The sequence below is a fragment of the Larus michahellis genome, chromosome 4 (genome assembly GCF_964199755.1).
Source record: "Larus michahellis chromosome 4, bLarMic1.1, whole genome shotgun sequence".
Taxonomy (NCBI): Eukaryota; Metazoa; Chordata; class Aves; order Charadriiformes; family Laridae; genus Larus; species Larus michahellis.
Genome location: NC_133899.1, coordinates 9735306 through 9807394, shown reverse-complemented (window position 1 = coordinate 9807394; position 72089 = coordinate 9735306). Strand labels below are relative to the sequence as shown.

Genomic DNA, 72089 nt, shown 5'->3' with positions numbered 1-72089 from the left:
AGACGAGTAATATCTAACACCAGTGAAGGATATAGAAGATTTTGTCATTGCATGGACGGTATGGAACAAGTTGGCTAAATCCATTTCTTGGGGACAGGTTTCCTTGGCTTCTCAACTCTGGAAGACATAAGGGATGAACAAACCCAGGACCTGAACAGCAAACTTTTTGCCATAGTAATAATAATAATAATAATAAAGCAGCTGGTGAGAAGTTGGTAGGATAACTCCCAAAGAACATAAAACCTGTCTGTATAGTAGACTTGCCCTTTTGTGACAGTTGTTTGTGATGTGGAACCCTGGGGATGGGAATTAGAGTAGGTCACATCAGTTAGTGCCATTGCAGTACAGGCTGAGTGGTTTTATTGCGATTTTTTAGGAGATTCAGCCAGTTATAGTGTGTCAGCATCTCTCACAAGGGTGGTAGATGCATTGCTGACACTGGAGGTGTTACAGTCACTGTTGTATGTCACGACACTCAAATGCAACTCTGGGACCGGCCCTTTGCCAAGCTGCTGTAGCTCTGCTGCGTTACCCAGCTCATCCTACCATGGGAACAGCACGTGAAGCTGTTCTGAAGGCTTCTAAAATATACGGTGTTATGGTTTGAAGAACCCACAACAATTTATAGCCATTTAGACAATTATTCTATCACCCAATGACCCCCACACACCCAGGAAGGGGAATTGGGGAAAAAAAAACCCAAGGAAACCCAAGGGTTGAAGTATAAACAGGGTTAATAGAATAAGACTAAATAATTAACATTAATAATACTAAAGAACCAGTATTGATCCTGATACCAATATAAAATGTACAAGGACTACACTCAGTCCATTCTATCATAGGAAGCCGTACACTCTCAGCAGGGACAGCCAATGTGGGACACTGTGAGCGCTGTGGCTTCGGGAGGAAGGGAAGGGCTCAGGGATCCGGCACCGGGGCGAGGAGTGCTCAGCATGGCAGCCATCAACTCCTGGGCAAACTTTCTAATTTATATTGAATATGACTTACATGGTATAAAATAACCCTGTTGGCAGCTTGGGTCAAGTGCCTGCGTCTCGCTCCTCCTCATCCCCACACCTGGCTAACTTGAGATATCTGAGACCTTGGAACCTGCACCCCAGAGCTGGCTGTAAAGTAAATATTTTCACCAATTCAGACGCTAGAGTCTTCTAGAAATGTGGTTTTCTCAACCACTAGAAGAGACCTTACTGCAAAGTAAACATACTGAAGGAGAAATGAAGCCTGCATGGCTCAGAGCAGGACAGATGGCTTTGTGTCTTTTCTGCCCCATCTCTGGGTGCCAGGCCGGCCCGGTGGCCAGCCCTGCCACCTCTCGGCCAGGGGACGGGGGCTTGGGCCCTGCAGAGTGCCCTTCCCTCCACGGCCCAGCCACCAGCACCAGCCCCCCGGGGCTTGTACAGCCCTTGCCTGCGTCTGTGGCGCTTAAAGTTGCCTGGGGCTCATCTGCTGTCAGACTTGGGACGGTCACATCTCTGGAGGAGCTGGTTCAGAGGTGGATCTTCTCTTCTGTTTCCCTTCACTTTAGTGAGAAACTGTCTTCTCTTTATTTTGTAGTGTGACCTCTGCTTTCCCTGCACATTTTTATTTGGGAGCTCTCAATTCACCATGCTGGTGACAGTTGAAGTGCTTTGCAACATATGGAAATTAAGAACAATCCTGAATTGCAACATTTTCTACCTTTCAGTCCCCTGAGGCTGCTGGAAGCCACATAGCCCATTGCTTTGCCTGAATACAGGTAGCGTCTTGCAAGCGCTAGAATTCAAATTGCTAATCAAAAGCAATCGTTATGGACAATGATGGATTAAAACTGGTTTAATAAATAACATTATGTTGTCCTCTTTAGCAGAGCAACCAAGTCATTGCATTCATCTTTGGAGACTGTCGGGGGGCAGCACCATCCATCAGAAGTGCAGTTGTGATGGGGGGCTTTAGGGGAGGAATTATTTTGTTTTTTTAAAACCTAAACAGAAAATGAAATGCTTCTAAAACAAGTTGATACTAAGACAGATTCCACACAGCAGCTGCTCTGGTTTGCAGCAAGTGATAGATTTCAGAGCTTGTGAGATGCACCATCTCCTGAAAAATCCTCGTGCTGCTTTCCAGATCATCAGCAAGGTCTATGTCGTGTCTGCTGCCGTTCAGCGTGTGCCTGGAGAAAGTGCTTTGCCATTTTATCGCACATTTACATTTCTGAAGCTATATGGAATTTACTCTTTCTTGATTTGTGTTTTATTAGTGCATCACGGGGTACCATCCGAAGCACGTCTTTGGGTTTTGGGTTGCGTTTGTTGTGCTTTGTGCCGGGTAGGTTCTCCTGAGCGTGCCACTTCATAACGAAGCGGGAGGCTAATCACACCCTCATTAGCTTCAAAGAGAACTACAGATATTCTTTTTCTTTCTGCTCTGGCTGAAGATTTAGTTTAGCTTAAAGGAAATGGAGCCGATGTTAATGAGAATACATTGTCTTAATTTGCATATTAGATGAGATAAATATTGAGTTAATTTACACCTAAGATGTTTTTTATTGCGGTCTACATGTTCCACGGTTATATTCAATATATTTTACACACCAACTGTGTATAGTTTGGAGGAATAATGTGAAAATATATTATTTTGATGAGGAAAACAAAAGGGGGACTTTCTGTTATCTAGATTGGTTTGCATTTGGTTTTGAAAAATCTTAATAATAATTTAAAATAATCTGTACTCATCCCCTCCTAGTCTGGCTGCTGGTAGGTACATATGAGAACCTCAAAACCCTTCATCTCAATAACACCCTTTAAAGCTGTGGAGATACCTGCTCCCCTTAGCTACTGAAAAGTATACGAAAGTTCAGAGAGTGTGTGGTGGACTGTGCTTTCCTTTTGTATGAGCAAAATCTGGGCATGAAAATATAAACCACAAAAATTTAACATGTATCCTCAAAAGATAATTCGGAGGAATGTTCAACATCTGAACCGCCAAAACTGTGCTTTGTTGATTGCATGTCATGGTAGGACATGTTGCACTAAACACTTCACTTTTAGAAGACAAAATAATTATATAGATATACTTCAATTATTTCAATTAATGTAGATGTAGATGGTTTGAAATAACCCAAAGGGTTTACAAAAAGGAACAAAAGGTGCTCTGGATGTTTAGAATTTCTGCTTCCTCTTTCTTCTCTCTCCAGCTGTATTTCCTCGTTGTGGATGTGAGAAGTGTCTTTGCAAATCTTACTGACACAACAGTTTCATTCTCCGATCGTCTTCTGATTATAATCCTTTTTTTTGGAGAAGGGGAATGTGTTTTTGTGTAGCACACAGGATTTCAATCAAGCTTTGTATTGCAATGCACTACCTGTGTGTCTACATACATTAATCATATTGTGAAACAACGTTTTATGAAATGACTAAAATTTTCAGGTATTTTGCAAAATGCTGGGCGTATTGTTATGCTGTTTGACTTTTCTACTTGTCCACTACATTAAATATTTGAAATGCCAAGCATGTTGTCAAAAGCCTATCCTTTTAAAGAAAACGTATTCTGAAGCGTAGCAGTACCAGGCATTCTTTTCTGCATTTTGTAGCAACAGTTCAGTCTGCTGTGGGAAACAGTCTTTAACAACAATTTCTGATTAGAATAGTAAAGAAGACATATATCTTCTTCTTTCTTGTAGATCATCCTCATCCTGTTTCCTCTGTTTGGTTAGTGACACCCAAATCCGCTCATGGTATTCCAGCTGAGATCTTGCAACTGCGATGGGCAGGAGCAGCGCTGGGATTACGTCTGCTCCGGCTACTTGTGCTTCAAGAGCAGCATCACATTTTTGTTCATGTGCGTCTGGTGATCCGCTGTAGCCCTGTATTCTCTCTTGAAGCACTGCTATGCAACTACTTGTTCCTCATTCTGTTTTTGTGCAGTTAATTGTTGGTGCCAGAGCGTAGTGTTTTGAACTTCTTGCTACCGAATTGCGTTATACTCTTTTAGACTGTATCTTCCATTTTTTAGGATATTAAACTTGTGTGGCTGAGTCAGCCTGCCTACGCAGGGAACTTCAACCCTCTTCTCATGATCGGGTGTGCAAACGTAAACTTAATTGTTCCTGATCCCAGCCATCCCGAGGGCTACTTCTTCATTTGGGAACAGCAGCTCTACAAAAACTCAAGCTTGAAGAGACCTGTGTACTCTGAGGGTCGTGTTCGGTAAAAAGGAGACAGATTTATGGGACAGTTAGATGTATTTCATCACCAAGTTCGTGGTGGTGGCACATGTGTATCACTGAGGGGTATTTCTTGAGTATTTTGGGTCTGATAGCAGATGCACCAGAAAAATAATGAAATATTTTATATATTCTTCTCCAGCTAGTATAGCAAGCTACGCTTTAACTAGGTATTATAATGTTTTACTCTAAAATGGAGAAATTGTTCCATGAGAAAACAATCGTTTCTTGAACAAGTAACTCTAAAGAAGACAACTGTCTCCTTTGAAATGTGAAACTAATGCAAAAGTGCTTCCTAATCTTAAAGCTGATGAGGTAATGCTGGGGAAAGAATATTTTGAATATATGCTGCTATTTAATGTTTTTATACTCTCTCTACATAAACAACCTCAGAGAAATATAACAAAACCCTCATCGAAGATTAGTTTAACTTCAAAAGTAATGAAATGTTATGCTTGGTGCCTTTTTTCCCCCCCCCCTCTCCCATTGAAAAATAGCTCTCATCCTTTTAGAATTGCCCCTGGGGGGGGGGGGGAAAGTTATCCATAAACACCTACTTAACTACTTAACTAAGCTTTAGGAGAGATGATTGGGAAAGTGTAGTACTAAGAGATCTTGCAAAAATACGTAACCTTCTTCCAATTCAGATGTAAGAGTATGTCAGCTATCACATCATCCATAGAGACCCCTCTCTCCTTGCTCTTCTCTCCGGGTATCGTTTTCTCGCCTTGCTCCACTGGCCTGCTCTGGTAGTTTCTATGGCCACCCAGTCTTCCTCTGTAAGAGAAAGAGGAGAAAATGCTTTGTACTTTCTCCCTTTACTACCATGTGGGCAGATAAAAATTAACCTGTCTGAACCCCGTAATAGCAGAAGCTGTCATTGTATACTTGTGCGAAGAATAATTTAAGATGATACTTATGTAGCCTTTGCAGAAAGGGAAAAATATTTCCAACTCTCAGCAAAATCTTCTACAAATACATCTGCATTTGGGATGATTCAGAGGATGGTATGTGAAATAAATCAGGTGTAAAGGCTATAACAAGCATCATAAAAGATTCAGTAAGGTATTGAATTGGTCTGGATGAAAAGTAAACAAACATAAATCACTAGGCTTCAATTAATGTTGTGTCAGGTTTGTTTCTGGATACTTTTTTTTCCTACTTAATAATGTTCACTGAAAAAAGCATCAAGTTAAAAAGGGACATGGGGAATTTTTCCCGGCTACATCACAGATGTCGCAGATGTCACAGACTATCAGGGACAGCTGAGAGTGATGATAGAAAGCGTGATAATAGCTTTATGTTGCTTTTATGTAGCTCCCTGTTCCCTAATGCACTTACTTTCTGTTCTAGAGCAAAACTGGCCAACACTTTAAAGTCATACTTGCATCCCTCCAGTTATCATGTATCTGTCTTCAGCAAGTAGAAATCTAAAGGCTGAAAAATGTATATGTTACTATAATATATGTACGTATTATTACTAGACTTTCAGGAGCAGTTCAGATGTACATTTAATTTCTAAGGGAAATGAAGTCTAAGTCTTACTGGTCAGATTGTGTGCTGCTGTTGATTCCTTTGGCTCCATCACAGCAAATGAAAGAACAGTAATTTTAGTTTTATGGTTTTGAACTTTGCAATTATCAGTGCAATCACTTTGCTGTAATTGGTCAGAATAGTCTTCTGAAATCTACTTGAATTGAAACAATTGGTAAAATAGATTTTTTTAAAAAAAGAAAAAAGTTATTTTTGGACTGGATTTTCACAGAGAAAGTTACGTCTTTATAGCTGTGACTGATGTATTGCTTGAAGAGAATGATGTATGCCTGTGCAGTCTTTAAAAATAAAAAAGGAAGAGCCTTTGAATTTGATAAAATCTGATTGTAAAAATAAAAGCTATTGAATATGAAAAGGATACTGAGAGAATCAGAGTGGTGGCAGGTTATAAAGTGAAATGGTCATTGAGTGAGGCTCATTTTAAACACTTGTATTAAAATTTAAAGGAATTAAATGATCTTATATTAATTATCCACATAAATTGAAAATATGAGCTAAAAATGTGGAAAATGGCAGTAGCCTAGAGATTGCTTTGCTCTCTGTCTCAAACAAAGTAAAGCTTTAAAAAAAACTTCTGTAGCTTTTCATTTCAAAATTAATTCCTAAAAGATTAAAGAAAGTCTCAGTGATGCAGCCCAAAACGTTTCCCCATAATTTTCTGTAAGCAGCCCAACTTGGCCTTGTGAAGAAAAATGTATCTAGCCATTTAGCATGCAGATATGTAATGGCTTACTTTGTTTATTGCCTGTTTCTTGTGAAGGTTAATAATTGCAATGTTTACACAGAACTTTTAATTAAGGTGTCTTTGATTCTCTAGATTTCCGTTTAACTAAGAGTCGATGTCTTTATGCCTCGTGAACCATGCCTGTTATAGAAATAGTTCTTACACTTTGTCACTGCTCTCTTGAAACTTAATATTTTCAGTTATGTTTCTTACTTTATAAATATCTCAGTGCCTGAAGCAGCAGATGGGGAAAAATGGCACAGTAATTTGTCTCAAAGTTCTTGCATTGCCATGTCTCTCTTGCATTTAAAAAATTCAGAGATAAAATGACCCCCCTCAGCTACCAGAAACAGAAGAAAAACTCGTCCTCCTTTATTAACCTCTCAACTTTAAATAAAAGATAACATTCTAGGAAACACAAGGAAACAAATATGTGCATCACTCTTTCAGACCCACGTTTTAAAATATAATATAATATCAGGCAGAGCCCTGTGATTCTAGACAGGTGTTCACAAGAGATCTCTTTATCAGGGTAAGAAACCAAGTCCTGAAATGTATTTTCTTCTAGCCCTGATCAGGTCTGGTTTGCTTTGGTGGGAGACAGGCAAAGAAAAAAGGCAAAAGAAAACAAACTGAGTGGTTTTGTGGGTTTTAAGGAAGGAGGATAATAGCTAATACAGAACTTGGACAGGAAAGTGAAAGGTTTAGTAGCAATGTGTATAAAGATACAGATATTGCCATATATGATGTAAAAGTAGAAGGTAGAGAATTTAATATTTTCTATCTGAGGACTGGCTGGCTATGTGTTGTTAAAGAACAAACACTGAAGAGGCTGGAGGTAAAGGAGAATGGTACAAAAATCAATGAAAAACAGTTTAAGCCAGATAGACCTGATCTCTTAGAAAAGATAGTGGCTTTCTAGATGTAAACTTCTGGTCTGCCGATGTCTGAGGGGCTGATTTTTCCACGCACTATGGAAAAATGTTATTTCAGGTGAGGAATTCTGAAATAGTGAGCTGGTAAGGAGATTGCTGAGAGCGTGAGTCAGGGAGGGCTCTCTGGATAGAAGGAGAGGAGTCACAGAGTTCTTGAAATAAAGCTTTTGGGATCATACAAATATCTTCTTCGGTGGTGTCGGTACCAAGGTGGGAAGATGACAAAGAAATTTGCTGATGATAAAGTTGAAGTCATCAACAGAAAGGAGAACAGGAGCATTGTGTAGGAGGAACGGGTTGTCTGGAGAGTAAAAGAATTACTGGGATTAAATTAATGATATAAAGTGCAGGGTTGAGCTTTTGTGGTGTAACAGAAGAATTTCTGCGTTGTGTGGGAGCGCTTCAGGGGAAGTGATGGAGATGAAACAGTTGGGTGTGTTTTTCGGCCACAGGATGGCTGCGACCACAGAGCCGTGGCCAGGAAGAAAGGAACATGAATCCGCTGTTGTGGTGCCAGGAGAGGGATTTGATACCGTTGTAAAAGGCATTAATGAAGTGTTATTTGGAATGATATATAAAATATTAAGTTTCATATTCAGGAAGTATTCTAATCTAGGAAAAGGAACGCCTCTTTCAAAGAGGAAAATTGACCTAAGCAACTTTTTTAACTTAGACAAAGAATTGCTTTTTGGCCTTTGTCTCACACATCAGACCCAGCTGCGATTTCAGTTGAAGGGATCTTGGAGGAGAGGTAGGACCTAGGAGGTTCCCAGGTGAGGCTGGTTTCTTGCTGGCGTCCTGCACAGAGGGGTTTGGGCTGGTTGAACTGGCTCCTCTGCGTGAGTGAAGCTGGCTGGGCTGCCCTTTGTGGGATATTCCTGTCACACCAGAGCCTGGGGGGCATGGTTTTCACATGCTGAAACCAAAATAAAAAGGTGGAGTAAATAAAACAATGCAGAACTAAATATTAGAATTATGCCATGCACTCCGAAGCACAGGGAGGGATATTTCCACCTTCCAGGCAAATATAGGGTCTGGTTACCGCCATCTCTGCAAATCTCCTGGGGAGGTAAGTTCACAAACTCCACTCTGCACATACGTGGCTCAGACAGGGACCAGGGCTGAAAGGTTTCCCATGCTGTTGCCATTCTCCAGAACTTTTATCCCTCAAAAAGGCTCAAAGTTAATCGAACTGCCTGACAACTAACTGCAGCTGTGGATTTAAATGGGTTCTCTGGTGGTGTTTTTTTCCCCTTTTCTTATAATGGAGGAACTGGTATTTTTTTAAAGATTGTCTTCCTTAATTGGATGTGAATTTGTCACGCTGGCAGTCACAACCTCAGAAAAAATGTTTGGATGAAGGAAATACAGTGAAAAGAGTCAGTGTGCATATTGAAAGCAATTAAAGAGAAGTTTTTATCCAAAAAGAAAATATTCCTTTTGTCTGCCAGGCTTACCAAGCTTTATGAGCTTTTACCTAGATTTTCAATTTTTAATATTATTATTATACACAATTCAAGGGTCCTGTACTGAAAGTCAAAGTTTCTTGCCATGGGCCAGTTCTGGTTATAAAACAGACTTGTTTTTATGTGCTCCCAAAGGCCTTGCGCCATGGCTTTTCTAGTGCAGTACAGTGGGAGAGTAGCCTAGGGATTTACTCGTCATGTTTAATGTCAAGAGAAGTATTTCCTTTAGGTTTCCTGTCACTCTCGGCAACAAAGCAGCGAGTACGAAGCTCTGTAGCTCCTCTCCTCTCTGCGACATCTGCAGCAGACAAAATTCGAAACCCCTCAATTCCCAGTCAGGAATGAACTATAAAAACAATGTGTCAGAAATGAAAATTGTTCCATCATAATTTTTCACAGTTCTTTTTGACAAAAGGCAAACAAGTCTCATGAATACACATTTCCTATAACCTTATACATAATGTATCAGGCTATAGTAGGAGTGTTGGGAATTACTTGTCCCTAGTAAGGGCCTTTGAAAACGCATAGTTGGTAAACAAACAGAGCCCTAGGAGTAGGATGGACTTTTTACATATTATATTATCAGCTGCTTTGTGAGTAAGGGCAGACACATCACTTCAGCGCTATACCTTCTGACAAATCTCCCAATATTAACAATATGTGGTAGAGCACTTTGTATCTTCTTCCTATAAGCTATAACTTCCTGCTACCCACAGCCATTCTGAGAAGTCTGCACAAATTCCCACCAGAGACTGTGCCGCCAAATGTAGCTAGAAATGCAACAAGAACTAGTGTTAAGCTGTGTTAAATATGGTTAGTTGTTCATCATATCACATGGTGCTTTTCAAATGGCAGGCATCTGAACCTGGATTAATCGTGTTTTACCGTCTTACTGTAACATGTTGGAACGTAGCTTTTCAGTCTCTGAGCATAAGCTTTTTAAATCTGTGTATTGATCAGCGCTATAAAGGTGTTAGGCGTTTCTTGGAAATAATTACTATTAATCTTTTGTGCATGGACTGGGTTCTACCTGTAGGTAGCTACTAACAGAGACACCCCAAGGATGATTGATTTCCCGGGAGCAGGAGACAGGACTGTGGTTCCTCAGCACTGCAGCGCTGGGCTTCCTCTCAAGCGGGTACGAAAGTCCAGGGTAAGGATCAATTAGAGGAAGTTGCAGGAAATTCCTCATCATTGTTAGTCAATGAAGATTTATGGTGTTTGCCTCTGTAATAATTTTCTGATTGGTACCGCTTGACTAATGCAGACATAAACCAGCTGAGTTCTCCCTTTAATTGAAATGATAAGGCAGTTTGCAACTGCTTTTAGGTGTCACTGATAATTTACTCATGTGATTATGATTTAACTTTTCCCCGGCTGCTCCTACCCCAGTGGGAACTAAAACCATTACAGAAGTGAAAGTATAAATTAGCTGCAGACAAACAACATATGTTTATATCTGCTCTATAGCGAGACGAGTATTTTCAGTGAAACCCCATCCAACTTGTTGATCTCTGTTTGGCTAAGGAAAATACTTAAGCTGTTTAAATCAGGAGCTACTTTTGCCTCTGCAGCTGTTTGATATGAACTGTAATGGGGCTGCAAAGTGTCTTGGAGTCCCAAGACACTTCCATAGCTACGAATAATGTTTCATGAAACGCAAGTACAATACTTGGAATCAAAAAAAAAAAAAAAGCATTACTGAGATTAGCATAGGTAGGGCTTCTCGGTCTAAGGGGTACTGCCCAAAGTAGGGGATCGATACACAGTTTGACCCCAAGTACCTGCAACAGTTATTCCTAATAGTGAAGTCGGCTCTCACAGCAAATGCTGCCAGCTTTAAATAGGATGAGAGAGCTGTATTTTTTCCTCCAAATTCTTGTGGCTTTAAAGCAGAAACATAACCTGTGCACCAAAGAAAACAGAACTCAGGTGAATGTCTGCCTTTGTTACTTCTAAGACAGTACTGCAGCTTCCCAAAGGCTTGCTGTGCTGATTCTTCAACACCAAAGCTATTGAAAGCATCAGGAAAAACTCAAAAGAACGACTCTAACTTGTTGTAGCAGCAGATATTTCAGAGGTGAGGAAGGGTGGTAGGGGAGGCTACAGAAATTTGACTCAAAGGTGTGAAAAAGGTTGAAGTGATGTCTTTTTCAGGAACTCTCACCTGTGGCAGAAGCATAACCAACTCTTTTATTTATCCTTGGCAAAGGTATTTGGCCGGGCACTACAGATTTTCTATTCTGGCAGAGCATGCATGTGTCAGATATAGAAAGTTCATTCTTTTATACACTAAGGACAAGGAAAGAAGAAGTGCAGCAAGTTCATGTTCTCTAGGCAAACTCCAATAAGCAATAAATAGGGCATCTGAGTACAGTCATCTTCATTCACTCGCCCACAGGTACAGGTAGTACTAATAAAAATGATTGTGGAAGACAAGATGATCTGAGGTTCTGTCAAGCAAAGCCTTTGGTTGATTTATGTGGAGTGAGTAGCAATGTCACAGCAGGGCATAATTTTGTACTGAAACAATGCAAAAATTGGACAGTTTTCAAGGCCTCGCAGTGACCCAAGTCATGAAAGCAGGTAGAGGAGCTTGCAAATATATGGGAGATCGTGGATCTGTGCACATGCCAACCTCAGATTAAGTGGGGGATTTTTTTTTTTTTGATAGATTCTGTTAGTGCCCAGTGCTATCACTTAACGTTTTCCAAAATTAAAGATCAGCCTTTGTTTTGTTTTTAAATGGCAGGCTTTTAACTTATATGTGATTTGAATCAAAGCGCTTTCAAGGGGTTTTCATTAGGATGACTAGTTCATGAGAACATGCCTCTTGCAGAATGATATATCACTGAGTGCTGAAATACGCCTCACAAAAAAGCTGACTGCCACGTGGTATGGTGTAATTTCTTTCCTTCATTCTTTAAAACTGTGGTTTTAGGCTCCAGAAAACCAGTAACTAGTTATCAGGAACAGTAGTGACAACTTCAGCCAATCCTGCTAACTCACTGAGTATGTATATTGGGATATAGTAGCTTATATCAGTACCAAAAATTAATATTTATGTGAAATTACCATTTTACACTATTTCAGGTAGAATGATTATTTTCCATCTGAAGCAAAAAGAAAGGCTGCAGCATCTCAACTTAATTTCTACAATTCTGTGTAGTTTTCCTTTTATTACAAATAATGAGTTAAAAATACAGTTTTAAAAATTTCCTAAAATCATTTAAAGAAGCATTTTGCTCCTTAAAACTCTTCATCGTGCTATTTACAAGGACACCAAATGGAATTTCAGTCCTTAAATTTAACTGTTTCTGAGAAAGCAGCACTGTGTTTTATGCAGAGTTGGCTTCTATATTTAGCAAGCCGTGTTGTATTAGGGAACTCAACAAATTGCTTCTTGCTGCTTTATTTCAATAAGCATTCAAAATGCAGAGAAAGTTGTCACATTTATGGCTTCATTCTGTAGGAAATTGCCAGTTTCATTAACAGGCTATGGAAGTCAACCGTTTTATTTAGAGCTGTAAGACTGACTTTATGATGGCAACAAAAACTTGCTCACTTTTCGGTTAAGCTTGAATGGCGAAAAAGATGTTGAAGTGTGTACGCACTGTCCAGTGCATAAGCTTCACTAATGGGTTTTTTTCTGATGTTTTAAAATACTTTCAGCCCGATTGCAGTAAAGCAAAGCAAAATTAGGTAATTTTCATTATGAACTAGTCTTTCCTGTAATGCGTATTTGCATTTGTGTGGAAGACATTCCTAATGGCGTGACAGGAACAGACACACAAACATACAAGTGGCTCTTGCTGCAGTCAAAGATATTTTTTTGAGGTCCTGCAATCTTACTGTCTGAATTCATAGCAATTGCTGTAGCCAGTGTTATTACTGTTTTCCTAATTACTTTTGGCCTGTGCCTCCTTTGCTGGTTCTGTGAAGGTTGTTATTTATTCTCAAAAAGTTCAGACTCTGGAGATGAACCTGTGCGGGAGAACAAGCATCCGGAGGCAGGGCTGTCGGTGAGGTCTTCAAGGTGAGGAGCAGGAATGAGGGAGGGGGTCTGGCAAGACCACAGACTTGGGCACGCTTGGGAGGCAAAGTCACATCTTAAGAGGAGTGCTGGGTGTCCACTCCGAAATCCGTGTGCTCTTAGAGCTGGGAGTGAGGTGGTACAGAGGAGTGGAGACTTTGTGAGAGAAATGGGAGTCTGGTAAAGAGTATGTTCTATTTGTCACCAAAATACCATCTGCTAGGAACAGCTCTGCCTGTGCGTGGTGGTCCCAGGAAGGACACATAAATGAGATATAGGTACAGCCTATTCAGCTGTTAGAAGATTAGGGACAATTCACCTCCAAAAAAGGGCAAAAAGTTGGTTGGGGAGTTGCTTCTTGAGATAATCTGAACAGCTGCTCCATCACTATTTATGTCTGAAACTGTTTTTTTTTAGCCTAAGTGTAAAATACTCCCTACAGAAATAACCAGACAATTGCACAGTGTGACTAATTATTTTTGTTCTCTTGGTTTTGCAGTAAACTAAGTTGCCATCTCTTGGCAATTTGCTACGTACAGGATAGGGATGTTCTTTTGGTCTCCTTCCTGCTACATGTTTTTTTGGAAACTAAGTCGACTTGGTAGCAGAGTGGCATGGAATGAATGGATATGGACTGTCAAAAATTTTTCTTCTCATAAAGGGACCAAAGCACTCCGGGCTGCCCAGGGAAGCTGCATTCCCTGTGTCCCTGCACACTACTAAGTAGAGGCATTATCTTCCACACTCTTTTTCATCTGCTCTCAATTCAGGTTAAAGTGTTGGTGTGTTTGAAGGGCTTGACATGCTGATGTGACAGCTGTCACATGCGCAAGACGTGCTACATGTCCTGAAATACAGATTTCACATTGCTCATTATGCACTAGCTGAGGCTCCCGTATTTCTGCCTAGAATTACCAGAAAGCCTGTGTGTATCTCATAAGACTGACATGTTTTGGAGTTACACCTCATCTTTATAACCTGGTACTTTCTGGATATGTCATTCCTACTTCTCTGGGGGTGATTTTTCATTGGGAAATGCCAGGCAAATGGCTAAAGCCCTGACATTCTGGTAGGACAAAAATTATAGCAAGGTAAGAAGATCTGCCTTAGATGCGTGTTAGCCTACTATGGAAGCTACCAGCAGGCAGCGCTTTATTATGCACTAGCTGCATCACTGGGTATAACTAATGAAAACAAAAAGATACGGAATTGTCTGATGATTTAGACAGATTTATCAGTAGTGCATATGATGAAACAATAAAGTAAGAGATAAGATTGCTCACCACATGCTGCACACGCAGAACTCATACAGTTATAATTTATCTGTGTTACTATTAGCGGAGGTAGATGATAGATCATAGAGTAGGTCCCAGTGAAGTGGTGCAATAGAAATCTGCCACATTAATTGCAGCTCTTACCGAGACACCTTAGCATTCGGAACACACATTTAGTAACTGCTGAAGCAACTGTGTCTGAGAAGCAAATCTGTGTCTACAGATCATGTAGAATAGCTAATGATCAGCCTAATTAACCCCCCAAAACTTTGTGCATGACTAATATTTAGGCGAGCTTTTGAAACTGGGTAGGAACCTATTAAAAACAGTTTGGATATAGGGAAACTTTAATCAGTTTACTCATCAGAAGATACTCAGGAAGACATTAAGGTGAGTTGCTTTGAATACTTGCAGTGATACGTTTGCCAATGGCAAGACTAATTTTTCTGAAGTTAGGTTGTGGGGAACTTGAATATAATAAAACAATAAAAATCGCCACAATAAGCTCAGTGCAACTTAACTTGAATTTGATAACAAAACAAGGTAACACAATGGACATCATCTTTCTTTACTACTCTGCAAGTAAGTACATTTTTCAGGAGGGTACAGTTTTTTTCTTGGCAAATGTAAAATTTGTTATATGGCAGCAGCACGCTCCTGCTCTTTACTAGTACTTGGATGATACCAAAACCGGAGAAGACTCTACTGCTTTAGACACGAATCCAGAGCAGGAGGAAAGTATACATTATACTTTGCTAACTTAAAAATTATTTGCTTTTAAAGGATAGCGTTAAGGACATACAGTCTGCCCATGGACTCAAGGCTGGTTTATATGTTTTTGCCATAAATTTTTTCTCTTTGTTCCTCTCTCTCCTGTATCAGGCAACAATCTTTCTTGTCTTCAGATGCTGCTTTTCTTTTTTTTTTTTTTTTTTTTTTACCTGCTTAATTTAGTGACAGGTTGTCAGTTAAAGTGCTATTTGGTTATAAGCAATAAAATCATGCAGAAGATGTCCTTGTTGCGTTCATCTAATTTAACTAATGAAAGCATCTGTCATTAGGAACCTCTTAAACAGTTGCAATGTTGTCAAGATTGTTCACGAGTGGTCTACGTTTTCCATCTTCATCCATTTAGTAACATTATTTAAGGCTGCAAAATATACTAATCTCTCTACTACCAATACACTCCGATGCCTGGTTGCTGGTCACGTTTTCACCTATCTGAAAACTTCAGTGGAAAGGTATGCTGGTAGAGACAATTAGCTCAATTTTAGCTAGAGATGTTTAATTTCCCTCTGTTTAATGCAAGCAGAATTATGCCTACTGGCAGAAGAAAACTCTGTGTTTTATTTTGATCTGACATTTGCTTCTAGATAAATTTTGCTATAAAAAGATTTCCCCATTTTCTGTTGCTCTAACTGCATTGACATATTTTACCTGCTTGACCATATAGGAGATATTTCATTAAATTAAGTATATCTGGGAAAATGTCAAGTACAATCATCTGGAATATATCAGAACACACCTCGGCAGAGTTATCTCCAAGCCTTCCTAGGCTCAAGCCACGTGATCTCAGTATTCCCCAGCAATGCTGTTGGCAGACAGGACTTATTAAATTAGCCATGTTACAACATTAATATTCTTTGATTGCATTGTGTTGGCTCAAGGAATATAACCTGTGAAACATCAGTAACTGGGTACAAAGGTAGATTTTAATTTTAATGCAACATGGTAGTTGATAACATACCTCTTGTGAAAGCCAAAATTACATGTTCGTTATACAGGATATGACCGTACTTGAAGTGGACTCGTACTAGTTTATTGAAATCTCCCCTGTGTGATCCCAAGGGAGCCCTTTTGGGGCTGGTGGAATGCTCCGGTTAAAAACCCAGTTCTGTGGGGAAGGCAAATGGAAAAATCTTTAAAGTGTTCTTAGACTTGTGTTTCTGAAAGACTGCTACTGTCACAATTATTATAGTCAATACATATCCACTGTTTAGCAATTTTAAATTTACCGATCTTGCAGAAGAAAAGTCATAGCAATCTTCCCTAAGAAAGATTTTTGCTTCCTTTATAAATACCACTGGATTTTCTGCTAACTCTTAGTAGGCTGTTCTTCAAGCTGATGCTGAGTTAACAATGGGAAGCGCTGGCTGCTTCTTTGTAAAGTGTGTTACTTTATAAACTTTTGAAGCTACTCTAATCTAAAGGTGGTGATGGGGGAGTGGTTTGGGTTTTTTGTCATGTTACTTAAAAGAGCTCTAGAACCTGTAACGGTAGCCCTGACAAGGACAGGAACTGAAAATGTGTGGTCACTGGGAAAATAAGCAGTGGAAACTCCAGCCCAAGCCAAACTAAAAAAAGTAGTCCGCTGTGAAACACGACGTTTTTTCCTAACAAATCTAACAATATGAAGAAATATTTCTTGTATTTCCATGTACTTTAAACTTGTCCATGTGCTTTAAACTGGCTTTTAAAACTGGCTCTTTGTTCTTGTTGACCATCCTTAAACTATCTTTGTTACTGACTGTCGTTCCAGTTTTTAAGTTAGCTGTAACAACTACCATTGTAACTCCTTTTGTTAAAACTTTTTTAAATTTTACTAAAATCCGAGTAGGTCTTTCTTGCCTAATAAGGGCTGGTTTCAGAGTTGCAGAAAGACCTTATGAGTTCTTCAGTGACTCCGCTTTGAAACAGTGCGCTAAGTTAAATGCAGATAAATAGAATGTGATTAAGAAGAGTAAAACCTTCATATATGAAGGGATAAGTGAATAACATTGACCGATACCACTCAATTCCAAGGTAGTTCTAGAAAACTCAGGCTGGAAAACAGTTCTAGACAATTGTTAGCTCAATTTACAGTAATCAATAAAAAGGAGATTGGATATTAGATATTAAGAAAGGAATAGAGAACAAAACAGAGGAGCCTCGTGGTATGACTGGGTAAATCTGTGATGCATCTGCGTCTTTAATACTGTGTGTGGTTCTGCCACATCAAAAGTGATATCACAGAGTTGGAAAAGGGTCAGGAAAAGGCAACAAGGATGATCAAAAGCAGGAGATGGCTTACGGACTGTGAACAATTAAGTTGGCTACAGCTCTCCAGCCTCAAGAAGAGATGGCTGGGAGCTGGGGGGGGGCAAATACGGATGTGTCCCATGGGCTGCACAGTACAGAGATTGATTGTTCAGTGCTTTTTATGAGCAGGAAATAGGGACAAAGTGAGTAAGAAAAACTTCAGAGCAAACAAGCAACTTGTTCGCACCAAGTGTAATTAAGCTGTGCAGAGCTTCTAACCGTGGGGTGTTCTGGATGCTGAAAACTCACCTTGGTTCAAGACAGGCTCATGGTAGATAAATCCATTGTGACTTCCTAAATACAGAGAAAACACCTTTTTTTTAGGGAGTCCCTGAAACACAAATTGTTGGATACTGGAAGGTATCACAGGGTGCTTGTCTTGCACCTCTACACATGTCTAGGAATTTGTTCCTGCTGGTGCTGCAGAGAGGTTAATGCACCAGAGGAACCTTTGGGTTGGGCCTGTGTGTTCTTAGGTCCTGTAGACTTGAAAATTCAGACAAAAAATATTTACACACTTGCTTTTCTCCCTGTATGTGTCTCTCTCTGATGTTTCTGTAGATGTAGGCAGGATATTGATGCTGCTTTTCTTTGTGGTATACAAGTGAAAAGACTCTATTTTCCCTCCTTTTAATACTGCTGAAGGAACGCGATGTCATCAGAACAGTGCTTCTGACCATCCAGAATATGTTTTAAAAACTGGAGTCGGGACACCTCTTTATAGCATCATAAAAAATAGTCAATACGGGTATGACTTGAATTTACTTTTTTACTATAATACGCATTGTTTGTTTTGACTCCGGTACTCAGACGGAGCTAGCATTAAACAGCTGATACACCTCTGTATCTCAAAATTAGTCACATCTTGGTTATATACCTGAGACCCAGAAGGAAATTGTATAAAAACAATTTAATGAAATGTACTTTCAAAGTGTAATGGAATGTTTTGGGGTTTAGGCAACACAATGGAAAGTATTTCTAAATGAAACATGTGTCTCCGTAGCTGCTTTCAGAGGAATAACAAGCTAGTATTTCTAATAACGGTGAAGGATTGAGTGCTGGCGAGTGTTGCTCCCTGGCACCTCTGAGGCCGTTGGCGCAGCCGGTGCTGGAGCCAGACGCCGGCTGGTGACGAACTTCCTCGGGGACAGATCTCAGCTCCGAGCCCAGCCTTGAGCCATCTCCCAGTGCTCCCCTCCAGTGACTCACCGACATCCTTTTGAACAACTGAGAGTTGGAATAACTGTCTTATTTTGGTATTAAGTTACAAACTGGGAAATTCTTCCCTTAAAAAGTTTTTATTGCAACCAGTATGCTTCTGTGGAAAGTGTTTGTTTTGACAAATTAATGTTTTCCTCCTATTCCTGTGAGCAGCCCTATGTAGGAATTATTTAATAGTTCAGAACTGATTTTCCTGCTTTCATTGGAGAACGTGGGTACAAGGCTGCACAACACTTACCAAGTCGTTTTGGCTTCTCATTACTCTGTCTGTTTAATAGCCTCGTAGCTTTCTCTGCTGAATCATAGCTGTGAAAATTAGAAATGACAGTGGCAAGAGGTTGCCTAACGCTGCCATAACCAACTGATGGTTACTAAACGTAACCGTTCACAGGTTTGTTCTCTCAGAGTCCAATGTGGTCCCTAATCCACTTCAGAAATCCTTAGGAGGCAAAGGTTTGTATAGCTAAGTGTGTTATTTATCTTGAGGTGGTCGATTGGCCTATTTCTGTTTAAATAATGCTTCTGAATATGAAACGCTTAATGTTTCTTCTTTTATATATCAGACAAAAGGCAGATTTATCATCCAGTGAGTGCAATTTGTTTGCTGGTTCTGGCTGATTGTGGAGCAGGCTGGGTATTCTTGGGTTGTCTTACTCCGATGCTGAAAGGGTCTAGTAGCAAACACAAAAAAAGGGGACCAAAAAAGTATTGTAGTCTTTCTATCCAAATATTGTTCTAGGACAGAAAAATAATAAGTATTTAGAAGAAAAGTAAACCAAACATTAGTATCACTGACAAAGTTTGCTGTTTCATTTGGAAACCTTTAAGGCCTGGACTTTGTAAGCTATTTAGAAACCAACACAAATATCTCTGAAATATTTGGTTCTGGAAAATGAAAACTGCAAAACAAACAGATTTTTTTATGTGTGTGTCTGCAGAAGAGACCGTCTACACTGTGCAGCTCCGCTGCCAGGGCTTGGGTTTATGTTATCACGCCCATCAGCAACTATCACTTTATATAGTAAAAAATAATGGAATATGTTTTACCTTCCTGCTCTAGGAAAAATGCATCGATATTCTTCATAGCATTCTTGGCTAAATCAAGCTCATGAGGCATACCCATGCACCATATGGGTCATCACCTCACGCAGATTTAGCATCATTCCAGGGAAAATATTTATTTCTTTGTCATTTGAAATTGCCAATCTGTTGAATAACAAACCTTTCTAAACATAGAACTATGGGCTTTTTTTGTTCTTGTTTTCTCTTGTTTCTTTTTTTTTTTATTATTTTTCCTACATGTTTAGCCTCCTGTCCACTCTACCCGCTCCCTTCTTCATATACTATAGATTTGAGCATTGTTTTTTTAGGCCTGAGTTTGCCTTAGTGACTACTGAGTGCAAAGGCCTTATGCCATCAGCTCTCTGGCCTTAAACATAGACAACAATTGCAAAGCTATCTGTGAAGATTTATTTTCATAAAAACTTCATATGCACGCTGTGGTCTTTGCTGAAAAGTTGACAGCTGATGAGCAGATATTGTGGAAATGCTTGAGAAAAATTATGGTTCGTACGAGGCTTTGCTAGTATTTTTTTATTCCTTTCCTTTTCCCACTTCTGAACTTTTCAAACATCCAATTGGGAAGTCCAAAAAGCCCATTTGACCTTTGCAACAAAATGCACATTTACATAGTAACCATTCCATTAAAAAAATTCTGCTGAAATAAGCTTTTACAAATTATTTAGAGAACAACAGGAATAATAAAAACTATTTTGATATTTCTGAATAGTTAGTTTGAGGGTAAAGGGCAAAATTCACCAAATAAATCGGTTGCCCACTCCTAGTTCCATAATGAATTTTGGGTTTCTTTTTTTTTTATTTGCAAAATGTACCTCATACTCTTTCAAGTTTTACTAGTTGCAAAATAATAACAAAAACCAACAGCTTCCGTATGCGGTTTTTATATTTTGCAGATTCTCAAAAGTTACCTGATACTTTGGGTGCTCTTGATTTTTCAGAAAAACCTTTAAAATTCTTTTAGCAGCCTGATTTTCAGTGCATGGATGATGAGTATTTTGTGAAAATCAGGCGTTTTAATGAGTCACAAATCCAGTTCCCCAAATCACAATCAAGTTTTGGAGATTTTTGGCTTTTCCATGGATCATAAATTTTGCTTTTCTTGACCCGGCATGTATTTTGCAGAATATTGTCAGAAATGTTTGTTTTGAGACCTTTAAAGGAAAAATTAATTAATATCTTTTCAATTTTCTCTTTGCGCTTATGCTTTTTATGGTGCATTTTGCAGCAGTTTTGAAATGCCAGACTCAGGGATCCTTTGTTAGGGCATGTTTTAAAGGGAGCTAAGTGTAGTTTTACACAATACAGTTGTTCTTGTGCAGAAATTAGGACATCTATAGGAAATTGCTTCGTCATTTAAAATGTCTTTAGCAGTCAACTTTATCTCTCTTTTCAAAGTGTCTCTTCACCAGTCCAAGCCCATCTTAAGGATGCAGTTATTCTCGCTCCTTGCTTAAAAATTTTAAAAGAAGCATCCCAACTAACACAATAACAGTACAGTTCTTATCATCTCTATCATTTCTTGGCTGCTAATATAAATTTGCATCCCTGCACTGTAGCTATTGGAGATTTGCATAAACGAACATTTTCATGAAACTTAAAATAGCCGAGGCTTTGGCTATTGTCCAAATTGTCATCTTAATACAAATGTATTGCTCTCTGAAGAACGGTATTTTGAAAATTGCCTTCTAAAACTTGATCCCTAAACCAGTCAGTTTGATTTTCAGTCACTCACTGAAGTCAATGGGCCTACTAATCAAGTTTGAAGTTAAATACACTTTCAAGTTCTTAAATACCTAAATGAGAATTTCAAATTCTATCTCCTTTGATTATTGCCAGTGTGAAAATAATGGCCATATGTTTTCGGTGGTGACTGACGACTGAAGGGAAAATTAACACGAGATCATATTATATTGATGCTGTAGTGCTCATAAAATGAGATTAAGATTCTGAGAACATGGCAGTACATTGTAATAATGGCAGTTCGGCACGTTGCAAGGGATGGGTAAAACCACGGTCAAGCAGAGAAAGAATTAAAGTAATGGGCCAAACTGTGTCAAATCCTGTACGCTCTTGTGTTTGAGTCATTTATATTACTTTTCCTTCTTCAAGGAAAACCGCAGTCTAGCATTAGCGATTCAATTTAGCACTGGTTATTTTGGAAGTACTAAAAAGAGAAAAGAAAGGACCTTTAAATCCTGTGGGTTTGTTGCTGTTGTTACCTGGCCAAACAGGCAGCGCGGCACTGGGGTAAAGTCAGCAAAGGGGTGTAAAAACCTGGGGAAATGCTCATAGTGCAACAGAAAAACGGTATGCGACCAACCTCAAATATACAGCTGAAAATATTAATTCTCTAACTTCTGAATTTTGTACAATAGTATGTTCAAATTACTTGCTGAGGTTCACCAGCTTGCTGTATGTGTGCAAAGTATGATTTATTGCCACGGAATATTTTGTTATAATAATTCTTCAAAGTCTGTAATACTGTAATTAGATGTCTTCAATTTTTCAAAATGTTCTATCTGTCCATGACAGATTTCTCTGTTTATTGTTGTCAGACAAAACCCACACGCATCCATAATGTTATTGCGTGCCCTCTGGTATTCTTCATATTTAAAATGCAAAAGGAATTGGGTTATGTCGCACGATGTCTGCCAGTGGTGCGGAGTGGGCAGCATTACCGGCTAGGTAACTTTCCTCCCAGTAATTTTAATATACCAACAAATTAAAAGGAGCTCAGTATGAACTACAGAATGGCCTAAAACATAGACAAGAGGTGCGGCGTAAAATTGGACAAGAAACATCTGACCTAACAGCTCTTTGTGGGCTGGGAATGGGGCTCTCCTTGCCTTGCCTTGGGTAAATCCTTCAGACTGATTCTGTGACATTACCATGAATAAGTAAAAAATTTAAAATGAATGCCATACCCAGTCCCAATATTCATTTGAAATACATTTAAACCTTTGCCTTAAAATCATAGATAAATTTAGAATTCCATCCCACTGAAGTCATCAGGGTTCCAGATTCCACAGGTGTCATTCCCAGGTGGGGGCCGGCAGTGCCGGCACTGGGGCAGTTGGGGCTCCCTTCCCAGTGGCCTCCTTAGCCCTCGCTGACCTCGGGAATTCAGATGAAATGTTTTTTTTTTCCTATATGTACGAGTTAGCCTTGTTAAATTGTGTCATGTCACCACAGAGTGAGAAAAAAAAAAAAATTACCAAAAGGCCAAAACTTCTTCCATGTTGAAGCAGAATCATGCTCCTGACTCCCTTAAACTCCCAAGTTTTTGGGACCAGAGGAGGCTTTTTGTTTCTGTTTATAAGCATATGTCTGCCACCCTTTTAAGTGTTGCTTTTACAATGTGTGGAGCGAATGCCCTAGTGTCCTTGTCTGTCTTTAAAATAACAAAACCCAGGTGTCTTGAGTTAAGAGAGGAAACTTGAAGGATCCTATTGCAAATGATATACAGCAGTAAATTAGAAACAACTTGGTCCAGACAAAAGACAAATAAAAAAATAGAATACTGAGTGGATTTGATACCAAATTATAGCAGAGGCAACTGATAAAGTATTTTCTTAGGGTGAATTTCACAACAAAGCAATTAGTGAAAGGAATTAAAATATGCAGTCTGCGTATGGCTCCAGATTGAATGCTCTAGACTTTGTATCGTTTCCCATGCATATGTGGGAAAAGACACTGCTGATTAATTGTTTCAGCAAGCAGGGAGATTTGTGTAAACAGACTTAGAAAGTAATTTCCTCAGTTTTTATGAGTTTATCTTCTACAGAAATGTAACCATGTATCAGTATCTTAAGCCTGTAAAAGAGATTCCTCTGATCATGGATGTCAAATTTCACAAAAATGAATTGTTTTCAAAGTAGAGAAATCCTCCCTAAATGCTCATGGGGGACCATTTAAAATGCACGAAGTTAGTAAAAACCTGCGCCTCCCTGGCCTCCTTGCGATGGACAGGCAGGAACTGTTGGGGCTGAAGCACTGCCTTTGGCAAGGGGACGTTTTCCCCACCTGTGGGATTCCCCTTGTGCTGCTCCGGGGAACACCTGAATTGCTCTTAGGGCTCTAGTAACACCTGTTGCTCTATTTATAATTTTTTTTTGATGTTTTGTGGTTTTATTTTATAAAAAACTTGTGTTCTGAATCGATGCCTCTTTGCGTACATGTCCAGGCCATTGGTTTTGGGTTTGTTTTTTAAAACAAAAAAGTGCCCCCCTCCACACAGTGGGGCATTAGAAGAAAGGCGAGTGCTTTGCTTAAAGGTACGGTTGTCAAAATAGCTGTTCAGAGGGATTTGAAAATAATCAGGGGCAATTTTTTATTGTTTATTGTGTGCTGGTTAATTTTATCACCAGGATATCCACCTTTGGAAACAGTTTGCAAGAACATAGCTGGTGCATATATTTTCCAAGTTGAAACCATCTTCATTATCATCCAGCCCCAATTTTTTCTATGAAAGGCTGCAAGTTCACAAAGTTGAGAGGTTCAGAATGCTGTTTCATGTGGAATATTGGTGAAGCTTTGACCTGGAAACTCAGACCCCTCAAAATTTACTGGTCGATGTGTTTTTGTGAAGGGGTTGGATACTAACAACAGCTTGCATGTAAGGTTCTCGGGTTGGCAGCGACATGGAGACACCCTCAACCTTTTTCACTGCTCTCAGTGAAAAAGCAGGCATAATTTACAGACTTTAATATCTGCCGTGAGCTATTTTGGGAACAGTTATAGCCCCGTCCTTTCAGCTCCAGGTTGTATCCTCTCTCCCCGCGGCAGGGCTGCTCTTGGCCTCCACCGACCGGTTATATTTGCTCGGGAGACGTGCCTTTTTCTGGCTGACACACAGACAGCAGAATATGTTGGAAATCCCGCTCTTTTTGTGCCACACTTAATAATGGAAAAGAATATAAATTGGAACAAGCTTATTTAAATCCCTCAGACGTGTATCGTGTTTCTCAGTTACTGGCCAGAAATAGCTAAATAAATGACACCGGCGTCTTCAAAGGAGAAGTGTTTTCCTACCATTTGAATTCAGCCAGTATCTTGCGTAGCTGAACAAATAACGGGGGGAGTTTGAATGAGAAACAGGCAGTTCAAAAGTTTGAGTGTGACTCGCGCAGGGACGCGGGCGGCGGCGGGAGCCTGGAACTGATTAGGGCCATGTCAGGAGTTTGCTGCCGGGGGAGCGCCGGGGAGAGGCGGCTCTGCGGGCCAGGAATGCGCAGGGATTAGCAGGCGTGCTTTAATGTAAACCACATTTCTCATCGTCGGGGGGGGATGGGACTTGACCAGTCACCAACCCCGCCAGCATCCAGCAGCGCTGCAGTAAGTTGAGAAATGCGGAGCCGAAGCGGCTCCGGCAGCGTCGCTGCCCGGGGGGGAGCCAGGGGGTCGCTGGGCAGAGCCCCTCGCGGTTCAGAGGCAAGCGAGGAGTGCGTAAAACAATAAAAACCTCAATTCTTCATCAGCCGGCTTTTCCCACCTCCCGCTTGTGTCCCGAAAGCCACCAAACATTCCCAGCACCTGGTTTCCCCGTGCCCGAGGGCAGCACACCGACAAGGCCCCGGTTCCGGGGGTGGTCTCTGCCCGCACCCGGCCCTCGGGACTGCTGTGCCCGGCAAGGCCCCGGCACAAGGGAAACCCGCAAAAATACATGGCTTTAGGGCTGCTTCACATTCACTTTCTGGCAAACGTATTTTGCCTTACGTTAACATCACTACGTTTTCAGGAGACAGAATTTCCCACCTATCTGAAGGCTTTTTATTACCGCCTATCTCCACTTTCTGAGTACGTTCCCTACGTGATGGATTGGCAGGAGATTTTTGTGGAGCTTCTGACTCTATTATCCAGCCGTGAACTCTCATAGAAAGTAAATTTGGAATTCACAGCGATGACTATCATACGAGGATTTGACTCTGTGAGTTATGTTTCTTCAGATCATGTTTCTTATGTTATAAATAAAAAAACTTACCAGGGGAAATAAAAGGTTTATAGGAATAAATATGCTTAGAATATATTAAATTAGTAACTGAAAATGAACAATACAGTTAAACTGTAAGCTGCTCACAAGATGCCACAAAATTAAATAGATTATTTATTGTTGTTTTGATGAAAATCTATCTAATTAGAGTCTTAATATGGGTACCTAAATCATGTAGCTCATTCAAATGAGATCCAATAAAATCTTAATTACACACTGTATTACCATGTATTTCATATGCTATATATCTTTACCGGAAAACTATCTAAATATTTGAGTTAAAAACAAAGCAAAAAACCCTTTTATTTGAAAACAGGCAGCTGTAAACCCTCATCTTGCAAGCATTTGCTCATGTTCCGTCTCATAAGAAATGCCATTGATTTTAAATCATTGTGGTAAGTGCTGAAAACTGAGCAGATTTGTGCAATCCATTAGCAAACTTGAGCCCTAAAGAGCCAAGTACAGAAGCAGAGAATTTAGTCTTAACTAATAAATTTAAGATTTCTCTGAAACAACTTCAGATCACTTTTGTTCATTTAAATGCAAAATTTCAATAGTTGTGTTTTATTTTATTGTAATAGGAGCATTATGAAATACACAGGTAGCTTTTAGAGTCAAGAAACTACAAAATGGTAGAGAAAAATACATCAGAAACATCTGAAGCGTGATAAATTGTAGAACACCTTTGAAATATCTAAAACGTAATGGATGCTCCAGCCTCTTGCCAGGCTCTCGTTCTCTCACTGCTGAAAAGAGCTCGATGAATAATCTGATCGAGTCTTCTATTAAATTTCAGCTCCTTGCTTTGTTGGCTCCAGAGGACAGGCAAGAGGGGAGCAGCAGTGCCAAGCCAGGCTGGGGCAGAGGAGGGCCAGTGAGTGCAAGTGTGGGATCTTAGCGTGATCAAAATCGTTAGAACAAATTTGTAAGGTATCGACTAATAAAGTGTCAGTGTAAAACCGTGGGACAGCATATGAGGTGCTCTTGAGTGTGGAAAGTAGCTGACAGACAGAAAATGTGAAGAAGTGCCTAGGTTAACAGCTAAAGGCTCTGAAATGATCCGCTCCGCAATAGCGAGTACGACTAGAGCTTTTGCATTTAGGAGATTTTCTGGCAGCGCTGCAGTGAATAGGGCATGGTATGTACAATATGTTCTTTTTGTATATTTCTGTCATAGTTAATGAGGTTTAATATATGCACACCAAGGGTGTATTATATCTGTAGGTACAGAAAGAATAGCACAGTACTGCAAACATTCCCTAATGTTACCCAGCTTCCTTTTGAATCTGCAGCACGGATAGCAGAGGAGAGAGAGAAACACGCCTTTGTTCTCGCTCTCAGTTTGTGTGTTCATTGTAATGTATCACCCTAACACTTGCAAAGTAAAACATGAAGTACTTTTTGTATTTTACAAAGTTTTCTTTATGAACATGGAACGGTAGAGCTATTTTAATACATGGATATACAGCAAGAAGATGGGATTTAAAGGCCCAGTTTATTACCCTGGATTTACCTCAGTATTGCACAAGTTCTAGCCCAGCGTTATAACTCTCCAGTTCCTCAATTACAGTAGGCTGGAGAATCTGCCCTTTTAAATATGCTGAAATTTCAGCACTTATTTTTAACCATTCATTCTGACTCTGACTGTTCTGAAGTTACAGACTAACTGGAGTTCAGGCTTCTGAAAATTAGCAGATTCCATCCCATTGATTTGCTTTGGTTTTGGCAATTGGGCCTCTAACATCAGTTTATTTCGAAGAAGTATTAAACCGAATAGTGGATGTTGTCACCTACAGTTTTGGCCTTGCTAATAGAAATCTCTCAAAGGTAGGGGACTTTTTGCTTCCCAAACAAATGGATACAGGTAGGTAGGTACTTCAAATATTTAGTCAAAATAGACTTTTTAGAACTAGCCAGGAGCTGTCACTGAATTCCTGTCACACTCAGAATGCGGAGATCTGAACCGGGCAACATCTAGGATGAATCTAAAGGAGATTCAAGCACCAGAGGGTATGATAAAAATAGAAATCTATAGTTGTTCTTTTGAAGAGCTGTGTCTTTAAAAAAACCAAAACCCAACAAACAACCCAACAAAGCAACGAGTGATGTCATCACAGAAAATGGTGCTGCTACCTCACTTCATGTGAATTCCTACTGGTTATAATCTTCATTCTGGGGAACAGGACATTTACATTATATTCTTGTTCCTACCGCAGCAATGAAGGGTATCTCCATATGCAGGCCTGCTGATGCTTTGTTGTTGTGCAGAGATTAATGCAAATAGTGTAAGGAGGAGGAGGATGGTGCTGACTGCAGCTGAAGGGCCTTTTGCTGGGAGGCAGTTTTCTGGGCTCAACCACACCTTATTGCTGTAAAGCCCTGGATGTGCTTTATGGTAGATGTCACTGGGTGCCAAGAAAGGTATTTATGAGATAGTTGGAAACTCAGACTTGACATTTCACGGAATACAGTAACCACAAGGCCACTAAACCATACTTCTTTTAGTCTCACAAATGTGTGTGGGTTTTTTAATTAAAAGTAGGTTAGTTTGGATAGGAGGTGGAGTGGCTGCCCCTTTCTCCCAATACGTACAGAGATGGAGTATTGATTGTGGTGACAGGGGGAGATAGAGTTAGCTCTCCATGTAGAGAGAGAATGTGCCGTTCTCTGCTTGTTTATGAAATCTTTTGAGTATTACACAAGAATGGAGAAATTATTTGCACTATCTGGGCTGGTCACAGCGTTGCAGAGAACTCCAAGTTTGAACTGCCTGAATATTGGAAGGCTTGGAGGTAGAAATGGAGGTAGAAATGGAGATAAAGGCTTGACGACTTTAACTTAGCTTTTGAGTTTAACCCAGGTGAAACCAGTAGAGCTTGATTGTCCCCTTGCCTTGCCCCAGCCACTCACAGCTGGAGGCAGCGTGAGATCAGGGGCTGGTGGTACGAGGCTCAGCTGGCTGGGAACACGCTCAGGTGTTTCCTCTAAAAAGCTGAGGGAGCCAGGGACGTGTGCTCTTGGGGAGGTTTGGTCGTGAAGGAAGGAGCTCTTCTGGGTAAGTTGGAGTTGTTGTCTTTTAAGAAATGAAAATGTTTGTCCTTGCTCTCTAATGTAGTGATGTGTGTATATACATATCTTTTATTTGTGTGTATATATACTTTTATATATGTGTATCTTAGAAGGTATCACAGGGATAGATAATGGGTGCTGTGTAACAGAGGGCAATTCAAGAAGAATTTTCTTGGCTGTAGAGCTTGAGATACTTGCACTTACCGCTTGAGTTACTTAAGAGGGTTAGACAGAATGGTATGTTCTTGAAGTAAGATTGTTATTTGTGCTGCTGATAGCAATTATGGTGGAAACATGCTGCCCTGTTATAGAAAAATGTTCAGGTTATTTGTATAATAAGAGTCATGAGATGACTAGCACAATGCATGCTTTCTTCCTCAAAACCTTAGCCTTAAAAGCTAGGGTGGAAATCGGACCATTGGGGATGATGTAAATGAGGCTTTTTATTTTTAAAGCAGAAGGGAAAAATTACCTAATGCAGTTACAGTAAACAAGCTTGCAGTGCTCTGTAATGAACAAGTTTAATTGTACCTGAGTCCCACTACTCAAATATGCCATTGTTTGTGAATACTATTAATTGAAATCACTAAATGGAAGCTAATTGTTGAGTTTTTTGTCTTAAAAAATCCAATAAGTTGGTGTGGAAAGGACATAGTAGTTAAAAATGTGAGTGGTAGCTAATTCGTTAAAGGTATATCTCTGCTGGTTCGCATCAGAGGTTTTAAGTCTGAATTCACTGTATTGGGTAACTTGGAGCATCTGGGCTGAGCTCTTTTTCTGTTGCCTTTGCGTCCCATCAAGGTGTTGGCAGGCAAGAGGCATCTAAAAGCAAGGAGCATCCTTAGGAAGTGCAGGCTGCCTCCTGGGCTGCGGTGCCCTGGTGGTGCCAGCGGGAGGGCACTGGGGAGGGGAGCTGGAAAGGAGAAAATCTGTCTCTGCTTTGGTGGAGCAGGCCTATGTGTGGCACAGAGCAAATGGACTTCTTATACTCTGTACAAATACAGAAACTTAATGTTCCATGAAACCAGCTAAATCTCCAGCTCCTTGCTGTGGTTTGATACAGGATGCTGTCAGTTAAGACCTGTTCTTCTGTGGCAGAAGAGCGGTACCCAGTATGGCAAGGAAACGGCTGTTTCTGGCTAACCTTTTGATGAATTCTCCATTTCTCTTATTTTCCCCAGTGTTCAAAAGGTGATTATTCTTGTCTCGTGCTCGGTTCTTGGGAACATACCAAAATCTAGCCAGACACTGGGAAGTGTCTGGGAGTGTCAGTTCAAGAGTGGGGTCCTGATGGTGGCCAGCTCGTTGTGCTCGCTGGCCAGATGGACCCAGTTAGCTATGGAACTGGAGCCAGCTGGGGCGTTTCACTGCTGTCAGCAAAGGGAGGAACCGACTCTCAGCCTCCCCCACTCACCCAGCTGGAAAACAGGGTTTAAAAGGGTGGCTGAAGAATGAATATTGGAATTATTTTGAAGGTTAAACCTGGGAAGATGATGATTTATTACCAGGATGGCAATCATCCCCTTTCTGGTGTTAGCATGACAGCTTTTTATGGAGTTACCTTTTACAGCTGGGGCTTGCTATGGGAGGCTCCTGGCTTTTAAGCCGCTTAAGTGTTCCTGCAATATTGAGCTATAGTGCACCTCTAGCACTGCCAGATGTGTCGGGATCATTATGACTTTTTTGCTGACTTCTGTGTAATATAAATAGAAATACAAGAGAGCAGACACTGAAATAGAAGCAGTAAGGGAGGCTGTAACGTAGTGTTACTGCTGCGGTTTGGGGTTAGCTTGTCCCTGGTAGGTGAAGGAGTTCCTGGAAATATAAAATATGAATTATGTAGCACACATATTTGTGCAGGGGAAAAAATAGTATTTTCAGAAAGTTTATCTGACCTTTTGGAGTTCAAGTGAAGTTTATATGTCCAGCTTGTAGTCCATAAATTTTAAAGCAGAAAAAACACATTTTCTCCTTTTTTCAGTGTAATGAAGACATTCTCCTCTCCTGCAGTATAATTGTATTGTCAAATGGAGGACTGTTCAAGTAATCATCGGCGTAATTAGGAAAGCTTTTTTGCTTGCTCTGTCTTCAGTGGAAATACAATCCTTATTTCTAATGCCCTTTGCAGCAGGGCAGTTTTCTTAAAGAAAAGGGAGGAAAAAACCCCAGCCTCTAATGAACAAGAGAGCCAAGGGAAACTGATACGTTATATTTTTATAACTGTCTCAAAGGCAGCTTCAGCTTTCCATTTTTAGCAAATAAAAACCAGGTTATGAGACTTACAAAATGTGTTGTATGTAACTGATCTTGTCTTTCCCCTCCCATCCCCCTTCTTATTCCTCCCTTGGGAATTGCAGATTCCCATGCTCTAGGACATCTTGTTTCTTAAGAGAAGTTAAACTGAATAGCTGGAGCAAACTCTGCTTTGGAATTATACTGGCATGAGGCTGGAATTATACTGCCAGGGGTTGGAAACGAGCAGGCATGCTCCAAAGACTGATTCCCTCCACTAGGGAATTCCAGTGCATTTTAGGGAAAATTTCTCAGCTTTAGCATTCTAAGATTTATTTATTTCTAGGCACTGTTAGCTATGTTTTTCTGCATATAAGATATTTGAGGCTTATACTTGGAGCCATTGATGAACAAGTGGGAGTAGGAGCTTAAAAGAAAACAGGCAGCTTTGGAGAAGAAGATATTGCTAATGAAAGAATGAGTTTCCATTTTTGCATCCCTTGGAAAAAAAAAAAAAGTGGTAATAGAAACCAGTAGTGTGCTTGGAAACATGTGGCTGGAGCTGTAAAACTCTTCCAGGGTTGTGCGCGAGGAGGTGAGCGGTTGGTAAGCTGGAAAACAGCAGAGACCCCGAGACAGCCCTGGAGGCTGCGAGTGGTTGTTAGTAGCTGAGAGCCAGGACTCCGCTGGGACCTGCGCAGGCTGCGGGAAGCAGGACAGCCACCCTCCCAAGGCTTAGGTACATCGGACAAGCGATTTTACCCAACAACAACCTATGCAGAATCATGCATATTACAGGCCTTTAAGCCTGTTGAATTCCAGGGGCGCTAGTCATAAGCATATCCCTATTTTGTTCTGAGACGTGCGGCTTATTTCTACTTATTTCACAACAACTTTGATGTACATCATCTTTTTTCAAAAGAGATTGATAAACCATTGACTTACTATTTTAAGCAGATTAGATGAGGTGATGGGAGGAAGTGTCTTAAATGTATTCACGTACAGAAAATAGATGGTTGTTTTTACAAGCATCAAAAGCAGCTACCCTTATTACACTTTTTATAGTATCCTGTGTAAGGTTTTATTTAACAGCTTACCATAAATTTTCACTGTCGTATTTCTTTATCAGGTAAAACCAGATTCTCCTTCATCCTCGTTGCTTTTTTTTATTCCAGCTCTCCATAATCTTTGTTGTAGGAATGCAGGGTGGGTGGGAATTAGTGGCTGGTTGTGCTAATGTTGCAACCTGATCTTATTTAGAAATTATATTGAATTTTATTTGGAAGAAGAAATGTTTGACCAAAACACACACATTTTTAATGAATTTCATTGTGAAACTTTTTGATTAGAGCTGATAAAAATACTGAAAATCCTTCTTTTGAAGGATGCGGGCTAAATTTTTACTTCGCCTAGAACAAATGGCAAAAAAAGACATCTTTCAGAATCTATATGAATTCTTAAATGAAACTTTATTTTTATTTTAAAATGATATTTTTGCGGCTGTATTAAAATAACTTCCGTTTTAGTTTAATTTTGATACAATTTACACTAATTTCAGGTTGAAATATGTACTTGCTAAAGATCTAGAAATCTTGCCTTTTGTTTAGCCAGAAGAAATTACAAATAACTTTTGGTCCAAACCATTTTGTTGACTTAAGTCTGGGTTAAAAACTGTTCTGTGTTTTAGCTCTTCTGCCATTATACCTGCTGTGTTCAATCTTTTGCACAGGAGCGTGTAAGCAATAGATGTTTACTTTTTTTTTTTGTTAGACTTAGGTGACTCTTGAGCCACTATTGTTGATATTCCATTTGCTTCTAAACCAGAGCAAAGACACTTTTTTGTTGAAAGCAAGATAACTTTATTTTGACAATTTCTGGGGAAAATGAGCACAAATGTATTTTTTAATCTATTATAATATTTGGCTTGTGTTTTCACCAAACATTTTGATGAAATTGCATGTCAATATGTAAAATGAAGATTTATAAATGATGCGTATTTTCTATTATAAGCAATCTTTCTACTGTGTTGATAGTAAAGTGTTTTTCTGTTTTTTAAACTGGATTTTTCCACTGTTGGGATAAACCAGGGAGTTGAAGTCCCTTGACGAGAAGGGAAGCAGTCTCTTACGTACTCTTTATAGAGATCAGATACAGTCTGAAGAAGGTCAGATTTTACACACGCACAGCCAAACCTTCAGCACAATTTAGCACCTCAGATATTGGAGTCTTCCCCCAAAATAAGTTGAAATACCTGATGAGATCTGAGCTTTTCTGAAAATCTGAAATATGCTGATTCTACAGGCCTTGGTTTCTCTGTTTGCACATCAGTAAAGGTAATTTACAGTGTTTTATGGGAAAAAGATTTCATCTTCTCTAGCAAGGTCCGAGACATCCAACTCCTTCCTTGTATCTTGTCATTAGAGGTGTTCGTCGCCCATCCCCATCACTGTCACCTCACCGTAGCTGTCTCTGGGGAGCGCATATGATCGCAGTGGAGGGATGGAGAAGGCTGAGCCCACGTGTTGCTGCCTCTCTGACCAGGCCTTTGGCATTTGCTGCTGTTGCTGAGCTCTAGTGCCAGGCCTTTCCAGAGGCACTTACTGAAATGAATTTCCTTCTTGTTGTGTTTCAAATCGACTAGGGATCTCTGAGTATAATTCCCTGAGGAGTAGGCATTATTAACACACCTGGGTGAGAACCTGAACTACATGTTCATGTATATTGGGTGCTCAGCCCTCCTCATCCTGCTATAATGGATCTTTCTTTCTGGTTTTGATCTCAGTAATTATGTAGCCACAGGAAAATATGGTTACACTAACCCTTCCCATCTTAAATTCCTGTATCTGCTCTGAAACAATGCCTCTTTAACAACTAAAGGAACTGTGAAACATATGGTTAACTGTTTGTCGTGTGGACTGTTTGGGGAGCTGCAGATGCAGTTCCAGGCAGGAGAGTGCAACGGCGGCATCCGTGCTGTAACTCCATCTTGGGAACAGTTGGGAATCAAACGTATGAGGTGGTCAGACTAAGCTACGTGGTTGGGTTATAAGGGTCTGAGAAACAGCCCTTTGTATGCCAAGAGAAAGAATCCTAAAATGTGTAAATCCTCTTCTGAGGTGTCCAAGAGTGCAGTGTGAATGCTGACTCCGATGATTCGAGATCTTTAGTAACTCTTCCCTTGAATGCTATGATTTTAAAAAAATAATTATAAACCAGCTTTGATATAGGAATTCTTAATGACTACAGAATAGAGGAGCTATCAAACAATCCTACTTTCTTCACAAAACGGGGAATATTTTCTTCTAGGTAAAACCAGATAGAATGGTGAGTTATCGTCTCTGTATTAGTAATTGTAGAAATTAATTTAAGCAGCTTATTGTGCTTCTAATGTTATGTCTGCAAGTGTACGGGGAAGAATGTGTCGTACATTGCAATGTAGTACATGAGAAATGTCGCAGAAGGATCTGCAGAAAGGAACAATGGGGGACTGGAAGCCCTACCTGTGGCACGCTTGGGGCGCACGTCGCAAGGGGGTGTTGGGCCAGAGCTGGTTTCCAGTCACACACTGGGCTATAAACGCTGCAGCACGCTCTCTGCTCTTCGGCATACGTGTGCGGCTCTTGCTAAAGTCAGAGGCATTATTTGGATCAAGATGTTTTGGCAGGATTATTCTAACCTCAGAGAAGTTGTGGATTTAGCTTGCAAGGATGAAAGAAACCAAAAAATGGAAAGCTTTCAGAAAATGGTTAGGGCTTCTTACACTCTTAATCAGCTGAATGCTGCATATGGTGACTAATGCTCTTCATTTTTGGTTTTACCCTTTTCTCCCCATTCCTTATAACATGACAGGCAAGCAGATCGAAAAGAATATTTCTAAAAATCACTGTTGTTCTGTATCTCTTTAGATGATGCTTGTAAATTATTCTTGCTGAAAACATTTATTTCCTAAACTGTGCTTTTAACAATTAAGAAGCTTTGAAGCAAAGAACACCTTGGAATGCAATCACTTTGGAGTAGGTAAAAGACAAAAACATATAGAGTATTTTCAGACTAAATTCTCTACCGATGGCTGCAAATATTTTCTTAATTTAAGTAGTATGGTTAAAACGGAGTATTTTAAATATTATTCGGGTGTGATTAATTGTTGCTTTTGCATATGGAACCTAATTATTGATAATTTTTTTTTTATTCCCCCCCATTTTCTTTGGAGATAAAGGTAATTTCAATACCATTTAGATACTAAGTCATGTCTAAAGCCAACCTGATGAACATGTCTCAAGACTATGTGTAGCTCATTAGTAGAATGGTTGGAAATCTGTTTGTTTCAACCTACCAAATGTAACCTGTCCTGTTCCCTTCCTTAACATTTGACATACCACGTCCTACCACAGGTTAGAAATTTTCTATTAACAAAGGTGTGTCCTTTCAGCTCTGAAAAATATTTCTACTCCTCATATTTCCTAATTGGTTTGATTTACAATAATTCACAATTTATGAACTTCAGTTTTCGGTGTTTCCTTTCATTGCTATGTCCCTCTGAGGCTTTGGTAGGACTTGATGTAGAACTGGGTGTGCTACTGAGCATGTAGCATATGTGGACCACAGAAAAGGAAAATGTAGATATAGCTGTAGCTCATTGAGGCTTAGGCATCTCCTAAAGAAGAGTTGCAGCAAGGTTGAGGGAGAGATTGTCAGTATCTCAAAACCTTTTGTACAAATCTTGTCCTGTTTCTCAGAGTCTGTTGTGTTGCTCCAACTAGTATCTCAATCTAGCTGAAACTTGCTTCCTTGTGAAAGAAACCCACAACAATCACAGGAGTTAATTTCTTTGGCAATGTTGCCTGCCCGAGGGTAGTGGCACCAAACATGATCTACGAAATATATCAGCTTTTTAGCTACATGGTAGGTCCAGGAAATCATTCTGGGGAGAAGCCAGTGAATGTCTGTGAAGTGTCAAGGATGCACTAAAGAGTGAAAGAATATCAAGACATGTGACAGAATTGCAATATGTGAACCTGAATTCCTCTTCTTTGGCTCGCAGATGACTCCAGGCAGACAGAAGTTTCATGACAAAAGCTTCTCAGGAGAAACCGGTGCTAAAAGAAACAGCTCAGATGCTGAAGAACTAAAAGGGCAAATAGATGCAAAGGAAAAAGAGTGGTCCCAACATAAGGATCTCGTAAATTTTCAAAATATTTTCATAATATCTCCATGCTCGCTAACTGTCAAGTATTGTAAACAAGAGCTGTTGACTGCTGAGTATTTTCAAAATCTGTCCAATTCAGTTTAGGTGCTCCAGTAAAGTCCTTTGAAAACCCACTCCTATCGGTGAGGTCTAAAAAGCTACCCATAGCTTACACAAAAGATGCTGCACTCAAAGGCATAAGTGCTGTCATGGTTCTTGTTCTTCGTGTGTCAGTGGGTTTGCGTGGGAGAAGGTCTAGGCAGAATTTGATTCTGCCTTTGTTTAAAAAAAAAAATAAATAAAAAATATGGAAAATATATAGTCAAGTGCACCTGTGAGCTTTCTGAAAAACAAATGCTATCTTCTTTCTCACATCTCAGAGGAGCAATGTAAATGTGCTCAAATGTTTACACTTTAAATTACCACCTTTCACAATGAACAGTGCGGGACAAAAATGGCTTGTTTCAAGTAATTAAAAGGAAAAAAATCTTTGTCCTCTTTAGAGTAAAGAAACTATATGAATTCCTGTTTTTCTCTCTGAGCTTAGAAGTACTTGCTCTGCACAGTAGTTCACCTGCGCTCCAGGTGAGACGGACCTGCTGCATGGAGATGTGGGTTAGAGTTGCATTTGCAGAATCAAAGGCCTCAGCTGCAGCTGATTTCGCCAACATGCTGTGAGTCAACTGCATTGCTCTTCCAGCTCTACCGAATGGTCCACTACTATTTCAAGAAAGACTCAAGTTATTCTATGTTACAATGGTATATATTTTTTCTGAATGGCAGTTTCTTAAATCTGACTTAGAGGACTTCCAGTGGGGTCTTAATTTTTCTTGTTTTCTCTTTCCCTTTGTACTTTGAAATAGAAATATTTTAAATACTTTGTTCATTTGATTGTTCAAACTCTGAGATACCGGGTTGTGTAAATGGAATCTTAAAAGCTCAAAAATTGTTGGTTTTCTTTTCCCTTTTCAAACCACATGCGTGCGAACCCCAGAGCAGGTCTGAAATCTGGGAGTTAAGTTTCTCTGAGTGAGCAGCAGTCTGCACGACAGCTTCTTCAGTAGCTCCGGTGTCTTTGTGGTGTAAACCAGAGCTTCAGACCACCTGCCTCTTGAATGAACAAGGACTGACACCCTACCATGCTGGTGTAACGCTAAGCAGAGTGTAGGAAAACCGTAACATTGCCGATTTAATGGTAAAGAATGTACAAAGGGCAAGTATCTCCATGTATGTGAGTATGTGTTCTCCCTCTAAGTGGTGAGTTACTGCTGAGATGGAAGGTCTGAATCGTTAGTAGAGTTGATGAGCACTCTCAAGGAGATGGCAGCCTTGTCCACGGCTCGGTGCGTAGTGACAAAATGCTGTACTGCTTGTAAGTCTGTGCGCTTCCTGGAGGCTACCAGTTGTCTATCGCTTCTTCTAGAACTTTGAAATAACACTGTCACTTGTTCTGTAAACAAGTGGCAGAATCATTTTATCTGACTCAGTGTGTGTCAAAACACACTTGAGGTTTCCCTGGAACGTGTGATTTTCCAGCATCTAAAGATCTTATTGGTGAAATAGAACAGTCTTATTTTACAGTATTTTAAGGATACTTAAATATGAAGCAGCTAATAACATATTAGATAAGAATGTTAAGGGCAGAAACTAGAATTTTCTTTTACTGTACTCCACACATTACTGTTGTTTGTGTGGTTTTGGTGGTTTTTTTAAAAAATACTTGTTCTAAGACTGCATCTCGCAGACAGTGAAACATTTATCAAATAAATTATTCCTTGAACATGTTTGTTAGAGATAGAGAGGTGTTTGAATTGATTATTCTCTCTGTGGAAGTAATAGATGCTGTTGTTCAGCCCAGCTGGGATTGCGTTGGCTATTTAATGTTTTAAGATACTCCAGATCCTTATTTTCTCTTCCATTTCCAAGAAGAGAATCAAAGAACTAAAGGATGACAGAGAAGAATTTGGGCTTTTTGTTTGGCGATTTGGGTTTTTGCATTTTTTTTTTTTTTTTTACCTGTCGGTGTGAAACTAATATGTTAGAAGATGGTCCATTTAGGCTCTATTTTGGGAATAAAGAAGAGATCATTGCTTGACCACGGTTTCCAGGGTGAGAAATCTCCCTGCTACCGTTGGGCGTGGTCTAAGTGTTATTTTCCGTTGAGTTGGTGATGGTCTGTGCTGTCACTCAGCCCACAAATGAAGCTCTGGCCTCCCTTCCCTTGATGACATCGGCACTTTGCTGTGGTCTCCCAGAAGTCAAATGTTCTTGTAGACTTTTATCTTAGCGTGTCACTTATAAGAAGTGGTTGTTTGTATTCCTTGTGCAGCAGCTTTCCCTGTGCCAGCCTGCAAAGGACAAAATTACAAACGATTGCAAATGAGGCAATTAAGTCTGTACCCCATAAGAAAAGTAAGGTATAGAGCTGGAAGAATACAGCTTGCTTACATGGTACAAAGTGGTTTTTTCCATGGATGTTGCTCAGAAATGAGAAATTTTCAACTTGCTCTTATGGATAGTCTGTAGAATGACTTCTGCCTGGCAGTAAAGGGGTATGTGCCTTCCAGACTCATTTCTGGTTACACTTCAAATAATTTTTGGCTAACCATCTATAGTTTGTTGTTTACTTTGTGATTATTAGAAAAGGTTTTTTCCCAGCAAACATTTAATTTGTGCCATCCACCACACTTTGCAGATGGGAAAGCCATTATAAATAATGATAGTGGCTTTTCAGTATACCACTTAAAATTTTCAGCAGCATGCTAGAATCTTAACCTTTAGATGTAACACTGTAATGATATGTCATCCCTAAATAATGAAATGCCAACTGCCTACCGAAAGTAGTATACACCTATTTTCAGCCTGAAAATCATAATTAGTTCTCACAGTAGCTTAACTTTCTCAGCAGAACGGCTGTTCGGGCTAGTGTTAGGGTGGCAAGCAGGACAGCAGTGATAGGAGGAACAGGGTCCTTGTAATCAAATTTTAAAGAAACCCAAAACAAACGTGCCTCATTAAGAACTTTTTAATTTAAACCAAAACTCGGTTACTGACACTTTAAAACTTCCTTGTTGTTAGCTTCCAAACATGCGATGACTCCCAAGTGGTTTTTATTTTCAGGTAGAAAAGGCAATAGTAAAGATGTTTTAATCGACCAATGGGTCAATAAAAAAAAATAATTTAAAAATTTACTTTTGTAGTAGTAGCAACTTCTGAATGTTTGATGTCCCTGAGTGTAATCAATCTAGCTTCTAAAAACTGTATTTTTTTTTCTTTTTCTGTAAGCACAGTTTTAAGCTGTTTTCAAGTTCCTGTAGAGGATTATCTTTAGGAAAAAAAAAAGAAAGGCTTTAAAACACCAAGTTCCTTCCCATTATGGTCTTAATCTTGAAGTGTGCATTAAACAAAAGTTACTGGAATAATTAGATCCCCACTTAATTTCACTGTCAAATCTTTCCTTCGTTTTTCTAGGAACCTCTCTTCTGTGCCTTCACATTGTGCAGTCTCCCATGGGCAACGCGTTAGCGTGTCCTCAACAAATCAAAGCGTATGCTTCAAAGTTTTCCCATTCTTAAGGCAAGAGACTTTCTCTTTTTACTGTCCAGAAATGGCATCCTTGGGGCAGAATAAATAATAGAGTTTCTTCGTTTACATGTGGCAAGTGGTTTTACCATTACTTAATGTGGGGGGAAAAAAAGCCATGTGAACATCTTCCTACTATGAAGCACCTTTTTGGCACCCATAGACCAATCTGTGCACTGCAATCTCAAATACATGGTTAAGTAATAAAGCTATCAAATGTTAAATGTAATCTTTTGAGTTCAGAAAAGCTTTACTAAAAGCTTTAATTCACTCCGGGTTTACAGGAAAAAATAAAGAACTTTCCTTGCTTACTCTATATTTAGGCTATTTTTTTAAACTTGAACAAACTGCTGCGTTTTTGCTGTTCTGTGAAATTTCTCATGTTCAAATCTCTTTTTACTACTTTCTTTTCCCCCCGTGGTGGATCAAATAGTCAGATGCAGGACTAACATGACACATGTTTAGATTCCATTGGGGCTGCGCAGTGGATATGTACTTTAACGACAGGACTATTAACGTATCCAGAGTCATCGCGGTTTCAGTCATTGCTTCATATGTAAATAATGTCCGAGTGCAGTGTGCCCTGACACTGGGTCCTGTAAGAAATGAAAAGTTAGTGATCTTGTTTACCGCAGTGTGTCCTTAAGAAGAGGCCTGCCTTTCCCTGCAAAATTATGCTAGCTGCCAAGCCTGTTGGATAAAGTAGGATTAAGTATATAAATATCTAGAAGTCACTGCTATAGCCAGAAGTTATTAGGGAGATAGTAGTTGAATGGTGTTAACTTAAAAAGGGTAAAGTCTTTATCCCCTGACTGGCTGGGCTCTATTTGCTTCAAGGAAAATCATTATATTGACTTTTTTTAAAAAAAAAAAAAAAAGTAAAGATAAAATTTGGATTTATGTAGCAGACTTCCACCATTCCATTTTTTTCAGAGCAGTTTGTTACATCTCTTCACCCACTTGTGGGGGAGAGAATTAGCAAATGGAGATACTTTCTGCAACATCTTGATGTGTGCAGGAGCTGATGACCTGAAGACCAACGCTACAGAAGAATTTAGAAACTGAAGAACAGAAAAAACCAAGTGAAGTGAAGCCAAGCGGTGTATAGTGACCTAAACTGAACTTGATTAGGAACCAGTACAAACATCTTTTGGAAAAATTCTTTTTCAGCATCTTTAAATAGCAATTGTATTGTTAATCTGAGAAAAAGGCAAGTGCCGTAGCATGGCTCCCCCTGTTAGACAGTGGATCGTTGATTTAATATTCCTTTACAATGGATATTGCTATCTCTTGAAGCAAACAGCTTACATGAGGGATGCTGGTGGGGGCTGGCTGATTTAATTTTTTTTTTTCATTAAGTTTATCCCAAGTCCTTCAATAACAATTTTAAGGTATTTTGATCCTGAAATATTTATACAATGCTTTGTGTTCCCCTTCATACTGACCTCCTGATGTTACCTGATGCACCAAAGTTTTCCTACAGGCGTGATTCCCCCTCACCGAGAGGAAGGATATGGTATGTTACTAAAAGAGCCTCAGAAAGGTTGCCTGGCAGTGTTTCAGAATGAAGATAGGTTGGCTTTCGTATGTATTTGCTTGATTTTAATATTTTTGACTACAGTGTTAATGCTTTTAGATATGGATGGCAGGTACAAATATCTATATTTAGTCTCATTAATTAAATTATCCATTATACTGTCCTGTTGTGTCAGAAGTAGTTATTCAATTAAAAGTTTCTCAGAAAGTGCTTGGGATCTATTCCAAGACTTGTCCTTCTTGGCGTACAGTGGGAAGATCCACCTTCTGGTGAGTAGGAAGTCAGCCTGCTGTTGACTTTAGCTCTCTCTTCAGTCTTGGGTAAAATAACTTTCTTCCACTTTATTTACATTGAATTTTATTTACATGGAATATTACTTTTATATGTGTCCCCAAAGATTATTTGGGCTATCTCTGTGCTGTACAGGTGGTTCCACCATGATGCATCCACACCGCACCGAAAGTCAATGGGGTCCCTTCTGCTTTTGCAATTTCAGTGGAGGTTTGTAGAACAGTTTCTGGTTTGAGCACTGTCTAGAAGCTCAAGAACCCTATGACAATAGCTTTAAAATGTTTTATAAAGGCCATAAATATACTTTATAAATTTAATTTATGCAGTTCATACAGTTAGTTAAGAGTAGTGTATTATACAGTAAAGTTATGTGGGTTATAATTTATGGCTACAAATGTAAGCCATGATACACAAAGCAGACTGCTCAAGTAGTTATAACACAGTTGAGATTCTGTATTACTGTAGGTAAAGTGATCAGCAGCATTTATAATAAAGTCAATGGCATCACAGTGACAGAAATAAGGATAGCCCGTATGACGTGAACAGGAAACACCGCTAAATGAAGGGATGCCTGGCATTGCATTCTTGTGTTTCTCAGATTGCTGTTAAGTACGTGGAATGAGAGTTCTCAGAGTTATTAGCTTTGTTATTAGCTTTCCTTTGGAAAATGGATAACTAACTCGGGCTCGAGTATAGAAATATTCATAAGTACTTGCCTCCAATTAGAAACTGTAGTGGTTGAATAAGTAACAGATCAGCATCTGGATGAGCGTTCTCGTGGCATTAGCAGTAATTTGTCAGGCAAAACTGAGATTGTAGCAGGTTGTCATCTGTGACTTTTGGAAATGAAATTGTCAATATTGGATCCTGAAAGAGTTTATGAAGATTAAAGGGCCTATTGTCAAGTTCTTAAAAAATTCAGCCTTTGGAGAAAATTGGTTACTAATTATTTCAATAATACGCAATAGTCTGTTGTTAGCTGAACTCAATAATAACTTCATAAGTTAAAAATGACAGGTGTTTTAAACGTTTTCATAGTAAAAAAAAAAAAAAAGCCCAAATTAACTTAAGCTGTAAAAGCCATATGCTTCAAAATTTAAACTGCTCTGTTGACTCTTGAGACTACGAAATCTGTGTGGATCAGTCACGACCACATGAAATCCTTTCATTTTTATTTGGTAGGCTGATTAAATCCTCCATTTCACCCACTGAAACAAGACTGGAGAATGACACTTGCTCATTACCTTTCTTTTAGTATTGCCTTCTATTAAGAGTATCTTTGTATAAAATGTTTTATATGACACCTTCAGATAGCATAAGTCACAGAGCTAGACCATCGTGAGAATGTAATGTTGGTCGTTACTTGAAGCTCCTGATAGCTTATGGGCACATGTGTGCAAAAAGAATTACGGAAGGGTCAAGGTTGGAATGCCGTCACACGGCGGTATCTGTGGTGATGTGAGGACTGCAGTTTCTGTGGTGGTTGGGGAGAAGATGTGGTGGCCGTTAATAAGGCAGTGCTTTGGAGTCCTGCTATGTCTAACTTGTAGTCTGTTGTATCAGTTCTGTCTGATGGATAATATGGCTCTCCTCCTCTGATTTTTGGTGTTTTCAGGGTTGTTTCTTGGGCTCAATTCCTCACAGAGGCCCCTGCAGCCCCATGGCGGACGTCTGGGCTTGGACACCCAGTACAGTCCAGTGGTACGTGGGGCTGTGGCATCGAACTGCCTCAGTGGCAGCGTGCATAGTCTGGCAGTGACTTTGTGAAGTGGCATAATGTATTTTTGGCTTCTAAAGATGAAGTTTGTACTTGTACACAAGCACACCTGTGACTTTTCTTGCATTATGCGGAATGCACCGCGTATCCTACAGAAAGGTTTAGATGTCGGAACCGATTGGGTAAATTTGGTGAGTTATATGCAAATTAACTTTTCTGGTTTATTAAGGAATTGTTCAGTGACACAAATTTGAAGGTTCTTTGTTATGCTTGTGAATCTTTCCTGCAAACTCCTCTGAACTTGTGCCCTCCCTCCCTCCCTCCCTTTCGTGCTGGAGTAAGCTCTGGAAGCAGAGCGGCCACCTTGTGGCAGGGTGACAGGGTCAATTGGAGAGACAAGGCCTCTGTCTGTTCTGGCGCCGCTCCTTCTGCAGCTCGGGTTTTCTGCTGGCTTACCCTTTTCTATCTTATCTCTTTGTTTTGCATGCAATATGTTACACTTTTGCCAGACAGCTGAGGGTACTTCACTGTATAACTATGCTTGACATTTAATTTTAAATCAAAGATACCATTCTGTAATAGTTTGTTAAGCTGTGCCTCAGTCCCAAGTAACGTAAATAACCTTCTTTTCAGCGAAAGAGGCAATTCATTGCTTTGGCTATATTTTCAGGATGATTTTGTCTCGGAATAGGAGAGCCAAAAGGTTCAGTGCCATTCTCCATCACCTGAACAAACTCAAATTGAAGTCCCATAATTTGTACGAGTTGTCAGCACAAAACTAATTTCACTTCAAATATTTTCATTTCTTACTGGTATGAAAGCTCCGTAAAAGGAAAATATGTGAGTAAACCTGGAATTGTCTATTAGCCTGTTTGTGTAATTGTGTGCAGAGGAGGTGGGTGTGTAAATACTTAATTACTTGCATGGCCTTACGTTTTCTAAAGGGTAAGGATAAGGATGCAAGGTGAAAACAAATATATACTTATACCCAAGGGTTTTCCTTTTTTTTTTTTATGAGTAAACTAAGGGCCAGGTCTTGCAATGTTGATTTCAGCTCACTGGCTTGAACTGAAGCCTTTCATGCAGTTTGGTTGGGCTCCTTTAGTCAAATAAAAGCAGCAAAAATATGTCAGTTTCATGAAAACTGTGTTTTCGTGGAACATACCTACAAACTTGTCAACATTTTGTAGCCAAATGTCTACATTTATAGTGTAGGATGTTGCATACTCCCAGTTCAGTTGTTTGTTCCAGGCTGGACAAAAACCTGAGAAACTTCAGGCTTTATTACAAACTCAGTTGTGGTTTTTTTGTCAGAAATTATGTAGGGATCCTAGCTTTGGTGGGAAACCAGTTGAAACTGTTATATGGTTAGACGTTATATGGTATTTCAGTTTGAAATATTCACAATATCTGGATGAGAAATGGTGGGAGCTGGTATTCGAGGTGCTGGGGAAAAAAGAGACGAAAACTTCACATAGGTGCATCTCTGCTCAGAGAGAGAATTTCAAGGTTGTGATAGGGATGGGGTCTTCAAATAATGGTAGTTAAATAAATTGACATGCACTTGGGAAGAGAGCACTAAAAAGTTCAGATCAAATATACCCCATAAAGCCAAGCAAAATCGTTTGTATGATAATAGATGAAGTATCTGCTTACAGCTTTCTAGAACAAGCCACTAAATATTTTTTAATTGTGGCTGGTCAATAGTTACTTAATATGATTAATTGCCACAAACCTTTAACGGCTTCCTGCTAATGAATGGAGATCGTTAATGCTCATTTCTCTAACTTCTCTCGCCCTCCCTTGCTCTGTAAGAATGACTTCCTTTGTATTGCAGTAGGAAGCCTTCAGAGCCCTTCAGGAAATTGTTCTTGACTGCAATGCTCGTGCTTACAGTAACGGAGTGAGCTCATAGCCGTGCATATGAAAATAATGTTATTTTTTGTAGCAATTAATTTACTCGCACCTGATGGTGATTTATGGAAAATCACTATAAAAAAACCTGCCCAGGATATTTGCTGCAGTTGACATCATAATCCTCATTCTCTGCTGAATCAACAGACAAAACTTTTCCAATCTCTCCTTTTCTTAATGAAGTTGTTCCCCCTCCAACATTACCTCCCCTCCACACTCCTGCACTTGTGGGCTCTTGTCCTTTTTCCCCACTCAAAAAACCAAACCAAAACAAAAAAAAAACAGTGGCAGAATTTTGAGTAGCATTTGGATAAATATTGGAGATACTTGCTCATTTTCACATACACAAAGTTTTCATAACTTTGTATCTCAATGCTTTTTTGGCCTGTCAGAGATTTTGGAAATACGATGACTTTTAGCAAGAATTTCTGGCATTAGCCCGATCGGAGATCTCAGGGGAGCAGTTTTTCCTCTATTATATTGAAGTGCTCTTTGCTGCTTCAGGAGATGTGGAAGCACAGATAAACTCCTTGTAGGCTCTCGTTATTGAGCACATCCAGCTACTGCAAGCACCTAATTTCTCTTAATGAAAACAACCAGATTTGTTCAGAAGGCTTTGAAAATATGACTCTCTGCCGTCAACCGTGCTTTTTCTGACATCAGGATACCTGAGGGCTCTTCAGAGGATTCTCCTGATGCTCTCTTGGACTTATTTCAGGCGTTACTAACTGCAGACTGGTGTATGCATTGATATGTACATAGTACAGAGGATGAATCTTTTTGATTTCTTGGAAATTCTGTTATGTTTTCTTAAATGAAGACTTTAGGATTCCACAATGGTATATTTAAAAAAAAAAAAAGTTTCTTGCATGAGTAACTGTTTGCATGTAAGACAAGCCAGGAGATTGAACTACTGTGTGCAGAATATTAGCTACGTTATGAAGTACTGAAAAAGAGAATTCTTCTGGCTGCTCTTCCACTTGGAAGTGCTAGTGGACACTCAGGCTTGATTGGAAGTGGAAAGCATCTTCTGAATAGTGTTTTGTGTGTAATTTGGTTATTAAGTCAAGTTTGCCAAATAATTTTGTTGGATTTATGCTAAAATCTGATGGTTTAGAATGGGTTGATGTGACTAAGTAAAATGTGTCTAAATAAAAGCATTTCGTGGTTGTAAGACAAAGTTGAACAAGCGAGTGGCAGGCTAGTGCCGATGCCCTTGAAGGATCAGAGCACAGATGCTCCAACCAGTAGCCCCTGTAACACCAACAGGTAGCTGACCTTGTGTCTCGCTCACATGAGACGTCTCCTCGTGAGACAGGTGACTTGTTTTGCATATAAAAATTTGTAACTTCTTTATCACCTTTCTGTTTCCTATTTCATAATTCCTGTTAGAACTTCTGGAGACAAAGTACTAACCTTTTTGGAATGTATTTTCCAAGAGCTTTACAAAGCGAGACATTTATGCACATGAAGAAAGGACAGGCTATCTCACTACATTAAGATGGCAATGAAGCTATTTTTGAGAAGGGTAATACCCTGTTGATACACACTATTCTGAAGGTAAGATCTTCCATGATGTGAGCGTTTTTCAAAGGGCTGCTCCCATCCCAACAATGTAAAAATCTTCAAAGGCGCTGCTTCATCAATATGCAAATCTTCAAAAGGGGAATTACACAATAACAAGAAAACTCTCAAAGGGAAAGCAGTTACCCAAAGATGTAAAAATCTTTGTCAGGGACAGCTCCTCTGTGATTTGAAAGTTCTTCAAAGTGGAAATCACCTCAAGCAATGCAAATTCTCAGAGTGCATGGGAAATCACTGAGTGAGAACGCTTCCATGTGTCGTCTTTCAAGTGGCGGTAAGTGTTCACTTGAAAATATTTTAAAAATTGCATTTTTAAGAATTGGTGCTGTATGTACAATCCCATTACTGTAGGATACCTTGAGGGTGGCATAGCTTTTAAGTTTACCAGAGGACTTTTGGTTATATCTATATCGGAAGGAGACTGTGGTACCAAACATTACTTCGAGATGAGTGGTTTTTATTAAGCTCTTAATATGGGATTATGAACTGTTGCATACAGTTCAGTTAGCAACTATTTGCCAGTTCTTCTATATTTGCAACAGATATTATTTAGGTTTATTTTAGAAGCAACAACTCCAACTTTGCAGGGACCAAAAGACTTGCTTGTATGACTAGAAAAGGGACATCAGGGAGAGAATTGGTGTTGCCTCCCTCTTGTCCCAACTGCTTGGTGACAGGGTGCCTGTCCACAGGCCATGCTCGGCCCTGAGGGCCAGGGAGGCATCGCTGCCTGGCAGACATCTTATTGTGTGTATTTTTGCATATGGCGGCTTTAGATAAAGATTTGTTCCTAATTACAGTAGTCAAATATTTCATTCTGTGATTTTTGTGCTTACTGAACTGCAGTAATAAGTTTTTTTGGAAAAGCAGCACAACACGCTGACCCTTACTGTCATCACTGGCTCAGTACTTGCCCCCTTTGGAAGATTTTAGTTCTGTTTAGGACTGGGACTTCCTAAAAGGACAGCCCTCTGTTGTGGGACAGATGTGCTCCATCACAAGAGCCTTTGCAGAGGTGGCTCCTGGGTGCAATCCCGACTCCACTCGGTGTACAAGCCTGGTTCCTGCTGCTTGGATTCACGTCGGGGCATGCTGTGTAAAGTTCCTGTCGTGGTGTTCCATATAAAGAAGGGGGCATCTTTCATAGCCGTCAAGTCCTGAATTATTCTGGAACCCTATTTGCTGTCCCTGCACTGCAAGTTGCCTTTGCTAACCTGTGGTCACATCAATCCTTGTGGGCATAAAAATAGCAATTTTAATAAGTGGGGTAAACAGTCTAGTTGGGCAGGTGTTACTTGGAGGGAAAGTTGTATTTATTTAACTGGCTTTTTGCTCACTTGTTGAACTCAGTTAATCATATTTTCAAAGAAGAGTACAAGCCTCTCAACTATAGGATGACTGCAACATATACCCCTTTCTTTCAGTTTGATTTTTAAATATCACCCAGATGATTTGTGTTTGCTGTTAAGGCTATGCTGAAAGAATATAAAGGAAGTCATTATTCTAGTTCTATTTAAGCTTGAGATTTATTCCATTTCCATAAACCTAAGACGACAGCCTCTTTTCAAGATAATTCACATACTGTGCCTTTTTGCAAGCTTCCTGCATATGATATCTGAAAGGGAAACGGTTATAAAAAGAAAAGAAAAAGGCAGTCTTTTTCATTCAGTAAGTAGATTTTAGCCAAAATAACTGGAAGGTGATGCCCCTCTCAAATGATCTCTTAGATTCGGGGGTTTGTTGCCCTAAAGTGAAATACTAGATATTTACAATTAAGTAGTTAATAGTGGTATGAAATAAAGAGTATTTTTTAACTAGCAGTTATTTTATATTGTAGCATTGATATGTTGAGTACACATCCTGTTCAAGCACGGTTTTATTATTTTGGAAAGCAGTTTATGGATTCTATGTATGTAAGATGACCTAGAGGTTAACAACTATTACAATTTCCTATTAAAAACTCGAGCTGGGTTGTATTAAAGGAAGCTATCGTTCTGCACAGGAAATGTGGGGTTTGTTATTGCTGTGCCCTGTGTAAAAGCCAGAAATAGACACTCCTCTGTATCAAACTTCTGACACGATTATTTTACCTCTACCCGGCAAATTTCTCGTTTTTGCATAAGCATCGTTATTGTGGTTATTATCTAAAAACATCATCCATGCAAAAAAATGTAGTGTTTTCTGAAGTGGGTTGAAAAGTATGACTGTGATGGATGTTCGGGGGAGAAAAGTTGACAGCTTGAATCTGAGGGATATTTTGTATCGGGTTATAATGTTTGGAACGTAGAAAGGTTAATGCTGTTTTACTTTGTAAACCTGAAAAGCAAAACAAAAATCCTGTGGCACCGCGTTTGTGGTTTAAAGTGCAATACGTAGGCGGCCATCCTAGTCCTGAGTGCCTGGCAGATAATAAGAGAATCCCTTGATGCCCTTAGTCCTAAAAGTGGGTATGTAAAATGGTAACAAAAAATGGGGGGCAGGCATGGAGCAACTTTGTTATGCTGTTGTGAAATACACAAAGTCTTCAGCAAAACATCTTTTAATATGATGCTTCTTTGTTCTTTAGAAACGCTTCTACAACCTCTGCCCGTACCTCAAGGTCGCGGCCGGCAGGGTAGGCAGAGAAGGCAGTAGCCGCACGCTCCCCGGGAGAGCCTCAGGCCCATGGATAATAATGTCCTTACTCCCAAAATACTGTGGATTCAATAACTTTCAGTCTTGCTGCAGAGAAGGCATTTAGCTTGCAGGGCTTAGAAGAGGACTGTGGAAGGTGAGGGGTGGAGAAGGGTTGAAATAGTTTGAAATACCCTTTTACCTCTAGTGAGGTAAAAGGGTACTTCCATTGCTTTGATTTATGGGATGACTGCATTAAATAATTTCTGGGATTTTCCTTTTCTTTCTCAATACAGATGTGTTACAGTGGCTTTAAAACAACGCAAAATATCCAGACTTCAAAGTTTAGAGAAGTGCCTAAGCATCTTTACTGAAATTACTTCTTTCATTTAAAAAAAAAAAAAAAAAGAAAATCTCTCCAGTGCTAATCTCATGGGAAGCATTGATTTAGCTTCCCACTGGATCTTTCGCCAAGGGCTACCTGAATGAAACGGACAGCTTCGAGCATGGTAGAACTGACAGAATGGGGGTACAGGTTGAGACGCACAATGTTTTGTGGATTTTTTATATATACCTAATGAATTTTTTCATGTGCCCTTCTACGCATAGGCAGTGAAAAAATGTTTAGAGGTGCTAATTTTTATATGAAAAAATAAATGTGAATGCTTGGTTTCTTATTTTTAAAATTGTTTCAAACTTCTCTGCGTGAACTTTGAACTGAAAGCCAACGTGTGCTCTGCACCGTGCAGGTAACGTTAGTGGAAGTACTCCCCCTCCAGTGTGAAAATAGACCTGTGTCATCTACATGCCAGACCTGCTACGGGAATTAGAATTTTCTAGCTAATTGAGATATAACAGAATTTGTTTAAAATATCTTCCTTGTATTTGGGAAAACATGCTAATTTCTTCTAACAAACCCACAGTCAATACCTGACAGATCATATTATTTTCTTTTATTTGCCCAAGTATAAGTGAAAGCGAGCTGATAGCTACAGATATGCATGTGTGCACATCCACGCCAGATACATACGGGATTCTAAATTACTTCTTAAAAAAAAATAAATAAATTTTTCCCCAGCTTAGGCCAGGACTTGAAGGGATACGTGTATTAAATGGATTTCCATGTGACAAGGAACATATTATTGATTCTTCCTTGTCCAGAGGTGATTGGAAAACATGACAGAAAGATGTCCGGGGACAGGTTTCTGTGCACGATTCACTGTGAAGCTGCTGGAGAGCATTTCTTGGAGCAGCAGCAGCAGCCCCATGTCTGCTTGGGGTCTGTAGAGCCGGCTTTGTAAAGGGGGCAGGAGCTGGGGAGGCCGGGGTGCGCGGCGGGGGCAGAGGAGAGGGGAGCAGAGCCCGCCCTGCCTGCGGGCTGTCTCGGGGGGGGGCACCAGCTGAGTAACCCACACAGCACTGTCACGATAAGATTTATTTTTTTTTTTTTAAGTATTCTATTTTCTGTGTGGTCAGAAATCACTTCACTCTCCGCTATTAAGAGCGTGTGCCTCAAACATCGGATTAAGCTGTTATTTCTGTTTGGAAAGGGGAGTTATTTGAAACCCTCCACCTGCAGCAGGGCCCAGTTGGGCCAATTCTCTGTTTCCTTCTGTTTGCTGCTCCGCTGCTTGGGGCCCAGCTCAGCGTGAGGGAGGGTTTGGCTGCACTCCTCGCCAAAATGAATGAGGCTGAACAGATCTTGACCTGTAAGTACACCTTGCTGGCCAGGGGCTCAACTGAGTCCGATCTGAATTTAAGCCGTGCAGTGAGTCAATGCCCTTCTGTCCTTTTCTTCTCTTCTCCCAAGTAACAGGCGATAGGACAAGAGGAAACAGCCTCAAGTTGCACCGGGGGGGTTTTAAGATGGATATTAGGAAAAATTTCTTCCCAGAAAGGGCTGTCAAGCATTGGAACAGGCTGCCCAGGGAAGCGGTGGAGTCGCCATCCCTGGGGGTGTTTAAAAGCCGGGCAGACGTGGTGCTGGGGGACATGGGGTAGTGGTGGGCTTGGCAGCGCTCGGTTAATGGTTGGTTTCAATGACCTTAAACATCCCTTCCAACCTTGATGATTCTGTGATTCCGGTGTGTTATATCATATTTAGTGCCCCAAGACAGGCTTTTGTTAGGACTACTCTAAGGCCCCTACAAGGAAAAGTTTTTGACAATTACATTTGAATAAACAATAAGATGCAGGTTTTATTGACAGTGAGTTATAAAACGTTACTGATACAATTACAAATGTTGAGAAGATGATTTTGAAAGCAAATGAGTAAAATGCTCCGATTTTAGGAAGTATTGCTTTTTTTTTTTTTAAGAATTTCTTCTGTGTGAGAAAGTATTTGTTATGTATTAGTGTAGGATTTTCTTTGAGGAGATCAACTTAACATAAAGCATAGTCTCTGGAGTATTTTGTTAATGCGTGTCTGAAGAGATGTCAGATATTTTGAATGGTCTAATAACACTTTTAGCATGTAAATGTAATGTATTTTTAAAGTCTGTCAAAGAAATCCTCAAATATAAGATTTTCATGCTTTAGGAGAGGATCTTCTGTAATGCTTGTGTGTGTGTATGCACACTGTCTCTAAATAGATAACATTTAGGCTTTTAGATAGGAATTTTGAGCCACTGATTCAGAGTTGGGTGTTTTGATTTTTTGGCAGTTTTGTTTTTTTTGTTATTACACCAGTTAGCATTAGTGTTTCATGCAAGTTTGAATGAAGACTTTGTAGAAAGTCTCTGAAGAAAGAACAGTCAAACCAAGTAAAAACATATATATGTGTAGGTGATACTCTTTTCCTTCAAAGGTCTACATTTAGCCACCACCTGCATAGTAAAAGTCATCTTTAGATTTTAAAACTGGATTTGTTTACTTTGGGTATTTGCAGTGTTAGGACATAAAGGCATTTAACATAACTGTTACGCAACATATACAAAGTGTTTCGAAATGCCACGTGTCCTAGTAAAGAAGGAATCTACCAATCAGAAACTATTCTAACTCTAATTTTTTTTGAGCTGACCTTTTCTGTTACATAAAAACCTGGTCCGCTAGTAAATATAGTAATATATAGGCATATATTTGCATGCCTTTCTTGTTCTCCACATTAACATTGTGGCTCATACCTTTGATGGATTTGGCTCTTTATTCTGCACCTCCATCCTTTGCAACAAAGTGTAAATGATGTATTCTGAATTTATTCTAATATGTAAATTCATCTATTAAGTACTTGTTCTGGAGGATTGCTTTGCTTAAAGCACTGACGTAACTTGGTTCTTGCCAGGGTTCCTAATTTAATGTGATCGATAAGAATTTTCATTTTAAAATAGTACATTATTCCATTGGAGCAATGACTCTGGCAAATTTCATAACAACATAAAATACCTTTCTAAAAAAAAAAAAAGTAATGATATCTTTATGAAAAACAGATCTGTCTCTCGGTTGACTGTCTTATAAATTCAGCTCCTGAAAGAACAGCAAGAGAGAGTACTGTTGTAAGGAAATCTCAGTATTTATTTAGTTTTTTTTATATTTTGTAAATTATCTGAATCTCTTTCCCTTTCTTGCTGGGACAGTGAAATGATGAGAAGGTTTGATTCTCTTTTCTGTTCATTTAAGTAAGTGTTGAATGATTTGAGGTAGAAAACTGATGCTACTTTGGCTTTTAAAAGTGCTCAATGTTGGCTGACTCTTTTCCTGATGGTTTTGTTGCAGCTACTTAGAATTTTAGGTGCAAGGAGCAGGAAAGCTGGTAATAAGATTCTCACTGGTTTTGTTGCTTCTGGAAGCATTTGTTTGCAAGGTTGGAAAAGTGAATTGATTCGCATTGTGAGGGTTATTTCTACAGGGAAGAGAGCTAGTTTTGTTTTTGAATGAAGGTTTGTTTTGACAGAAAACAGATATATGAAGAAAATGCTAATTTGAAAAAATCTTGGCAAGCATTTGATTCTTATTATCCTTTTCCATTATACTATGAAATGAAATAACTTTCGAAGTATGGCCATCCTGGTTCTCTTTGCAACGGATGCAAAGGAAAGAAAATTTCCCACGTACTGTGATCAACCAAACTTAATATTTGCTGAAAGATAAAGTGCATATAAGTATTACTGCCTGTGCAAAAGCTTCATTAATCATATCTCTTGCTGAAGTCGCAGAACACTGTGAGCATAGGGTTGAAAATGTAGTGACAGCAATTATTGACTTATTGTGTTAATGATATGACAGCTTGTTATAAATTACCAGAGGTTAATGGGATAAATAGTTGGTATAAAAACACTTAAAAACTGATGATGTATTGTTTTCTTAACTTTCCTTCATAAATATGTATTGAGTCTGCAGGTATAACTTCAGAATAGGTTATTTCCAGTTGTGGCGTAGGGAAAAACGTGTGTGCTATTTTATTAACAATTGGTGTTACTAGTTTCCTGTGGGTCATGTTCGGTGCCAATTGCCAGTTTGGGGATGGTGAGGGTGTAGATGAAGCCGATCTCTCTTTGTCTTGCTGTACTTTCTGAAAACTTGTGTATTAGCTGTGCCACTGTGTACTGTCTGAGGCATGAAAGGGTCAAACGTGTTGCAGAAGCGATGTATTTAGTTGTTTCTGCTAAAGGCTTGTTGTTTCTGTGGAGTACGAGTACAGCTCTGCTGCTTTCTGATGGTGCCATCAGTGTGGCTCTGGGATTACTGCCGGGTAGGCTCTAGGATTTGAGGTTTCTCTTGTTCCCTGATTTCCGCTAATGCAGCCTTACCTACAAAATCCATCAGTTCTAGTTTGTGGAGACTTGAAAACTGTTCATTGCAGCTGGATGTTTACCGCTCTATATGCGGGGGGGTTGGTCATTGCCATGATATAAACCCCTGATTTTACGTGCTGGTAACAAATATTTGCTTCTGTTACGGACTAAGACTTCTTGTTTCAGGAAATGGAGGTAACTTGATAAATGCGATGTGTTTAAAAAGGCATTTCAAAAACCATATAAACATGGGTTTTGTCACCGACATCGTCCGTACATGTAAAACAACAGTTATTGAATGTAAGGTGGTATTGAGGTAGTACTGAATAACTAAGCCTGGATTTATTATTTTTTTTTAAATTATTTTTACTAGATCATCTATCTAGTGTTATAAGAAACATGGTACAGGTTTATGCTTTAGAAATCTTCTCACTGCAACAACTGCATTGGTTTGTTGGCAGAGATAATCAGGTGGTGATGACAGATAGAGATTTGCGTAAATATATGTAATTCAGGAGCACGCTCCTTGCTGCTGACACAGGAGCAGGCATGGTGTAAGGCTTAGTTTTGGATTTTGAGAACTTAGGTGTAGGGTTTAAAACACTATTATCCCTGGCAATCTGGGGTAGATGTAACTTTGATAATCATAATTCTAGAATGGGTTAAACTAGACTTAAAACCATACATCTTTCTAGTCTGACACTTTTTAGTTCTGCTCAGCTGTTTTTAATCTAGGGACTTGGCTACTCCTTATATCCTCCTGGACTTTTGACCTGCTAACAAGGGTCTTAGTGAGAGCAGTTGTCCAAACCAACACTAGTCACCAAAGCCTCACCTCGGGAAGCTTCAGTTCGCAGGTTGCCAGCATTGCTGCTGGTTCCAGCAGGAAAATGCTCTTTGCAGCGATCGCTTGAGCTTAAGCTTAGATATAGGTGCAAGGTACGTAAAAATATGGACAGTTTCTTTATGATGGTAGAAGAGAGCTTGCCTACAGAAGTGTATTTTTTTTCTTTAACTTACCTTGTGCCTTTTTAGCTTATGAATTTTCATTTTTTTTCTCTTTTCTAATTCTGACAAAAGGGATCCTTCAGCATGATGAGACAGTCATTGCCATTTTACATCTGTCCACAATCCCCAGATCTGCTTTTAGGATGGTTTCTTTTAAGCTCTTCATCGTTTCAAAGGCTCACATCTGCCAAAAGATCGTTTGCTGCATGTGTTAGCCAGGGAGTTGCATGCTCTCTTAAGACAGGACGATGGTGACTTGTGTTATTTGTGACAATGAGAAAAACTGTCTGAGTTCAAAAGGCTGCCTATAATATATTTGAAGTGAGAAATCTTTTAAACATACAGATACATTTGGAAAAAAGCATCTCCTATAAACTTCTAATAGTCCTGTTGTTGCTAACTGTTTTTTAGATGCCTGCTTAACTTCTCATGATGATTGCTGTCACCCTGTATGAAAAATTAATCTTTTCTGTTCATTAGTCTCAAAAATGCATCCATTAGGAAAAAAACATTTATAATTAACCAATGCAGAATGGAGCAAAAATTTAAGCCTCATAGTGCGTGACAAAGTTGATAGCTGAGTCATATTCCTTGTGATATAATTTCATGTCTTTAAAATGCATTAAATATGGTCGGGTAGAAAGTAATACGTCAGGTACTAAAGAACAATCAGAGCACATCTTGTAAATCGTTTACAGAAACAGGACAGGCTTACATAAATGCTAATTAGTTGAGAGCTTGCAGAGTTTTCAGGACAAAAAAGTTTCTGTGTAAGCAAAATCTGAAGACTGTTATTTCTAGAAGAATGGATAGAGAAGATAGATTGCTATTGACTATATATTAAGCTGAAAGGCTACTGTTAGAAACCTGTCAGGCTGTGTCTATAAACAGTAAATTTACTACAAATAAATAATAATAAAAAAAACCCTGTAAAACCCCGGTATGTTCCTCAGGAAGTGTAGTGCCATGAAAGGTGTCAAATATTTGTATGCAAATACTTTTTCTTCTAACTTGAATCAGTGTTTCTAACCTAAAGCTTCCGTTTCTCCCCTGTCTCTTCACATCTTTATTTGAAACTTTGTAATTTCACTTATTCTTAAATTTTACATATTTGGAGTTTAGTGATTTTTATTTTCTCGAACAGAAACAATGGTCTCAGCTGTTCATTCTGCCACTTTATCTTCACAAGGACAACTGTGTAAATTTGTGGGGTGGTGAAAAAATAATAATAATTGCAAAATGTCAGGGAAAAACATCTTTGGTGGTTGTGTTCATAATTGGTTTTCAGTTTTATTGGCAACTAAGAGCTTATCATCTGAACACCTTAGCAGTTAGGGAGGGAGCCCAGGCAAAATCGGTTTTTAATAGTCTGGATAGTGTGTATGTCCTCTGGGATTTTATTGTATGAGATTACCTTGATATGTTTAGCAGATTCATTCCTGGATGAGTCCTTATTAGAGATCGTGATCCAAAAAACAGTAGTTTTAATGAGCTGCCTAGAAGTGGTGATCTCTTCAGGTGTAATAAGGAAAGCATCCCTGAAAAGATGCAGATGCCAGGTCAAAACATACTTGTATATACTTTGACTTTTTTCAAAATATTGAAGCATTTATTTACTCTATCAGAATCAGATGAGTAAAGTAGAATTGTCTCAAAGGGAGGGCAGGTGCCAGATGAGACCACAGGTTTCAGGAGACTGTGCTGCTGGGCTTGGTCTGTAATGCTCCTTACGCCCACCTCTTTGGGCCTAATCCGATAACGTAATGTTCTTTTCCAGCAAGAATGAGCAATTTGCAGTGTGTGGGGTGCGGTCTTTTGCAGTAGTCACAAAGACTCGTTCATAAATTTAGTTTTTATGATTCTGTCAGTGTTCAAAATACAACACAGTATATCAATTTTAGGTATTGAGGAGCCTGGTTGTTCCCTATGTCAATTTTTTTTTTTTTCCTAGCGTGTTTTGTCTGGGGCTTCTTACCCCTTTAGTGCTGTCTCAGTTTGGAGTAAGAAAAGCAGGCAGGATTAGCTCTGGCGGGTAGGAGTAGAGGAGGTCACAGGAACATGCATTATTTCTTCTGTATTTCCACAATCCTGTTCTTGGTCAGGATGATCACTTGCATGTTGGATGTGTGGGCTGTTTGAATCACAGGGTTGTATCCTGAACAGCAGTTTTTCCAAACATTCAGCTCACTAAGCCACGAAAGGCTGTATGAGGGCTGAGTGTTTCCTTATGCTGATGGATGGTGCATCTGAAAGAGAGAGGACCTTTTGGGGACCTCCATGCTGGAGAACTCTTTGAGAAGACACAGAAGGTGTCGTTCAAGTTTCTGAGGTAGATCTCTCTTCTTGGAGATGAGCTCCTTCATAAGATGTACCGGGTATACTTTGAAATCTGAACTTACCCAAGGGCTTTATCCCCTCCCTCTATTCATTTAGTTTGGAAAATGTTGCAGTCAAACTGGAAGTGAAGTTGACTTTTTTCTTCTTTTTTTCAATTTCTCACCTCATGTCATATTAGGATACAGCTGGTGCCACTCTATTTCAATGTATTTCTGTATCCAAGAAAAATTCTTGAGATGCCACAGACTGATCTGTATCATTCTCTGTCTTGATTACTTTTAAGAGAATTGTATTTTTATGCACCCCTTTACAATTCACCATCACACACAACAAATCAGAATTCTGTAACCCAATCCAAGCACTACATTGTTCTGTTCAACTAATAACAGTGATATTTGATGTGGGCTTTTTTTTTTTTGCAAGCTCTCTGTGCAGTATTTTCTTCCTTTTCTAATCTTTCTAATCTTGACCTTATTATTAATATGCTCCATCCCTCTTCCTAACTTGGGAAATTCTTCTTGCCTTCGCATTGCCTTAGGCCAGCAGAGGGGAACAAAGGGCTAGCACACACAATCTGCCCTGAAAATATTAATTGATATCTTACCACCCCTGAATAGTTAAATCCCAGAAGAAGACATCACAATTTATTAGGTTATTTTCACATTTTTCGAGATTACACAAATGTGTGTCGAATGAGGAAAACAGGCACTTTTTATATGCAGACACATTCCTTACATCAGCCTGTCTGCCCTACTTTTGGATGATTCAATGAAGCCAGAAGTGTTAGTGGCCACTCCTCCATTGAAGCTCTTTCCCCAGTGGATATTTCTGGTTTCGATTAGGAACTATCATATAAACATAATTGACTGAACAACTGCAGCTCTGATATCGTAGTTACTAATTTAGGCCTCTAATCCTGAAAGTAGTCCTGGATGAGAGACAAACCCCGTTCTTGCAGAATTCCCTTATGTCACTGTCTGATATAGAATGGAAGCTTAAAGCAAATGTTTTATTTTAAGAAGAAATGGGCAAAGTTTCTGCCAGAGAGAATTTAAAAAATGGAGAATTTATCTTTTTGTGGGAATGTTACCTCAAAGCCTGTTTTTTTTTTTTTTTTTTTTAGTAATTTGAATGTTACTTATTTAAAGGCCCAGAGTATAATTAAGCTCAATCTCATTACATAATGCAAGCTTAGATTTCAGGTTCATTATAAAAAATAAAAAAAAAAAACCAAAAAAACCCAACCAACCAAACAAAAAAACAACACAGGGGCAGAGAGGCTGAAAAAGTAAAGCCTTAGTGAGTGGCTTGATGCTGCCCTAATAACTGCTTGTAGTTGACAGTCATGACCAGCATTTTGATCATTATAACATTATTAAAAGTGCTTTTTTAGTTTTGTAACTTCACCACATTCATAACATTAACTGACACTTCCTTTAACGCCCTACTGCACAGCATTACAGAAATAAAAAGTGTGGTCTAATAATGTTCATGGACCTTAGGTTTAGAATTAGCATAATGGAAAGAGATCCTGAAAGCAAAATCATATTTCTGTAAGTGACCTATTACCAATCCGATTACATTTTACATAGTAATTGAAATGAATTCTGTTAGAAGTCTGGGTTGGTAAAGGGAAAAAATGGCTCATTGTTCAGCCTGTGTAATTGGAAAGGCAGCAGAGGCGGCACCGGGCGGGAGTTGGTGCGTGCCAGGCACGGGCCCACCTGAAAGATGCAGTGGTTGTAGGAGGGTTAGAAATACAGAGTGTGTGCGGGCAGAAAAAATGGGCAGCAAAAAAGAAGCCCTTTCTAAGACATTATGGCTTTTTGATAACAAGGATGGTTTAAACTCAGCTGATGATAAATGTCAGCGGTTTGTGGGGGACTGAAAGAGGATTGAGGCTGCTGCCATCACGCGTGGCGCTCTCACCTTAGGGAAGGTGAGTGCTAGGCTTCGGTGTGGCTGTTTACTAAGTAAAATTGTTTTGTCTATTCAAAATATTTCCCTTGTTATAACAACTTTTATCTCAGTATGGTGAAAGAGTTCAATCAATAAATTTCTCAGATTATCCATGAATAGAGGCGGTTATATAGGCATGAAAGCATGCTGAGAGAGTTTGATAATTTTGTCAAAAACTCAGATAAATCTCACTAAAATTCCTGTGCAGAAGTAATATACTAAGTGAGGCTTTTAGGATTTTTTCAAACTCTATTGATCTTTCCCACTGTTTGTAATAGAATATGCAATTCTTTCACACACAGGAGTATGAGACAAATGAGACAAGTGATGAAGCTGGCCGTGAAAATACACTCTTTATTAACCATCCATTTCAATTGAAAGAATGCATTCTCTTTTAAAAGTAATATGAGATCGTGATTACCCTGCTGTATTTGGCGTCGGTATGGCCTCACCTTGAGCATGGTGTGCAGCGCTGGGCCCCACCACCCAAAAGGATGTTCAGGTCCTTGAAATGAGTCCTGAGGAGGGAACAGAGCTGGTGACAGGGCTGGACGGAGTGTCCTCTGAGACGCTCTTTGTCTCATTTGGAGAAAAGGAGTCTGAGGGGTGACCCATGGCTCTCTGCACCTTCCTGAGGAGGGGATGCAGAGGAGGAAAAGATGAGCTTTTCTCCCTGGGACTCAGTGGTTGGACACGTGGGAAGGGCTCAAAGCTGCACCAGGGGAGGTTCAGATTTGACATTAGGAAACTTTTCTTTACCAAGAGGGTGGCCAAGCACTGGAACAGGCTTCCTAGAGAGGTGGTGGATGCCCCAAGCCTGGCAGTCTTTAAGAGGCATTTGGACAATGCCCTTAATAACATGCTTTAATGTTTGGTCAGCCCTGAACTGGTCAGGCAGTTGGACTAGATGATCGTCATAGTCCCTTCAAACTGAAATAGTCTATTCTATCATGCATCTTACCTTTTCTTTGCAAATATCACTTTTGACTTTGCATAGTGGTATGATCAAGCAAACATCAGTCATTATGTCCCAGGTGCTGCTCATACCTACCTGTAGATTGTAAATTTACTCTAATCATCTTAATTCACAGTTGCGTGGGAATGGTAACTGTTCCCTATTTGCTTTTAGTCCTGAATCAGCTTTCCCCTCTCCAGCGCTGGGATGTTTCCAAGGCTGCCTACGTTCTTGTTAGTTAGTAGTTGTCACTATTTCCCCACAGATTTTTAATAAAGGCTGAAAGCTTCTTCCTTTGTCTCTGTGCATCAGACTCCCGTAGAAGATTTGCTACATTGAACAGTTAAGCACCCAGGGATCCTTTGCCCTGTTGGTTTTGTTGCTGTCTGTAGCTCTGATAGCCTTTTTTTTTTTTTTTTTTAAATTCTTCACCCCGCTCCCCCCCCCCCCCCCCCCGCCCTGAAATTCAGTGCAAAATGTGTCATCAGTTTGAGAGTAATATACCTAACTCCTTGTATCGAAAGAAGGGAAGATTGTGATTATGCCTTACATTGTTACCATAAGTTTTTACCTATAGCTTAGGCCCAATGTAATTACTAATTAATGTGTTATTTCCAAGTGATGTACTCTGTCATCCTGGCTTCAAATGCCATCTGCTTTAAACTTTGCAGAAATCTTTTCTGTGTCTTAAAAGCATTTCAGACTCTCCAAGCTCTTTGTGTGTGGTAGAGAATGATGCAACCTACATTTTTCCAACCCACATCACCCTGTGATTAAAGAGAAACAAAAAAGATGAGTGAGTGAGCAATAAGGCAGTTAATCCAGCAAACGCTTCGAGCTTATTTTTTGCTCACAGATATGTTAGTATAAATGTGTGCCTATGTTCATGTCAGTAGAGTTGCCTTGGGTTTTCAGTAGTGCAGCAGTGGAAAAAAATGTGGCCTCTCATCAAGTAATTTGAAAGAAGTGATTTTTACATTACTGAAATAGGAAAAAAAAAATCCCAATCTTAAGGTTTTTCTCACCTATTAATTAGCGTTGATCCTCTGCTGCTGTATGCTGGCTTCATAGTGAAATTCTTTTGCTATGAAGGAATAGGCTCGGGCACACTTTCAGTTTTCATTTCAGTCTGGCTGTAAACTTTGCCTTGCAGGACTGTAAAGAACAGTTCTCTCTACATGATCGCGAGGAACCTGTGCTGTCTGTGGAGCCTGGCATCAGATTCTTCTGAATGCAGCAACTTTTTTCTAATAAGTACAGCCGTTCTATGAAGGGTGCAGAAAAGCTGCATTGGATTAATTGGTGGATGTGAAATAGAACAGTGTATGCTCATTTGGCATACTTACAGTGCAAAAAGGAGTCTAATTTCATTAACCACAGTACAAAATATTTTCTAAGAATGGATGTAATGTTTGAAATGAAACATTAATTATAACATCAAGGTAAGGGCAACATTTTGTGACATCCATCTTGTTTTTCTGTGTGAATGTTGCCGTGATTTATCTAGCTCATTGGGTTTCTTCTATGCATATGTTACAAAATAATGTAGTTTTGAGAATAGCAGCATTTATAAACTAAAACTATGTCCTGCCTTGTAAACAGCATCCATTATGCAACAGCCATGGAATTAAAGGATCATCTGTAAAACTCAGTGAAGTCAGCAGATACCTTTCAATTGACTTCACAGGACATTCAGACCTGCAATTAATTGATTGTATGTGTTCTTAGTGTATGAAACCCTGTGAAAATAAATTGGCAGTTGAGCCTGCCATCTGCGCAGCCTGACATCAGTCTAACTACCCTAAGTAAAACCAAAGGAAAACCTCTGTCTTCCAGCCTTAGTATTATCTTCTGGAAAGAAATTTCTGGGAGCAGTTCAATTGCTGGTACTCTGGGTGTATGATGTATTTCAGTTCTTTGTCATGCTGAAGGCCAATTCTTCAAATCTTTCTCCTTGTACTCTGAAAAGGCTCATCTCTCTCTAATTAAATCATTATTTTACAGAAAAATCTGCTCTGCCTTCTACCCATATCTTTGAAAGACCATGTTTTAGCAGAATCTTGGCTTACTTGTGTTCCCTGGGCTCGGTTGTGTAAGTGTTAGTTGGTATTGATTCTTGGATCAGAAATCACTTTCTTCAGTTTTGTACTATTTGAAGAAGGTCCTTAATTCCTTTATGTAGAAGAATTTCAGTTGATACTAAATCAAGAAAACAGCAGAACAAAAATCAACCCCTTGAATTGGGGCAACCTGAGAGCAAGGCAACAGAAGAAAGTAAGGCCTGTTTGAGAGATTATAGCTCATAACTCTCTAACTGCCCGAGGTGGCTTTTCTTTTGTCACCACTGTGTTTTAGGCTGAAATGATTGCTACTTTATTTAAATAGAGAAGCTGTTTTTACCGTGTTTTTAATGATGAGGTATAAACTCAGAAATCCTTTCTGAACACAAGAGATGCCCGTATATGTTAATACACGTTTCTCAGTGTTCCGCATTGATGGTAACCTGTGCTGGACACCTGAGGCCAGTTTTTGGGTATTGTTTCAACTCCCAGTAGAAATGTGAGTTTCTCTCCCTGCCTAGAGGTGTGCTCAAATGTGCACACGTGGATGTTATTGGGTTTTTTGGTGTGGCTTTTTGGTGGATTTTTTTTCCTTCTTCCCCTAGAGAATTTCCATTGTTAAACTGAGTAAGTAGTAAAAAATATCACTTTAAATTTTGTGGGTGGTGCTTCAAATGTGCTTGGCTACAACTGAAGACATTGGAAAGTGAAAGAGCTCAGCACTCTTTTGCATTAGACTCTTTTAGAGGCGTACGTATCCCACTTTGGATTATTTTGGCAACACAAAATATAACATACTTGTTGAGCAGATGGCTGGGATGCTACGGTTCACGTCAGCTCGGCAGTCTGCTGCATGGAATGGAACATCCTCTGCATTCGCACCACTGTGGTGTGATGGGTATGTGCAGCCAGTCTGATCGCGGCTTAGCCACTTCTAAAAATCTTGTAACCCAAGAATTTTATTCCTGGCAAATCCCAGGCTGTAAAAGAAAACTTTCAAACAATAAAGAGAGGACTTCTAGGTGTTCAGAGCAGTTCACCGACCCGTTAAATAATTCTCAGGAAGAATAAGCAATGTAAAATGGCCCAAGATAGTTTTGAACCTACAAAGAATGGCAGTGTTGGCTAGTAAACCTAGTGAACTGTGTTACAGTGCTCTTCTAGGGAGTCAAGCAAAAAAAGAAACCTAATAATTTGGTCGAATATAATCAAAAAGATCTGTGCCACTTTGCCTGACAGCTGTAGTGGAGAGGATGGGAGGGAGTACTGAAGAATGTTAAAAATCAGTCGAATGCAATAACTAAGGAATTAAAAACCAAAACCAAAAACCTGCTAGACTTAATCAGTTTTCCTTATTTGTTGTGTTAAGAGTCTGCAAGCTTAACAAGTGTAACTTGCCATTTGTTTTCAACTGCACGTTCAAAATAATTTGTAAATTATTACGGTAACGGGAGTGTGCCTAAATTCTTAGGCGTATTGTGCCACACAAGGTCTCCTTGATAAAAAGACATCATTTGAAAAGTGTAACTTATGAATATGGAAAGAGATGGCACAGGAACAACTAAATCATGCTAAACCTCTTGTTCCTTCCCATCCCTATGTAGTTGTAGAGGTTATGCTGCAAGCCGAGTCGTCAAGTGTCGTCCTGAAAGTTGCCCTAAGCTGGTAGAGGGTGACGTTAGTCATGCTGAATATTTCACACAGCACCTTGCGCTTATATGAAATACTACAAGGAATACTGGGTCTTCTAACCTTGAATTAGGGTCCCTTAAAGACCCACTGTCTTAACTGTGCTGAGCCCTGCTGAAAACCAGATAACTCGTTAGTGGCAATTAGGTGGCACTGAAGTGTTCGTGCTGTCAGTTAAACAATAGCTTCCTTGCAGGTACCACAGTGTGCACTGAAGTGTTTCTTCTCTCCCAATTCCCTTTGTTGTGTCCCATTAGTAGCAGCACATTTTAATTACAGTAAGCCTTCGCCGCCTCCTTCTGTGCGTTCTTACAATTCAGCCAAACGGGGTGGTGTAGTTTGACTGGGGATATTATGCTCTGTTGAGGTTTGTAAGGAACAACAGGAGAGAAGTACTGCTGGCAAAAAAATCTTCCATTTTTCTGAAAGAATCCTAAACAATTATTGTTATTTGTCTGTGAGGAATAGTTTGAAATCAAAAGGAAAGAAAACCTGACAAGGCAGCCTTTTATTTTACTGGGGGGGGGGGGGGGGGGGGCAGGGGGGGAATGGCTGGCCCAAAAGAACTTGCTCATTTCTTTTTTTTCTTCTTCTAGTTACCATGTTTTGGTATCAAAATTCTCTACACTGTGTATTTTTTAGGGTTGTATAAATGATTTTGGAAAGGCTTCTGCTGACTTAGCTCTGGAAATTTTAACCTTTCATTAGTTTTAACTGCTGAGTAAGGCAAAGGGAAGGCAAGAGGTTTTATTTGCAAGGTTTGGCTGGAGCACCGTGCCATGTCAAATATGAAGCCTCTTTTAGCTCTTGTTTCAATTGCCTGGTACTGTCCTAACAGGCGACAATGGGTTAATCTCCCAAAAAGCCTTTCCCATACATACAAGACTAAACAAGAAGCAGACTTTAAAGGCTTTAAGTATGGCTGCAGTTAACTACAAACAGCTGTTGCAAGATAACAGCATTTCCATTGGAAAAGTGAGCCCCTTTCCCCCTAGTTTACAATGAAACCATTCTGAAAGCGGTATGGTGTTTGGAAGGAGTCGGTTCTCTGTCTGGCAATAATCAGAATTAAAGGGGTGGGGGTTGGGGAGCGAGTTGTCGGCTCTTTCCGCTCAAACTGACATTTATATAGCAATTCTATTTCTGCTACTGAAAGCCAAAACATACAAATCCATCTTATCCAGACTATTAAGAAATAGGGAGTGAGTGATTATTTTTTTCCTTTCCATTCTCTTTTCTTTCCTGCCACTGCTCTGCATCAACGTTTATTTTGAATAATGAGGAAAGAATGATATTAGCAAACCTCCATCTATCTTTTAGAGTCTGGTAACATGACGTTTGAATTAAGTCCAAACAATACCTGGTGTAAGAATACATCTTTAGAAATTCTTCTTCTTATTAAAGCCATACCATAAAACATTATAAGTTTTCTTGTTTTACTGTTTTCAATATGTTGAAATGTTAGCAGAAGTGTCTTTTTGAGGAGAGATCCAAAAGCCAATTGGTTCTGTTCCAAATCAAAAGCAAGAAGGCCATGAAAATAAAAGATCTAATTTGAACACTTCTTGGCAGTTAGTGATTTGTTAAATAGTTTGTTTTTAATTGCTTTCAAAAGTGAAGGGGAAGGAGAAGTCTTTTGTAATTCATGCTTCTAAAGAAAAAAAAAACAACAAATGTGGGAAATCAGGCTGTTAATATTAGAAATTACAATGTGACTCACACAGTGCATAATCTCTGCAATAGTACAAGCAGCAAAAACGAGACAAAGAAACAGATGTGCAAACTTCCTACTAGTTAAATTCCAGCTATTTAATCAACAGCAGGACTCATCCTTTGTTTCATATTTCCAAGCTCAAAAGCATCTCAGTAGGAGGATGTGAAAAAGGTACTGCGAGAAAAGTGCTTTTACCATCTGCAATCCAACGAATACTTTAATAAAGTAACCTTGACAAAGTTGGCTGCAAGGATATAAAGAGAGGAGGCAAACCCAGCTATAATTCAACACCAGCAGCCTGGCTAGGAACTTGTATACAGCTGGGCCAGACAGAAACCTGGTTGTCTGACTTCATAATCGCTTACTCCAGATCCAAAGAGCTTTCCGAACTCCAGGCAATAAAGAAGAGTTATGCTCCTCAGAGCAAAGCCAACTTGTAGATTATTAATGTAATCAGAGCCTGAGATAATTGTTCTGTGACTTCTTCCGTGCTGGGAGAAGTCCCTCATGTTCTGGGGCGGTGTGTGTGAGGATGATAACTGGCCTCTGCTGGTGGCTGGGCTGGAGAAGCAACGCTACATTTCAGCCATAAAGTCAGGAACCTTGTAGCTGGGGAAAATACACAAAACTTCACTACCCACTGCCCTGTTTTCTGGTGTTGCACCGAAATGTGGCAGATAGATTCTCAGACCTGCCATCTATTACAGACCAGATAAATCTCCTACAAGGGGACATGAGGCCACTGATAAAGTAGATCTTTTACATGTTTCATGGTATCCTGGGCTCTTTGGCATTTCCCCTTCAAGATTGAGGTGCAGAAGGATGCTGAGTAAAACCGAGAGCTCTGCCTCTCCCTTGCTTTCCTGTCCAGCCAGGAGCCCGCACTAACAGCACCGGCTCCTGTGCCCGCATCTCCTGCTGCCCGTGCCCCAACGGAGGTGAAATTGCTGTAAAGTGTTGCCTTGCATTAATAGTCCGGAAAACTCAAAAAGCTAAAGCTGGCATTGTAGAACCAAGAGCCTGGTGGGGTGACGGACCGAGGGTGCATCTCTTCCCTCCATCAGAAAACTGTGCAAAATGTAAAAAACGGATGAAAAGTTGTCCTTGGAGCATTGTTTGTCAGTGTTTTTCTTCGTTGCATTTCCAGATTGCAAATATAAATGGGCTTTATTTTTAAGCAGATGATAAGCAATTATTAGCTAATGTCCAAATGGAGATTAATAATAATTTGAGTCTTGAAGTAATTCATAAACAGTGTACACGACCAAAGTAAGAGTGAAGAGAAACATTAATATTTAAAGTGCCGCCCACCTGTTGTGCAAATTTTATCACTTGTTTGTGGAATTATTATAGGGTTAAAGAAAATTGTGCACGAATTCTGCTGAAACTTGTAGTTATTTCTGTTACGTTATAGTGTGCAAATCTTGCCAGTATTGCAATCTGGCAAATCTGCAAATCTGGCTGTATTGGTTTAAACCGTGATTTAAAATCTTAAATTGTGATTTAAAATCTTAAATCTTAAGAGCTTGGCCAGTGCCAGGGGCAGTTTGGATGCTCCCTGGCTTGGAAAAGAGCTTTTGAAAAACAGCCCTGACATACACTATGGTGCTAAAAGTGTGAACAACTTTCTTACTGATTTAAAACATGTCCCGAATCACTGTTAGTGAGCCGTATCACAGTTCTGTGACTATTAATCATTTAATCGTTACAAAACAAAGAGCCTCTTTCATGGAGAGCTGTTCCACATACGCATATGCTATATCACTCATTTTTACAGCCAAAGGGACTGTGTATTGTTCGCTCCCGCTAAGAAACAAGCAAGTCAGCCACATCCTTTGAAGCCTGTATGTTTTAGGCTAATTTGCTGAGGAAACAAAAAACAAACAAAAAAATGGATTGTAGTGACATGTTCAAATAGAGATTTGTGAAGTTACACAAATTTTCACAAGCGAAACGTTTGGTCTTGATGATTTGGGCGCTTTTCCAAGCCTATATACGTGGTAAAGAGCCTGTCGCGTAACTTGTAAATACACAGAATAGCATCAAACGGGACAACTGCTACAGTAGCACCTGTCAAGCAGTATACTTCTTGTTTAATCATGATCGTAGCCCGCGCATCATATCAAAGCTCTGCACATCCCGACCTCACAGTGGAACTCACCTCAAGTTACTGAGTTTTTCTCTCCAGTAGCTCAACAGGATTTTTGCTACGTTCTGTCTAAAATTGCATCACCTGACAGACTTGGGCAGATTTTCTGTTTGGCCTTGCCAGAGGTAGTTTCATCCTTAATGAAGATGATGTACGTTAATGGGCTTGTAAGGTAGAGGTCAACATTTTCTAGTGCAGACTGTGCCTATTAATTGCGTGCAGGTTGTAAAGAGTTCTGTTAAGTCGTTCTGAGTCAATGAGTGTATATATCTACGCGCACGTGCTCTCTCAAACACCAACACACAGAGGAAAAAACACAAAAAAGTTAGAGGCTGAGGAGAGTATGAAAAAAATGTGGAGGAAGCTTTCCCTGTCAAATTCAAAATTTGTATTTCAGAGTTGTGTAGTGCCGTGTTGGAGTGCTCACTCAATCGCGTATTATTTTGCAGCAAGTAACAGTCTTTGTGTCACACTAGAAGCAATCCTGGAGACTAACCCAAACTTGCTACAAGATAGCAGCACTTCTAGAATTAATTGACACTTTGTGTGTCTTTTTACTAAGTGTTTATTTACCTAAATAATTCATACATTTCATTTTCTGTATTCTTATATTCAACAATGTAGCATTTGTCTATCAACCTTTGTTAATACAGTGCCTTTTTTTAGATTACCATTCTTTCTTCTGCCGTAGCTTAAGCAATGGCACACACTGAGTATTTGAATCCTTATCCGATGTGATTCTTCAGTCCCTCAATAACTTTTGTCCTGTTCATGAGACTGCTGCCAAGAAAAAAAGACGTGATCCTTTTGAAGTCACACAGTGATTTTTCTCTGTGCTGGGATGTGTGTGATCTTTCTAGGGTGTCTCGGGGTTCCTGTGCACAGAAAATGCCTGGACTGAAAGACAGATTTTGCTGTACTGTGCTCTCTCTTTCTCTCTTTTTCTTTTTAGGAGCAAAGATCCCTTTTGTATTTAAGTCTAAGTGTTCTTGGAAACACTCTATGCAGTTCAGTGTCTTGTAATATAAACTTCCAGGCATTTTGGAAGAAATGGCAGAAACTTGTGAAGTTCGTTATGTTCAATTATTACTCTCATTAGGTAAAGGCTGTTAAGAGCTATTTCCTGCTGGAGCTTCTGGGTCACATTAATAGACTGCAGAGAAACAAATAAAGAAGTTAGAAAAGCTCTGCTTCGTAACTCCTGGGAGAATTTCTTTGCAAGATTTATTAGCTAAATGACAATAAAGATGAACAATGAAAAAACAACCTCCCAAACCTGTCAGATTTCATTGTTCTTCACCTTAGAAGAACTTCAAGCTTATTTTTGCCACCTCTGAATACTGATCCTTTGTTTGGTAATTTGGACAGCCGTGTTTTGAAATATATGATTTCCTCTTCAAGTCTTTTTTGCGAACGTATATTGTTGAATAGCTAACTAATCTGTTTGAATAATTAGGAAGTGTTAGTATAAATATCCATGCTCTAAAGCTCCTTCTGCAAATGAAGTAAGTAACTGTGTGCGTATATGGCCACGCAGTACTCTGGCAGGGATAGTCCACTGCGTTAGGAACAAGGGAATAAAAAGGAATCATCTTTATTGCTAGATGGAGGATAGAAATCCCCTTCAAAAGGAACGATTTTCAAAGCCTACAGTCATAAGGATGCCAGCCACACTGTGTCTGGCACCGGAGTTATCTGGAAAGCTAAGCTCAGTATTCAAATTGAATCACTATATTACTCTATAAAGCTTTGCTTCATGTGTTTGTCATTACTGACTTTATTTAGTCGGAAAGACATTTTCTTGTACTTGGCAGTTTTTAGAAGGTATTGCACCATTTGGTTGTATTTGGAGACCTGTCTGCTTTAAACACTGAGAAGATGACAATTTTGGCAGTCAAAATAAGTGTAAGAAGCCACTGTTGTTTTTTTCCCTGGGTTGCTTTCTTTTGGGGGTTAGATTTTTTTTTTCTCCTCTGTCATGGCCATGGGAGCCAGCTGGTTGAGTCACAGCTCGAACGCAGCTGTTCCAAAGCCTGACTGTGGATCCTGCGACAGATCTCGCAGCATCCCTGCTCAGCTTCCTCCCAAAAGGGTTCATAGGATCCTTGTACATGGCCTTGTCGAACCTCATGAAGTTCACATGGGCTTGCTTCTCAAGCCTGTCCAGGTCCCTCTGGATGGCATCCTGTCCCTCAGGCACGTGAACCGCACCACTCAGCTTGGTGTCATCCACAAGCTTGCTGAGGGTGCACTCGATCCTACTGTCCGTGTCACTGATGATGATGTTAAACAGTGCTAGTCCCAATATTGAGCCCTGATGGACACCACTTGTCACCAGTCTCCATCTGGTTGAACGTGATGGTACTTCCCCAGCAGCCAAAACAGCCTTGCCTCACGCTGAAGAACGAGGGCATTCCCTCCGTAGTCTGTGGGAGTCCAACGTGCTCTCCTTAGGTTTAGTCTTTACATACCCTGTTTTCTTTCAGTTTTCTCATATGTCCTCATTGGTTAATAATAGAGTTGGATATTTTTGTAATACGCTATTTTAGTAATATATAGTTGAAACTACAACGGTGTTCCATCTTACCTGTTGTAATTTCTCTGTGTGTATGTTTGCTGATTATTTTGTGTGCAAATTTGCCCTGCTTCTTCCCATTAGTTAAAATTCTATAGAGAGTATGAATCTGAAGCATGAAATTTTGCAGGCTGTATTATTTTAGCAGAAACAATTCTTTGTGCCTTTCAAATGTCTTGTATGCACGATTTTTTGGCTCCCATCGTGGGTGTGTATTTACACGTTATTTTGCAACTGGAGTGAAACAAAATCTCAAACCTCTGATGCGTTTTTTTGAAAATATTCCTAGACTTTGGCCTCATAACTAAATCAGACTGTTTAAAAGTTGCTCAAGGTTTTAAATCATTAACAATGCTTGCTTTAAATCTTAGAATATAGCTAATTGAGTGCATTCAAAATTATAAGGAGGTTTTTCACATAATGTGTAACTTCCTACTACTGCTTGTTCAAAATCTGATTTTATCAATACGTGAGATCATAACAGGTCTCCAAAGCACAGCCTCTTCCAAACAGTAGGGTTTTGTTTGTTTTTTTTCTTTCTTGCCGGAGAATTTATTTGGAAGCATTTTTTTCCACAGTATTTCTAGAGTGACCGGTTAAAGATGATAAATGAAGACATAGAACCAGAGACTGGGATATCTGGGGGCTATGAGGGAGGTTACGAGGTCTGGTGCCCTTCTATTTTGCTGTTGCATCACGGAAAGTTTTACTGTATTTATCAAGTTCCATTTTAAAAACCTGGAGATAACACTATCATAAGAATTATGTCAACACTCCCTTTCAAATCCCAAATTACCTGACAGAGAATGTATTGCATTTTCTCCTGTCTCTGCTGGTTATTGGGCTATAATACTTTTCTGGAAAATGATGTTGTATTTTGCTTTCCTTGATTTTTGTGGCTTGTAGATAAGACAACATTATAACTGACCTTCATCTAATAGCTGCAGCTGTGTGGTCCGAGGAAAAAGAATCTGGTAGTCTTGAGATTGGGGGACTAGAAGAGAACCGTGAATGTATTTAATGTCTGCAACTGAAAATTTTGAGTGACTTGGTTAAGTGCGGAAATGGAACTGAACAGAAAAAGAGAGTGCAAAAAAAATCAAAGAAATATTTTAGGTCATGGATCTTAATTTTAGTAGCATGTAAAGACAGAAGCATGTAAAATAATCCTTTCTGTTTTCTGCGCACCGCGGGGACTGGCAGATCAGTTGTTTCATGTTATGTTTGGGGTCTGGCATTGGGTGACAGTGAATCAGAATTTCTGTGGCCTTTTTCCCTTTTTGTACCCAATCTGTTCTGCAACTTTTGGCTGCTACAGGGGCCTCCACCTTGATATCTGCAACCATGACCCTTCCTTGGAATAAAAGGGACATGTTTTGAGCCAGCTGTTATGATTCCATAGTCAAAGAGCCTAGAGATGTTTTCTTTTGAATTGGGCCCAAATTGACCATATTTTGTGGGTAATACGATATTTAGTGCTTATAGGCTAAATAAATAAACATAATGAAGACTACTCTGGATTCTCGTTTACTCATATTTATTTTGATCATTAACTATTGTATGACTCTAATAACATTATTACTTACTATTGTAGCAATTGGGACTTTGACAAA

General features: G+C 39.6%; 1 long non-coding RNA gene across 1 annotated transcript; it reads left to right on the top strand.

Moving 5' to 3' along the window:
* The first annotated feature begins 28573 nt into the window (after positions 1-28573).
* Positions 28574-49882, top strand: LOC141741821 (uncharacterized). Its single transcript, XR_012586489.1, has 3 exons — positions 28574-28631; positions 49254-49457; positions 49597-49882. It is a non-coding gene; the product is annotated as an uncharacterized LOC141741821 (long non-coding RNA).
* Positions 49883-72089: the final 22207 nt, after the last annotated feature.